The sequence below is a fragment of the Coffea arabica genome, chromosome 1c (assembly GCF_036785885.1).
Source record: "Coffea arabica cultivar ET-39 chromosome 1c, Coffea Arabica ET-39 HiFi, whole genome shotgun sequence".
Classification (NCBI taxonomy): domain Eukaryota; kingdom Viridiplantae; phylum Streptophyta; class Magnoliopsida; order Gentianales; family Rubiaceae; genus Coffea; species Coffea arabica.
The window spans coordinates 6,955,102-7,027,190 of NC_092310.1; the positions used below are offsets into that span (position 1 = coordinate 6,955,102).

Here is a 72,089-nt window from a genome sequence, read left to right on the forward strand (position 1 = left end):
TAGGCCTAGAATGGCATGCATATATATATACATAGTATTAATGCGATAAACTAAAATTTAAACGTGCTATTTACAAAGGGTGGTCTGCCTTAACGAATATCACGTCAGGACTCTTATTTCTAAGGTTTGTGAATGCAGTGGAGACAAAAATCAAGAAAAGTTAGTTCAATCAGATAAATTCACATAACATATTGTAGCAAAGTAATACACAGAGATAAAACAATAAAAAGAAAAGAGGGATTAGATCCCTCCCCTCGTGAATAGTGTTCCTAATAAGGTAAGACAGACTCTACCTTAGGTAAACTATCATGGATGCACGAGGTATTGGCTTACTAATGCATCCAAACTCGATAGGTTTTAGGTCCCCGAGCCTTCAGACTTGGAAACCAAAGGTCATCAATCCCAAGATTCTTTGTCGGTGGCTCGAGCGATTCCCCAGACATTGCTACGTGCACGTCGTGCCACGGCCACATGTCCAAGTGAATCTATCAAAAATTCTCAATTTTCAACTAAAAGATAAAGGCTATCAACCCAAAGTTTAAAATGGAAGATTGAGTGACCCCTCAAATCATGCTACGCACACGTCGTGTCGCGATCACATGTCCAAGTGGGTCGCCTAATCCTAACAGGGAAGAGTGGCGTGACAAGCCACTAAAAGAAAAATAAATGAGGGATTAAAAATAAAACGTATGCACGTATGCCAGTGCTCGATTTGGAGGGGAGGGATCGAGAACCAATGCGAGGCTCTAGGGTAATATTCCCCACCCCAAATGCAAAGCGCGATACATATAAATAAATAAATAAGCCATTTATCATATACACGCAAGACGAGGAACGATTACAAGTGTGAAATGCAAAACATCCTAAAAAGAAAAATGCAACTTAAAACATCCAAATATGATAAATAAAAGGGCTACAAAGAGAAAATACAACTAAACCAAGTGCTTGGACTCTCTAGCGTCCCCAGTGGAGTCGCCAAGTTGTCGCACCCCATTTTTCGCGATGGAAAAGAAAGGATTTATAAAAAGAAGTGATTTATTAATAATAAATGAAAAAGGACCTAGAATGGGACTTAAAAAAATGCGACAATTTGGGTCCAAAATTTAGTCTAAAAGGGTTTTTTAGTAAAAATAGGAGTCGCCACTTGGTATGGAATTTTGGTGTACCAAGTCACCCAAAAAATAAAGTAAAATAAAATAAAACCCTTTTTGACAACCCCAGGTCTTTGAAAAACAAAAGAAAACGGATTCGGGAGTCACGGTTGAAGAAAGGGAAGGCAAAGGTTCGATTAACTCAAACCTAAGGCACCATTTCAACCTAGTCTAAGCTAGTTGCGAGATTTAGTCAAAATTTTCCTAATCTAACCCTTAATTTTATCATATTTGGATGTTACCTACATGGATGCAAATCTAAATTTATAAAATATCGAAAGGGTCAAAATATCCACTCAAGGGTTTAATCGAACCAATCGCATTAATTGCGAAGGCCACAATGATTCTTTGAAAGTGTCACGAGTATGCAAATGATGAAAAAAAGAAAGTTAAATTATATATATATATATATATATATATATATATATATATATATATATATATATATGTATAAGTGACCAAAGAATAGGAATATAACATAATGGGTACGGGATACGAAAACTCGTGATAAAATTTTCTTATACAAGAATTAATGGGGTATTTAAACTAAAAGTTATAATCACCCATATCCATGTTCAAAGAATAATCCTCCTAATATGAACAGGCAAATGAACTAATTTAAATGAGATGCAATTCTAAATGACGTGATTAACACATATAGAGAATAGGGGATAATATAATAGGGAATATTATACAATATGAGAAAAATCCTAAAAATAAAAATATGCATGAAAATGTAGTGAATAGCACACAAAAATGAATCTAGCGCAAGACGACCTAAAGGGTCTAGCGTTGGACTAGCCCATTTCTAAAAATCCTTACTAGCGTTGGACTAGTAAGTAAGCGGAGGGAGAAGCCACAACTAGCGTTGGACTAGTGTAGTGACGTCATGCATTAACAATTCATAGTGAAACAAATAAAGCATAAATTAAAACAAATAAACACATAAGAGCACGTAGCACATAACACGTAAACATAATATCTAGATGCGAAAATCCTAAGGAAAGCGGATAAAACACATAACACATAAGCCACATAAACACACAACCTATCTATTACATCGGGGAGCGCCTAACTACAATCTAGAAGGGAAAAATATAATAAAACAAATCTAATTATCCTATCTATTACATTTTTGAGGTATTTAAATGCCTTTCGAATCATTATAAAAATTAACTAAAACATATATAAGAAAATTTGAATGAATATTTAAATTAAATAAATAAAGCATATAAAAATATATAAACACATAGGAACAAATAGGAGCACATAAGAGCACGTAATTGACATTGAAATAATAAAATAAGGGTACCTCCCGTTTGAAGTGGTGACTAAATGGAGTCAAATTGTCCTATTTATACTCACAATGAACAAAAGGATCATGGCACCAATTTAATTGAAAAAGAAAATAATAATACAAGTACTAAATTCACACTAATATATCAGACGTAAAGAAATTTAAGTAAATCTAAAAATTCCAAATTAAGTATATTCAAAAGTAGCATAATTAGCTATTAAAGAAAAGAAACAATCATAATAAAGAGAGTCAAAATTCATCAGGGACCGAATTGCAAAAATTGAAAAACTTTCGGGGATAAAAATTATATTTCCCAAAGTTCAGAGGTCAAAATTAAATAAAAGATAGAATTCAGGGACCAAAGTGCAATTAATTTAAGGACCTAGATGAAAGGAATCTAAAATGTTCTGGGCCACAGTGAAATTACTCCAAAAATCAGGGGCTAAAGTGCAAGTTCATTTTTGATTTGGGCAAGAAAAGGGCATCAGGCCTCCCTTTTTATTTTACTTGGGCCGAACCTACCTAAGCCCAACTGAAAGCCCAGGCCAAAACACACAGGCCAGCCTGTCTTTTATCACTCAAACCCAGCCAAAAACACATGGGCTCCAACCTCCTAGCCCAACCGAAACCCAAAAGAAACATAAACCAAAGCCCAGCCCCAAAACCTAACAAAACTAGCTCTTGGCCCAACCGAAAAATAAACATTAGCCCAATCCCCTTTTTTTCTTTTCTTTTCTTTTTCTTCTTCTTCTACCCTTCCGGTTCTTCTTTTCCTTGCTTGGCCGGCCGAAGCTCCTCGCCACTGCCAACCATGGCTGACATGGCGGCTGCCGGCGCCGCCACCGCCGGTCGCCGGCCATTTTTTCGATCACAAAATTTCACCAAAATACACCCCCTCACTCGATTTTTCGCGTAAATTCCATTTTCGGAGTTAGTTTTTACAAAAGAAGAAAGAAAAGTGGCCAAATGGCCAAAAAACAGCTGCATTTTTTATTATTTTTAGACCTTTAAACCTCTACCAAAAATTCATAAAAATATATTACAATACTCCTTATAATCTTTACATTACAAATATAATCTTAGCTAACAAGAAAACAACAACAAAAGACTACATTAAGACAAAACAGTTTCTAAAATTCATTTTTTTTTTGTTTTGGCATTTCATCAAACATTTAGCATGCATGCACAAAAATCATCTTTCTTTTCCTCAGTCTAGTCTTGAACTTGCCCAACAACACCACAACAATAAAACCAGCAAGAGGAAGGGACAAATCATCAACTAAACATGCTTCAAATATAACTACTAAAATAGAAAGAAAAATAAAAGGAAATCGGAAAAACAAAAGGAAAATTACCCCAGCTGGAATTACGGTCCGTGGGCTAGAGTTTGGAGGAAATTCCAAGCTATGATTGTCCAATTGGTAGCTGCCCCTCTTTTTTGTTGTGTGTGAGTGTGTTGGGAAAAAACCGAGAGGGAGAGAGTGAGGTTTTGTATATTGTTCACCAAAATGAGAGGGAGAATTGAGAGAAGAGCCGAGAGTGTTTTTGGGAGGAGGAGAAATTGGAGAGCTTTGCTTTTTTTTTTGTGTGGCTTGTCCCATTTTTCCAGAGAGAGCCCCAGTGAAGAGTCAGAGTGGAGTTAGTTTTTTCTTTCTTTGCTTGTCTGATTTCCCTCGTGTGTGTGTCTCGAGAGAGTGAATTGAGGGAGTCATTTTTCTGTCTTTTTGAGCCCCCAAAAGCGCCGCTCCTTTTGTCTGTCCCCCGAGAATAAGGAGGGAACCAAGGGATCTTTGTCAAATGGGTTTAGTTGTGTGTGTGTGTGTGTGTGTGTTTTTTTAAGATAAATCTACAAAAATAAGACAAAAATACACTTAAAAAAATGCAAGAAAATATTTGAGAAAACACAAAATTTGACAAAAATTTGGTGTCTACAGACTAGTTATGGCGTAATTTTCTAATGTATGTGAAACCTACTCTCGTAGTGAATCAACTATACTTGTATCTAAACCATACCTATTCTCGTGGTTATGATATTAATTACAACCTCATTTGTTCTATGAAATTACATGAAACAAGTCACTAAAATCATATAGGTGCACCTCTACTCTCGTAAGTGTACTCCCTAGGCTTATCACTTCTTTGAACTAGTGTTAAATTTCAATTTTCACTACAAACTTAACACCTTAAAATTATCATAATTAATGGTCAGTTAATCATGATTAGATAACCAAAAGTGATAAATAACTTGTTCAAAATAATATCACCAAGTAGCCAAGTAAACATCACAAACAAAATATAGCAAGTTCAACCATAACTCTAGCTATAAACTTTAACTAAACATAATAAAAACACAAAACCAACTTGTATTATAATTAAACATGAAATCCAATACAAGAGAGAAAGTAGTAGAAGAGATATCACCCTTGTCACATGAGATCAATCTCTTCATCTTTGCTCCTCAATCTTCATCCAAATCTAACTACAAATACAAGATGAATAAACTACACTAACTGCTCTATGCTAATGAACTAAGAAAAACTAGTGAAGACTATATTTTTGTAGAGTTTCTCTAACCTTTCAAAGTTATCAAAATGATTCTCCAAGGCAGCTATTTATTGAGAAATTTCTTGGAAGAAACAAGGTGTTAAATCATGTCTTGAGCCCATAAACAAACTAGAATGAGTTGTAAAGCTTCTTTTGCAGCTGTTTTGGGCTGTTTCCATCGATATTCTTGCAAGAAAAATGGACCAAAAAGCTTGTGTGAATAAAACACAATTTTCTGAGCAAGTTGCAGCCGCAATTGAGGAATACGCGACTTGAGAAAACGCGGCTTCATGCCACGTTTTTACTGAGCCACGTTTTTGCTTCTGTGCATTTGACATTAATTCAACTGCTATTTGCTTGATGATGGAGGCTGAACTAGCTCTTGTATAAAACATAGAAGTTGTAGCTTTTTGAGTTAGCTTTCCAATGCCTAAAGAATCATCTTATTTGGAGCTCTCTAGACCGAGAAATGACCAAAATACTAAAGACTGATCAGAGCTCTGTTTTCAACTTTGGACAGCTGAGTTGAATTTCGGTATTTCAACTTTTGGACTATAAAAACGGCTGAATTGGATTTTGATATTTTCATACCAAATATAGATACGTCTCTTAGCTTCAAAATGATATAAAGATCATCTTAATCCAATGTATGTAGTCCAAGATATAGCCAAAATACCAGCAAATTTCAAAGCTGACTTTTGTTTGATTCTTTTGTCCTCAAATTGCATTTCTTCTTTTACACTTCATATTTTATTTTCATCACTCTAAATCATCATCAATCATCCAAATATCTTCTCAATGGTATCCATTTGATGATTGAATCATTAAACCTGTAAAATATGAAATTTTTACCATAAAAATTCATAGAAATGTAATTTTCACACTTTAACTACAAAATACATATTTTCACTAGAATCTTAGTTAATTATTTATAAAACTAAATAAAATACACCAAAACTAACCAATAAAGCACATTAAAAATACGTAAAATATACTCTTATCAATTTCCTCATACATGTGAAACCTACTTTCGTAGTAAATCAACTATACTTATAACTAATCCATACATACTCTCATGGTAATAAAATTAGTTACAAGTTAATTACGTCTATGAAATTACATGAAATAAATCACTAAAGCCACAAAGGTGTACCTCTGTTCTCATGAGTATACTCCCAAAGTTTAGCACTTTTTGAACTAGTGTTAAATCTCAATTTCATTATAAAAATACCACCTTTAGATAATCACAATTAATTGTACCAAGTTAATCATAATTTAGGAGAGCAAAAGTGCTAAATAACTTGCTCAAAATTAAAGCATCAAATAGCTAAGAAATTAACATAATACAATCATAGGAAGTTCAACCAAAACCCAAGGCATAAATTTAGAAAGACATGATAAATATAAAATCCAAACTTGCATAATAACTAAATAATAGAATCAAATACAAAAGTTAAACAGTTTGGAAAGAAATGTAACTCTTGTCACATGAGTTCATCTCCTCCATCTTCATCTTTGCCTAGCTAATAAACAAGAAAAATAAACTAACTAGTTAAACTATCCTATACCATACTAACCTAACACTAAGAAAATGTAAGAGCCACATTTTAGTAGTATTTCTTGCACTCTCCAAGCTCTCTTGATTCTTACATCTCCATGGCTATTTATAGAAAAATTTAGTCAAAAAATGAGGCTTCAAACATCACTTTTACAACTGCAAAATAGTTGTCACACATCCATCAATAGCTGTGAATTATTGGAGGAGAAAACAAGTTGTGCAAGTAGAGAGCCGTAATTTCAGACCAAAATCCGGCCAAATATCCATCCAAAAATTGGTTAGATTGTTAGCCGGATTGCTCCCCTACTTTGCTTCTCAATTTCTGTTCAATCTTCAATGTTGTTCGAATTTTGCATCAAATTCAACTGAAAGTTTCTTGATGATAAAGGCCGAATTAACTGTTGACCAAAACATAGCGCTTGTATCCCTTTGGGTTAGCTTTCCAATGCATTAAGAATCACCTCATTTGGATTTATGTAGGCTGCAAAATGACTGAAATACCCTTAACAGCTCAATGCCTTGTTGGCTACTGTAATTCAGATTTTTGTCCTAGAAAACCTTTAAATTGGATTTCGATGTCTTCATAGGAATTGTAGATCTATCTCTTATCTTCAAAGTGGTTCAATAGTTATTTCAATCCGATCATTGTAGCTCAAGTTATAGCCAAGATTCAAAAATGTGTCAAAGCTGTCAACTTTCCTTTTTCATCCAAATGAAGTCTATTTCTAACTCCTATAAAACATTACGGACAAAATGCAAGTGAAATGTGATATAAACCTCATTTAAACGCTTAAGAGCATTTTAAACTAATTATAGCCAAAATAATCCATTTCCTTCTTATAGCATTGCAAAAGTGACTGAAAATAACATAAAATGTCATTTTAATATAGTTCAAAATAGTCACTTATCACTCATGGTCTTATTTGATAAGAAAACATATTGCCATATATTAAAATTCCATAAAATAAAATAAAATGAAACAATGTAGTAGAGACTTCTAGACACCATTAGATTAGTAACTAGAAAACTTTAATAAAAAGATAAAAAGATTCTTTTCTAGATAAAAATGCATATTAGAATAGAGTTCTAGATCCTACAAATACTTATAATAAAAGCTTTTCTCAATAATTGGATTAGGTGGGATATGGTAATGGAGTAGACACTAGAGAGTCCTAGATAGGTCAAAACACTTTAATAGAAGAAGACAAATGCTCTTCATAGTTCACAATAATCGAAGGGAGTAAGTGGGGTAGGATAGCATTTACCTGATAGCAACAATCGTTAGAATCGGCAAGTGAGACATGTGCCCCTTCTTCCTTTCCTACTAGTAGGTCAAATCTAGAAGGTGAGATGTGGTTAAAGAGAAATGTAGGGATCAGTAAATTTGTTAGGGTTTTATGTTGTGAATAACTGTCCATTTTGGAGCTCAAACTTGGGTTGAAATTTCATTGGATGGCCGATAATATTTTATTATGGATTGATGGACAAGTTTTTGGGTATGATCAAATCTCGGATGGTTATTGTACACCATGGTCATCTCTGACCTCCTCCTTCAGCTTTTCAAATTGAGCAGAAAATTTCTTCTATGACTTTTTAGATTTAGTAGGGCCTTTCTCTATCAATAATATTGAGGACTTCTCAGGTTTGGTAGAGACTTCCCTCCGCGGCATTAGGCTTGGATATTTCCAGAAGACTCGCCATTAGTGTTGCTCGTCTTTTTTCCTATCTCCTCCTTGTCACATTTCTTGTTGTCTACAATGGAAGTTATGCATCTTTTGCAAGTAGACTTGAGAATGGGCATGCGGTTGCTCGAGCATAGGATCCTATTTGGTAAGAAAACATATTAAGATATATTAGAAACCTTTAAAATAAAATAAAATGAAACAATGGAGCAAAGACTTCTAGGCACATTTAGATCAAAAAGTAAAAAAAAAAACTTTGATAAAAATATTAAAAGCTTTCTTTCTTTCTTTTTGATAAAAAAACATATTAAAAGAGAGTTCTAGGTTCCCAAAAATACTATTAACCAAATCTCTTCTGATCGGAGTAGGTGGGATAAGAAAATGGAATAGAGACTAAAGAGTTCTAGATGGAATAAAACACTTTAATAAAAGAAGATAAATGTTTTCACAATTCACAATAATCAAAAGGAATAAGTGGGGTAGGATAGCATCTACCAGATATTGCGAGAGGGCAAGACATTGGTCCCTTTTTTTTTTCCTATCGGCTGGTCAAATCTAGAAGGTAATGTGTGGTTGAAGGGAAATGTGGTGATGAGGTAAATTTGTTAGGGTTTTGCATTGTGAACAACGTGTCTATTTTGGACCTCGGACCTCGGCATGGTGGCACGCCTAGGCGCTGACTAGCTATGCTTCAGTCTTTGAATTATCAATGACTGATGTTGATGGAGTTGTTTCATCGAAATAGCTTCTTTATTGATCACTCCTACGGTCCCACCAAACATGCCACTATATTTGTGCCGATTTTTACCGATCTACAAACTGTTGTTCATTAAGTGATGGTTGCTAGCATGTCACTTAATTTGTGCAAGGAAAACCTTATGAATAAATCAATTTGGTGGAAATAACATTGCATCGATTATGCTAACTTCTAGGACAATTGCCATTTGTCCCACCTTGAGCAACCTCAAGGACTTAAAAAATTCGTGCTAAGAGTAACCAATTAAGAAGGAAAGAATACATTGACAATGACCGATGGCTAAAGCTGATAAATTATAAAACATAAAATGTGCTAGAAAACTCATGAAGATTGCTTGGAAATGGAAAGAACTTTGAAACAGGCCTTGCTGATTTGTACAAAGACAAACATGAAACTGTTGGAAATATGAAATAAAAACAAAATGATTAGATGAAAATTTGGAAATCCTAGAAATTAACCTAATGCTTCTAAGAAAGTTTTGGAAATCCTAATTCTAGCCTATGATTTCTAAGAAAGCTGTTTAAAAGTAAAGAAACATCATATTTGTCATGTCTTTGTGAAGTGAAAAGATTGTTCCCGATCTGATATACATATTTTAGTGTTTATAGATGCGTAATTTCCTTTCAAAATCAGCAGTTTAACTCCGTTAATGCCCACATTATGCTCCATGCTAGCCATATTGGTCTTCAAACATGGGTAGTGGTAACTGTCCACTCTCATATGTTGGGATAACTACCTCATGCTTAATTTGTAGGGACATCGTTGCCTCTCCCTTTATCAATACATGATCTACTGTGTCAGCTCCTTTTGCATCGGCACTCACTCGCACCAATGAACATGGGCCAATATGCCTTTGCACGCATCGATTAGTATGTAAATATTGGTCTTCATTATCGATCTCTCATGGAACCTTTAATACTCACACCCGCCAGCTTTAAATTGGTGTCACTACCGATGCATTCCTAATTGTCGATTTTCGAAGATCAATTGCCAATCAAACCACTATGTGACCTTCATTTGCCGCAGTTGATTAACTCCTTGTGATATAGCAGATTATTTCCATGTTGATTATTGATGAATTGTCAGCCTTGAAGAGATTTGCTAGCATAATCGGCTTCGTTTCTTTCTTTTATATCTGAACAAATCAGCATATCTTTGTACATACTGATAGGTGCATTAATATCAGTCATCATGCCAATTATTGATCGGCTTCAAATGAATGCTGCCGATAAGTTGTAAATATTGCACCAATAATTACGACTAAAACCATAAAATTACATACCTTATATATAATATATATATACACACATATATATATATATAGTAACGCTAAGCTTAGATGATGATCCAACCTATTTCAGAAATAAACCAAGGGAACAGCCATTAAATTAAAGATTTTTTTAAAGAAAAGAATACCGCTGCAATACTATATCAAAAAAGAGACCACCTAGATAAAGCGATTGAAAGTCACAACATTTTTAAGCAATAAAGACAAACAAAGGAATCTCTAACATTAGGGAGATAGATTATCCTTTATTTTTTGTCATTTGGAGAAAATGTAATTTCAAAGGTACAAAAATCTTGATGTATACAAGTGGTAGTATACTTCAGTCGTGAAATTGCTTGATTTGTAATTGGATTATTCTTGAGCATTAACCGGCATTTCATACTTTGGTGTACACCAGTTCGTCTCACTCGATTTTATTATAAAAACTTATTGTTGCTAACTGAAACCCAAAAAGGAAAAGGAATCAAAATTCAAAATTTTCGATAAAGTCAAGCAGACATATAATTCCCGAAAAGACCCAGATAATGATTTTATTTTTTTTAGGCAAACTGTATATCTTTTTTGATAAAGCAAGAGAAAATACAAAAGCAGAAGGTTTGCATTACAAGAGCAATATGCACAGCAGCACAAAAGTCGAAATAATAAAATGAGTAAAACCCCAACTAAGATTATATTATTGCTTTAAAGCATAGATATAATCTTTGGATGCCAAAATTTGTTGCATCCGTACATTGGCACCGTGATCATTTTCTCCATCTCCTTCTGAAAGTTTTCCATGGCTGCAACAGGCAAGCACACTGGAACGACCAAACTATCATCTCCTTGGGTATTTCGAAGTCGCGAATAAACTGCCATATTAAAAGTTGGCCCTCCATCCATAATTCCGCCATAAATTGGCTTTCCCCAGCCAAAATCTACCTCGTCAATTCCAGTTCTTGATGCATCCGAAAGAATCCAATCCTTCAACAACGTAGAATACCCTGGTTTTCCATGCAAAACATTATAGTCAATGGCTGACTCGATGAAGTCCTCAGTTACTTGATGTTTTGCTTTCTTCACTAGCTCTAATGCATAGACAAATGAATTGTTGCACAACTGGTTGACCTTTGAGACTGCAGCGGAAGAGACAAATCCATTGCCATAATAACCACTAGGCAACTTTGGTTTATTTTTACCACAAACATTGACTGCATGGGTAAGAGTAACGATTTCTTCAGGATCCAATTGTAAGGCTATTGTTCTTGATCTCCATACAAGCGCAGTTACGAGATCAAATTTTGTTGCATAAGGAATGTTTGGTGGTAGGTATTTCTGGATGGCTTTTATCTCTTGTGCTCCAAAAAAGAAGCATTTGCGTACAAGGTTGAGAGGGGAGTCCAATATTGTAGGCTCAGTGCTACTATTACTGTTTTCTTCCACCTCGAACTCATTATGCACACATGTGACGTATGGTGGATTTCTTGCACTTAAGAGCCATCTTTGCCACACAGGTAATGGAGAAGGTGCTGATGATGGATCTTTGGATATTTGGCTTACTGCATTCAGAAACTGGGCTAAGCCAACTGCATCACTAATTGCATGGTTTATGCGAATAGCAAGGACAAGTCCACCACAGATCAAGCGAGTCACCTGAATTTTGACCCCAAAAGAAATGAAAATGATAATAAGAAAGTTTTCAAGTAAAGTTTGTAAATAAGTAGCAATTTTGGAAAGTATAATTGGATATTTCAAGTAAAGATTCTTGGATATTGTGAGAAACTTCATTTTAATGATAACTTTATCTACCTACCATTTTGCAGCTAATTCTATTAGGATTAACAGCAAACTACACAGAATAACCACTAGTATAGCGACTTTGTGCGTTCAGTGCCATTTTGAAATTAAAAAATAGTTGAATGACTAATGTATAAGATTTCAATAATACAATGGTCAGTGGAGTTTTTTGTCCTAATAAGAAGAAAAAATGTTATAGCTCCACGTATTTAGATTGTTTCCTTATATTTACTCAATTAATCTTCCGACAGATTCACATAGTCCTCCATAACTACTTAACTACCACTATTTTAGAGTTTAAATTACTAATAACCCCATAGTCTCTTATGCTATCATGTAACTCCTTTAAAGTTTCAAAATATCTATAAACTTCCTTGTGTTTTGATATAGAGTGAAAATTTGGCAGAAAAAAATCTTCTGTTATTAAAAGAAATGGTAGTATCGTCGGTGTTTAAATATTAAATGGAAAAAAGATCCATCCACCTATACAGTCATAGACGGATTTTTTAAATAGATACAAAATTATAAAGGGGTCAAGACTCAAGTGAACATTTATGTAAAAATACTAGAAGACATTATCCTCACACCTTTTTAGAGTATGTTTGGATATATATATCTCCGCAATTGGAAGTACTTTCCATCTATTTTCAACTTTACGTAGAACCACTTGTAAAGCGTAGATGGTCATATAGCAATTTGTAGATAACCAAACAAAGGCATACAGTTTGGCTGGAAGATGAAGAGGCCAGAGTTAGCCTGAATGTTTTGCCCACCTGAATCAACATCAATGGACTGTCCAAGATCTCTGTAGAGTCAGAAGCATCCACTAAGAACTCCTTTGAGTAAGGAAATGGTGGCTGCATGAAGTCACGAAGTTGATCGAGCCCAACCTCTGCAATGGCTTCTCTAAACACCACCCCTTCAGCTGTGCAGTTGACAAGAATCTTATCTGAAGGCCCTTCAATGAGCCTGCCGGCATAGGGATAGTAATAAACAAGTGCTTTAGCTACTGCATCCCTAATCACCCCAACAGGGTTCTTTTCGTCCAAGAATTGATTATAGCTAAAAAACATAATCATGGGTACATGAAATCTGAGGCCCTTTTGATCGTCTATATCAGAAAGTGGTCTTATTTCACGGGGAGTAGGTTTTGCAGGGACAATCAACTCTGCTTCCTTATGTCTCACTAAAAATTGCGTTGCCATTTCTTATTTTTCTTTCTTGTTGGGGGGAGGGGGGGGGGGACGGGGAAGTGTAGGGGCGCTACTACAAAATAATTGAAACTTTTAAAAGTTTGGTACCTACTAAGTCTCGCTATGTGTTCTCGTATTTATAGAATTTTTGAGCGCGTTACTACCTTTTTTAACCTAGTTCCTCACCTGAAAGAACGTTGCACGTGCATCGGTTATATTAGGCTTACCGGCCAACAAATATGATGAGAAAAAAAAAAAGAAAATATGATATCAAGCGAAACCAAAAATGTGATGGAGAATTGAAAACTAGAAAATGATACTTCCGGTGTTGGTCCTCATGCATGAGGACTTTAGGCTTTAGCCACCGACTCTTTTTTTTTTTTTTAGCCACCGACTTTCAACACGTACAACTATGGAAAAATCAACTTGCGGCTAGTATCACAGCATAACATCTTTTGGCGTTTTCAGGATGGAAAATTGACTGCACAACTCAAATGACAACGTTTCGCGTTTTAAGGGTAGAATACCAAATCAAAGTGGGCTTTAATTTCAGCCTCTAGCAAGGGATAAGGGAAGAGAACCCAAAAGTGATCATTCACCTTCACGATCACTCTCTGTTGATGTTGATGTTGATGTTGATGAGTTAGTCCTTCCATGTGAAACATTTATTTATTTGTAAAACACAAAACACCTAGAGTTTATGCACATGGAAAGAATTTGTGGGTTGCTGTCTGGAAAAGTACAGGAAAGAGTGAATATCGAAGAAAAATTCAATAATTCAACAATGTCTACGAACCGCTGATAAAACTGAATAAAGTTGTGCTGATTTATCGTATCAAGATAAAGACTAACTTGGCGGTGGAACTGCCCAGATTTTTGGGAATTCTCTGGGCAACAGGAACCAACTAGATTCCGTGAGTTGGTGTAGTAGATTTTAGTGATGAAGATTTTGGATTTAGTAAAGGAAGAAAAGAAATGGAAAATGGAAGGGAAAAGCAAAATATAGAAAATGAAAAATGAAGGGGAACAAAAAAAAAAAAAGGAAGGAACGAGATTTGTCTTCTGCTCAACAATGGATGTTGGAGAGGATGACATGTTTTTATAATTTCAATTTAGACCCTCAATTTACTTTTTGTTTTCAAATAAATTAAGGAAGTTAGTAAAATTTCAATTAAACCATATATGAACTATTGGTACGGATCGAAAACAGGGTTAGTATAGGAATTTTAAACCTTTCCTTTCAATTGGATGATTTCCATCCATTTCCCAAAGAAATCCAAAGTATGGAGGAGTTATATGGGTATTTTTAAATAATAAGGGATTTCATGTACAATAGGCAAACCACCGAGGAGATTTAGTGTATTTTACCCCCAAAACAATTTCCTCTACCTTGCCAAATGAATATTCCTTGGAGATTGTGGTGATACTAGGGTAACAAATGGAATGTACTAACTTTATTATGGAAAGAACATTTTGTAACAACTAATAAATATTCTTCTAATTTGTTGTTAGATATGGCCATGATTTCAAAATTGCTAGTTCTGATGTAAAAATTGATGGTTTCAATTCTTCTAAAAGGTGAAACTTGAACCGACACTTATAAGGACAATTACGGTTATAGTTCTTGAACCTTTGGTACTAGTTTTATTCTAGTTATGATTTAAGTTTCTTCCGGATATGCTTCCGGTTCTTTTACTTACGTCTGAAAAATTATTATTATAAAATTGATTCTACGAAAATATGACAATGAATATAGAAAAAAAAAATAAGGACTTTATTGTATTATTGTGTGTAAGGAAAAAGAAAAAATGATGCAAATTTTATATTTAAAAAAAAACCTCATTATTGATTAGATTAAATTGGTTTTGGACTTAAATTATAGGGTCTAGGCTTACTAATGGGGATGGGACAATGGGTTGTTGGGTAAGGATTAGAGCTGCTTAGTATTGTGTGCTGACTATCGATATTGAATTCTAAACTAATCAAATAGATTTATATAGCAAATATCTTTTTTCTGCACGACTTGACCCGAGTCTAAATCGCCAATTTTGATTTCAGTTTAAGTTTTTGGTAAATTTGAATCTAATTCTTTAGTTACGATTATGGTTTTGATTTCGATTTTTAAAATTTGATTTTGGTTTCAATTCAACAAACTATTAATCTGGTTCTAATTCAAAGTAGAACCGTGACCACTCCAATTTGTTGCCATCACCATTCAAAACTAAATGAGGAACTAGAAACTTTATAAAGGAATACGGGACTCAGTCACTGAGTTCACAAAGAAAGACAACGCAAAATTATAATAGACGTACTCATGATGTTAAGGTATAGCAGTCTAATTTTATCTAACAACTTGTCATCTAAATATGCCAACAAATATGTTCGTTGTACAACTTCAAAATTCAGTGACGTTAGGGACATTTGCAAATATCAATTGTAAAGTGAACTTTCTACAAGCTCAATTTCAAGACATGTGGCACCAAACCAATGTAGAGATTGAAGACAAGACAAATCTAAGGTTGTTGATCTTCGCAAGGAGCATCTTTTTCTTTTCTTTTCTTATTTCAATGATTTGCTGCAACTGTCATCATTGTTTGCTTGTGCTTCTGTAAGTTTTCCATGTTTTCTTTTTCTCCTGTATGAAAAGATAAGAATATTATCATAGATACATAACAAGAGAGGTGAGAAAAGTAAATAAGTACATTATTTGTTGAAACTCTTTGTTGAAGTTTGCAACTCCTGTATCAGAATGACTTGCCGCACTCTGCATGTAATATAATTATATATTTTGTATGGTAGACTTTTCAAAATAAACAAAAAATTAATTACCTCCACCTCAATATCATTTTGGAATTGTAAAAAATCTTTCCAAATTTGCAATTGTAAAATATTAAATGGTGCAAGTGAATTTTCATTTTGGAATAGTAGAAATTCTTTCCGAATTTGCAATTGTAAAATATTGAATGATACAAGTGATAAAATTCAGGAAGCATTATAAATTTAAGTGAAAATGACCAAATTCTTGCCTAAAATATTTACTAAAGGTATTTTAGTTTTGGCCAATGTGATCCTTAAGCACAAGGGGTTTTTCTAACGGCTGCCCAATAGGCACTTGTTAATACACGTACATTCCATCCAATCTACCATATATATATGTATACTAACAATTATTGCTTCCACTTGCATTTATATATTTTTTCTATTTGATCATTTGGTATTTATATACTTTCTTTAATTAATCTTATATTTCTAAAATCTAGCACCTAAAATATATCTTAATAGGTGCTTCCGTTAAAGACCATAAACATAATTCTCTAATCCATCTAAGTTCCTCTAAGATGGCGCCATCACTTAAAGTCAACCGCACCTCTGTTTATCAATTAAACAAAAGTATTTTAAAAACTTCAAATATGGGGCTACAATAAATCAAGTAAATTAAAAAACAATGGATCCATATGAAATGAAGTATTTTACAAAATTTTTGGGCACTTTTAAAATTTCTTATTTTAGTTTTCACTCCTCCCCTACCTCAACCCTCCCTATCACCCCTCTTTTCCCGTCTCCACCACCTCTTCACCTCTGCACCTTCCCCAATTCCTACCACCAACCCGCTGCCCCCTCTCCCCACCAAACCCACCATCCTCTCCACTCCCCTCCAATCATGAAAAGCTGATAAATTCCGAACCCACACCACATCCCTTCCCCCAAAATATTTTTTGATTTACTTGAATTTGTTATATCCCCACGCCCAAAGTTTCCAAAACATGATTTTGGTGGTAGTGCTGCTGCAGAAGGATTTAATTGGACCGAAAATTAACTTTAAAAATCACATTGACCAAAACTAGAGTTTGGATATTAAATCAGCTTTAGTAAATATGTTTAGGGACAAATTTGACCATTTCTCATAATTTTAAAATGATCTAAGTATAGAAAAATTATGTTGATATCTTTTGAATTACTTTCTTCTTTTTTTTGGATGGATTTTTTGTCTACACTGCCAAGTATCATTTAATATGAAAAATATTTGTTAGATAGTAAAAAAATAAAAACAGTTTAATATTCATACCTTATATTGTGAACAACTTTGACGATGTTCATATTTAGTAAGTAATTGTTACAGTAACTGGTGTATCCTCGTCTTCCTCCATTCTTTGACGAACAAGTTTTCAATTTAATATAGGGTTTTGATTTTACTTGAACTTGAATTTAATTCTAGGGCTACAGAGAAAATTGTAATATAGAACTTGAACTTTGAATTTAATTCTTTGACGAACAAATTGATTTGGTTTTAACTTGAATTTACTCGTCCTCCTCCATCTTGTATGCTCAAAGGCTTTTTTTTTTTTTTTCTTTTTAAAGAGAAACGTAAGCCCAAAGTCTGATGAACTTGTAATTATTTAATTTAATTACACCAAAATCAATTTTAACTAAATAAATTATTTAAAGGTTCTGTTGTCTACAATGATCACAGGTCTAATAGTCGGAGACCCGGTGACAATAGTAGTGACCCTGTTGACACAAGAAACGATGTCGTACAAAACAAATCATGCACAAATCATTTCTAATGGCTTAGGTTGGTTGCCTCTATGGCATTTTGAAGGGGCAGCTCCTCGGAGAGTCAACGTCAAGGACTTGTGAAACGGCTTCCTTGTCCCAATCTTCAGTGCTAAGGCACTGGTAACAGAGGGTAGGACCGTCGTCCTTATTCCGTACATTATGGCAAGATTAATACTCCCTCCGTCCCAAAATAAGGGACGTTTTTGAGGATTCTAACTTATTATGCACAGTTCAATCAATTTGAATGTGAGATATTTTTTTCCAATCGCGCCCCTTTGACCGATATCAAATCTTAATTGTTGTCTATGGTGATATGAAAAGAATCTGTGGGTCCATGTAAAATGTAAGCCCTTTTTCATGCTGTTGCCAAGCACGCGCCTATTTATGGCCATCAAAATTTTTGGTGCTGTCCACGCACCTTTTTTTTGGATGTCTATTTATTGCTTTTGTGGGTTCCATCATACTTGTTTTTTATTTTATCAATGTCTCTTTTGAGACTACAAATGGAATGTTAGAGAAAAAAATTGTAATGTGACTCAAATTTTGGGACATGAAAAAAGGTGAACTATGACAATAACAATGGGACGGAGGGAGTACAAGCTATCTTTTGATTAAAAAAAAAAAAAAGAAACGGCTCATACCTAATTGCCTCTATGCTCAAATTTCGTTGCAGGCTTTTTTTTTTTGAAGATTCGAAATCTTACAAGCAAGAACGGAAACAAAAAAGAAAAAAAAAAAAAGAGAGAATTTGTACGTCAAACCACAGAACTTTTAGTCGCCTAACTACTATAACCTACTAGTTAAGGTGATTGCTGTGAATTAGTTATTTTAGACAGCTTAGTAATTCTTTGGCCGTATCCATCTTTCTTGCTAATATCGGCAACTATAAGATTTAATGGCCCAATTAAAATAGATTGAGTTAAGGGTTAAGTCAAAAATCACTGGTAAAAACTGTTAATCTAACCATTATTGACCCGTGATGACATATTATGAATAAGTAGTATGTTATTCGTATTAGTTTTAGATCGACCCGGAGGTTTCTTTCGTGCTTTGATGGCAATACTAGTTGAAAATTTCTGGTGTTAATGAGGAGGTTGAATCATGTAGAGATAAATTTAGCTACTTTATAGTCAAGCCTGTTATTTACATTTAATGAGTGCATGTCCACAGCAGTATTTGGTAAATTCTAAAAAGGCCTTTAAACTTGTACCATGTTTATCTAATAAATTCTGTTATTCACTAATTGCAGCATATCATCTTTGCCAAGTAATTTCAGGTGCTGAAGTTGTAGTAAAAATAGGTTTTTGGCGGGCCTTTTTCCGGGTAGGCCCGATCCGGATTCGGGACCGTCGGACATTTGGGTCGGGTCCGAAACTAATGCTGTGTAACGGGTCCGGGTCCGGATTTATTAATTTTGATCCGGACCCGGCCCTTTGACAGGCCTACCAGAGATTATTAATTGCATAAAATATGCGACATAGTTATGCTGCTTAGGATTAGGTTTTTTTTTTGTCAAAATGATCAGGATTTAGTTAATGGTAGGATTTTTTTTTTTTTAAGGGTGTCCCGCAGGAAGTGGACCCAGCAGACTATTCCCCACCCTCCACAACTTGCTAGCAGCAAGGTTCGAACCAAGGATCTAAAACTTCATCTTCAACAGCCTCAACCGCAAGACCAAACCCCGGAGGGCAGTTAATGGTAGGACTTAGATTACGACGTTCAAGCATTTCGTAATGCTTAGGGCTGCAAACGAGTCGAGTCGAGTCGAGCTTTGAGCTAATCGAGTCGAGTATCGACTAAATTTTACCAAGCTCAAGCTCGAGCTGGCAATTTTCGAGCTCGAGCTCGAAAAAAATTAAAAAAAATTATTTTATTTTTAAAAAAAAATAAATAAAATAATATTTTTTTCTAAATAAATATTAAAATATTAAGGATATATACGTAATTTTCACTATGAAAATAAAAAATATATATAATATACGTAATTTTATTATTAAATAAAAATAAAAATAAAATATATATATATATTCAAACTCGCGAGCCGGCTCGCCAGCTAACGAGCTTAATATTTTGAGCTCGAGTTTGACTCGACTCGAGCTCGACTCGAGCCGCTCGCGAGCGGCTCGATTCGTTTGCAGCCCTAGTAATGCTGTAAGGAACCTTGGTCCACTTTTTAATTACATCCCAGTGTATAAGCCTTACTATGGTGTTAATTGTAGTTATATCACGTGGATCAATGTTTATACAGTAATTCTCAAAAATATAGAAATCATACGTATCTCACTTGTGGAACCTATTGGTTTTATTTCAAAAATATAGAAGTCATATCTGAGATTATATATACACACGTTGATTAATTATTATTTCAAATAATTGGTATTGACAGTTGTTGAGGAGCTTAAAACTCAAAACAATAGCAATTTCAATTGGTATTGACACAGGCTATGAGTTTATTATTTTTTTTTTTGTCGAAAGGCTATGAGTTTATTAGCACAAGGTAATTTTACGCAAAGTTAGACAATTGACAATTGGCTGAGCGAAAGACAGCTACTTCTTTCTCCACAAATGCCAATTTCAAAGATACAGCTTCACTAATAACACAACAGTCTATTAGGTGATCAGGATCAGATAATTTCATCAAATCTTACTCTTGTACCAGAATACACCCTTGCTTCCCTCATCTGGCTCAACATAAAGACACTCTTTTGCCTCCCTCCACATCGCCTTGTAGAGAGGAGTGCCATCAAATCGGTAATACTCTCCCAGAATTGGCTTCATTGCTTCAGTTGCCTCCACTGCGTGATAATGTGGCATTTTTGAAAAGAGATGATGAGCCACATGTGTGTTTGTGATGTGATGGAAGACCTTGTTCAAGACACCATAATCTCTATCAACGGTTGCCAGCGCGCCCCTCAGCCAATCCCACTCTGATGAATCATAGTGCGGCAATGAAGGGTGAGTGTGGTGCAGATACGTGATGAAAACAATGATGCCATTTAGAACAAGCCACGGTAGCCCGTAGATGCATATAAGCCAGGCTAGCCCTTTTGCCAATGCTACCCGATAGAGCAGGTGAGTTGTTACAATGACACCAACATCGGAAATGTAGATTTGAAGCCTCTCACGAGCATTATAGATTGGACTATAAGGATCATAATGGCACGCAAAACGATCATATTGTCTGCCTGAAGCATTGACGGCCAGGTACAAGGGCCAGCCCAGCACAAGGGTGATCGCCAGAGTGATGACTCTGCCTGGAGGGTTGTTCAGGTACTTGTAGTACCACTCTATTTCGGACTTTGGCTTCGGCACAAAGACTTCGTCATGTTCGATTGATCCAATGTTGGAGTGGTGGCGGCGGTGGCTGTGTTTCCACGAGAAGTAGGGGACCATAAGCGCAGAATGGAAGATAAAACCAACGGTGTCATCCACCCATTGGTAGTCGCTGAATGCATGGTGACCGCATTCGTGGGCAATGACCCAAACTCCAAGGAAAACACAGCCCTGAAGAATCCAGTAAATAGGCCAGACAAGATAGTTGTATGGAGAAGGAAGGAGATGGAAATAAGTTGTAGCAGTGTAGTAGAACAGACCGACCAAGGTCAGGTCATGAACAAGATACGAGAATGAGCGAAGGAGTGATCTTTTAAAGCAGTGAGGTGGAATGACTTTCCTGATATCACCGATGGTGAAGGGAGGCTTCGAGTATGGGGCTCTATGGATGGGGCTTTTCTTTTGTTCATTCGTGGTTGTTAGAGCAGAAAAGCGGCCTCCGGCTTCCATTTCGGTAAAATGCTCTCTCTGTTTGACACAAGCAGATCGTATGGACACTGTGGCCTTGTGGGTGAATTTATAGCAGAAAAGGTTAGAGTTTACATTAGGCATTTCTAAAGGATAGTCTTTCCTAAAAGTGAAACTATTTCTGTTACACGTAATCAGATTCAAAGTCAATCTTACGGTGAGAAGGTCACTTCAATTATTTTTTTTTCTCTATACCATTTCTGGTTTCAATCTCTTTCTCATTCTCAATTTCTTGCCACATGTAAGGCTGCAATTGATCGAATGGAGTTGAGGTTTGGTTTAAACGGGACAAACAAAACTCAATTTTGTGAGATTCAAACTCGACGAGCTTGCCCTTTAAAACTTGAGTTTGAGTTTAAACTCCAATTCAACCTAGTTGAATTTGAGTTCGAGCCTATTTGAAGTCAAATCAATATTTCATTTTAATAAAATAATAAAAATATAAGGAACACACATGTAATTTCATCATTAAAAATATAAACTATAAAAAATATACAAATTCAATCCTGCTTGATGAGCTAAAGGATTGAATATCTATATATTTTGCTCGACTCAACTGGCTCACCAAGCCAACTTGATCTTGAGTCGAGCTTCATGAGTCAGCTCAATTTGTTTACAGCCCTAGTCACATCGTAATATACCCAAAAAGAGTTGCAATAAAAACTTGAGGGATAATTTTAGAAACCTCGCTTGAGGTTAATTTATGACAATTTCACATAGCACTTCTCTAATTTTGAAAATTACATTAGCCTACTCTGGCAGTTTGAGGGGCCAAAATGTCACAATTAGAAGGCCCAAATTGTCTATAATATACCATTAGTGAAATAGTTTTTTCAAATAAAAGTTATTTTGTAAATTGTTAGTACTTGTTTTGCAAAAGTAAAACTTGTGTACATTTTGTGAGACTTCCCTGTTCTTGTTTGCCTAGTCAGAGGATCAGACCAGTTTCTACTTTTTTGGAATGATGTTTTATTAAGAATTTCCTTTCAACTTTTTCGTTCATTTTTTTCTGACCAGGGTAAATTTGTAACAAAGAACATAAAGGGAGGTAATTTTAATTTTTGAAATCAGAGGGGTGCTTGGTGAAATTATCAGAAACCTCAAGGGAAGTTTCTGAAATTGTTTAAAAAATTAAAAATGATGAAAAAACTGAAAAAAAAAAGGATAAAGATTGAAAAAAGAAATAAAAAAAATAAAAAGTAGTGGAGCAAAAAATGTGATAAGAGGATTGAAAACTAGAAAATGACACCTACCGTGTTTGTAGTTATACATGAGGACTATTAGCCACAGACTTGAGAGACGTATAATTGAGCATGGAAAATTAACTTCACAAGTACATGCACCTGGCTGGTGTAACATGGCGTTTTAATAGTGGAAAATTAACTCCAGAGGCACATGCACATCGCTATTATAACAACATTTGGCGTTTCTCCAGAGGTACATGCCCATCGCTATTGTACATGCCAAACCAAAATGGGGCTCTAACATCAGCCTATAGCACGGGATAAGGGAAGATAATCCAACAGTGATAATTTACGATTACTTTATACATGTTGGTGTTGATGACTTAGGGCGCGTTTAATAAAACTTAAGTCTGAATACTGAAATTTGAAGTATGGATCCATTAAATTATTGAATTATTAAATATTGAATCAAATACATTTGAATGTATAACAAATTCAGTGATAAGTGAATAGTTTATCACTTATTTTTAGAAACAAATTTTACTTAGGAAATTCAATTTTATTTAATTAATTCAGATGTTTAATTTTTTATTATCAAATGCATTTAAACATATTAAAATTTAAATCCATTAAATTTAAGTGGTGAATTGGATTGTTAAACAAGACCTTAGTCTTACCAAACAAAGTAAAACATGTTGCCAAATTCCTGATGAAGGGAATATATGATGGTAAGACAAAAACCGAGTTGCTTGAAAACATGTGAAGCACGGGACCATGCTGTTGTTGATGAGTTTGGATGCGTTTGATAAAATTAAAGTCTAAAAACTGAAATTTAAAATCTGAAATATGAAGTGTGAATCCATTAAATTATTGAATTGTTAAGTATTAAATCTAATACATTTGAGTGCATATCACATTCAATAATAAGTGAATAACTTATCACTTTATTTTGGGAGCAAATTTTGCCTAGGAAATTCAGTACCACTTCATTAATTCATTAATTTAGATATTTAATCTTTGGTTATCAAACCGTCTAAATATGTTAAGATTTGAAACCATTAAATTTAAATGCTGAATTGAGTTATCAAACAAAGCCTTAGTTTTAGTAAGACTAAGGCCCTATTTGATAAAAGTAAAGTTTGAAATCTCAATTTTGGAATCTAAAAATTAAATAGTGAAAGTATTATGTTGCTAAATTGATAAAGATATATGTTTGATAACCAAGTGAATTATAGTACTAAATTGAAATTTCACATGAATATTATACTTTTATCCTTAACAAAATTGTTTTAATTTGTATATTTGAAGAGAAAGAAAAGTATTTTGCGTGAGAGAAAAAAATTTAACAATTGAGAGATAGTACTTAAGTGTGTGTATTTGTGTATATCTACACGTGTATATATGTGTGTCAAATAGAACGAGAGCAAATGTATACTTTGTGCAAGAGTGTGTCGACTAAGACCCTATTTGATAAAACTAAAGTTTGAAATTCAAAAATTAAATACTAAAAATATTAAGTTGCTAAATTGATAAAGATATGTGTTTGATAACTAACTGAATTATAGCACTAATTGAAATATCACACAAATATTATACTTTCATCCTCAAAAAAATTTCTTTATTTTTTATATTTGTTAAGAAGGAAAAATGTTTTGTGTGAGAAAAAATAATTAAATAATTGAGAGATATTACTTAAATGTGTGTATTTTTGTGTGTCTAACATTTATATACATGTATCGAGTAGAATGAGAGCAAATTTATACTTTGTGCGCGAGCTTATGTGAGTGTGTTACATGTGTGAGAAATGTACTATGTGTGATCAAATTAGAAAATGTAGTCAAAAAATTTTACTTAAAATTTTGTACACAAATTAAGTGATGTTTAATATATTAAGTTCATCATTTCAATTATCAAATATGCTGAATTCAAAAGTTTTGAATGAATTAATTTTCAACATTAAGTTGAATTATCAAACAAACCCGAACTCATCAACATCGTACAAAGTGAGAACATATTCCAGTGTGTGCAAATACCTTAGCGTAGACACTTGACATATCCCATTTCTAGTTTCAATCTCTATCTCACTCTCTATTTCTGCCATGTGTGAGTATATCAAGTGTAGGCCTGCAACAGAATCAAGAATCGAGTTTTGACCTAAACGAGTTGAACTTGACTCAATTTCATAAGACTTGATTTCAAGTTTGAACTCACGCAGCTTGCACTCTAAATCTAGGGCTCAAACAACGGTTTGAGTATAGTCGAGTTTGAATTCGAAATTTGAGTGCAAACCTACTTGAGCTCAAATAGAATAAAAATAATTTATATATTTTTTAAAATAAATAAAATAGGCATTTCACCCCTAATAAATAAAAAAATATATATAGGAGATATATATGTAATCTCACTCAAAAGCTAAGAACTAATTTGCACTTAATTTACTGGGAAATTGCATTTTAATTTATATTGCGTTACTACCTTTTTTAACCTAGTTCCTCACCTGAAAGAACGTTGCACGTGCATCGGTTATATTAGGCTTACCGGCCAACCAATATGATGAGAGTTCTTCATTCTTGTTTTTCTACTAAGAGGATTGGACCAATTTTTACTTTTTTCTTCTTTTACTATTCCTTTTTTTAAAGCACATTACATGTCATAATTTCTTGTGAGAGCCTTAAGGATAATTTCAGAATGATGTTTGTTTTTAGGATTTCCTTTCAACTTTTTTCATTCACTTTTTCTGACAGGGGGTAAATTTGTTACCAAGAAACATAAAAGTAAGGGATATCAATGAGTAATTTTTAAAATTAGAGGGGTGCTAGTTGAAATTATCATAAACCTCAAGGAAGGTTTCTAAAATTATCCCGAGAATTAAACATGATGAAAAAAAATAAAATATATATATGATAAGGATTGAAACAAAAATCGAAAAAAAAATAAGAAAATATGTGATGGAGAATTGAAAACTAGAAAATGATACTTCCGGTGTTGGTCCTCATGCATGAGGACTTTAGGCTTTAGCCACCGACCCTTTTTTTTTTTTTTTTTTTTTATTGTTTTAGCCACCGACTTTCAACACGTACAACTATGGAAAAATCAACTCGTGGCTAGCATAACATCTTTTGGCGCTTTCAGTATGGAAAATTGACTGCACAACTCACAAGCGCCACTGGCTAAAATGACAACGTTCGGCCGTTTTAAAGGGAGAATGGCAAGTCAGAGTGGGCTTTAATTTCAGCCTCTAGCAAAGGGAAGACAACCCAACAGTGATCTTTCACGGTCGCTCTCTGTTTTCTTGCTGATGATTAGTCTTGCCACCTGAAAAATATTTATTAGTCCCGAAGGGAATTTATACGTGCGATAAAAGCACCCCTCAAAAATTTTCCAACTTGTAAGGCCTATGATGCATTGCATTGCATGTACATGTCTGGCCGTAGAATGTCAAATTGTAAGTGGGCTTCAATTTCAGCCGCAAGCACTTGGCTCGCACGACGTGTTTACTGTGATAATTCACGATTACTCTTTGTTGACGTTGATGAGCTAATTTTATCATATGAAACATATGCTCTAGTCCCCAAGGGAGTGTGCGATGGTCAAACTAAAACACCAGACCATGTTGATGTTGATCGATCGGTGCAGATACCTTAGCTCTAGAGTTTAGACGCGTGGAAAGAATTTTGTCGATTGTTGTCTGGAAAAGTACGGGAAAGAGTGAATATTGAAGAAAAATTCAAAACTATCAGAATTGAGCTCTTTATGTCTTGAGCCCTAATCGGAAACTGTTGCCAAATCTTTGAAAACATCTCTAACTAATATCATGGACGAAGCGCAGCACTAATGAAGATTCTGAAGGTAGCTAAATCATCCGCCTTCTCATCCTGAACATGCTAAATATGTCATGTATTTACCTTTCTTTTTGGCTGTTTCAAAATTTGATTCATAAAGTTTTCCTTCAAAAAAAAAAAGAAGTAACTTTTCATACATCCCCAGCCACTCTTAATGAATTAATTTTTTTGAATTAATTGGTCACATTCGTCAATATATCCCAAGCCAACTCATCTAAATTATATGAGGGTTTTTTTTACTAATGGGTGCCCTAAGAGTATTTTTTAACACACCTAACATTCACCTGACGTAATATACACAAATACTAACAATTATTACCCTCCTTTGCATTTATATACTTTTCCTAATTAATTTTGCCTACCTTTCCTTATATTTGTTTACCTTTCTTAATTAATCTTATATTTTTAAAATTATGATGCTTGAAATATATTTTAGCATAGTTCACCAGTGAGACAGACCCATTATATGATTATACATCTCCATAAAAATTTAGATTCCACGAAACCACAATTATTTGGGGAAGAAGTGAGTACAAGACAAATGTCGCATATGCAATTGCAACACCCATTGGCCAATTTGGAAATATATGTTACACGGGATAATCATCACTTCAATTGCGCAAAAAATTATCACTTTATCTCCTAATAATTAAGTGTAGCCAATAATGTTCTTTTTCACAAAAATACCCATTTATTTCCTTGTATTTTATTTACTGATTTTTTGCCATTAGGACAAGAAGTTTGTGTAAAAGACCTAATGAGAAAATTGAAAATCTAGTCCCCAAAGTTGAGTTTATACATTTTTGTCCCTTACTTTTAAAATGAAACATTTTGGTTCCTTTATTTGAGGGTCTTGAATTTTTAGTCCCTCACATGAATGATGTATTCCATTTTCATCTTAAAAACCATTTTGAACCACAATTTCAGGGGAAATAGTTAAAACAAATATGCAATGACACACTTATAAAAGTTACGACTGATAGCATTTGAAGATAAATTGAAACTAGGAATTGCCTTAGTTTTAATGCTACCGACCAGGACAAAAAATTTTTTAATAATTTATGGGTGCCTCAAGGGCATTTTTTTTATATACCTAACATTCATCTAACTTATCGGGTTTGAATTTGAATTTTCTCAACTCAAAACTAAATTTCTACAAAACTTTTGATTATATCAAAATTATACAAATTAACATCAAATGTACTAATGATTATGTGAATCTAGACGGTGATAACAGGAAAAGAGTGCAAGTAAGAAATTTTAAATTCGGGATCTTTTGCTTGTATTAAAAAGAATTAAATGAATCGATTTGAATTGGACAATTTTCCAATTTGTAAGGCCTGTGATGGTAAGGGCCGTGATCCGTAACAAGTACGCTAGGCTACGACAACATGCTCTGGATACGATTAACAACGTTCGGCGCGCGTTTACAGGGTAGAATGTGAAATTTTAGTGGGCTTCAATTTCGGCCTACCAAACTGGATAAGGGAAGAGAACCCTTCACGATTACTCTTTGTTGATGTTGATTAGGACTGTCAATGGGGCTGGGACAGCCCGAGCTCGGTTCGTTCGGCCCGACAGAAAGCCCGATGAGCCCGATCATTTAGTGAGCCGGTCTGAGTTTGAGCCTAAAAATTAGGCCCGAATTAAATGTGAGCCGAGCTTGGGCCTTATTAGGCTCAAACCCGATATAGGCCCGGCCCTTTAATTACCTATATATATAATATTTATATTTTGATATTATGTATATTTATATATCCAAATATATTTTTACTAAATACTAAATATATATATAAATTACAAAACACAAAAATACATCTAAAGATTCTTTCATGAGATTTCTTGAGAGCCAATATTAGTAATGCATAACTAAATCTCTAATTTTTCTTATTGGTTGAGTAAATTTTTGTATTGGCATATTATTGGTTGATTTTTTTTTTGTCTACAAACACAAAAATCATCAAGCATATTTGGATTTAAATCACAAGATTATAAAAAAAGTTTCAACTTTTAAAGATGTATTGGCTTATGATCGCATGTTTTATTACTATTTTTCATGCATTTTAAATGGATTAAATATAAATATTGTTGAAAAAATTTTTGGTTTATATACTTTTTAAGAACTATTATTTGTTCATGTTTAGTTTTAATATTATAGTCTTGTAAATGTTAACTTAGTTTTACAACTTAATAGTTATAGTAATTATATTAAGAAAATTAAGGAGTAATAAGTGAGCTTGGGCTAAGCCCGATTAAGGCTCACAACCCGAATATTATGTGAGCTGAGTATGAGCTTCACATTTACGAATCCGAAACTCATAGCCCGAAGCCCGAAAATGTTTCAAATTAAATGAGCTGAACTTGAACTCATCAAAGCCCGGCTCATTAGGCCCGATTGACAGGCCTAATGTTGATGAATTAGTCTTACCATGTGAAACATATTTTCCAGTCCCCAAGGTACAATTGATGAGTTTAGACGCATGGAAAGAATTTGTCGATTGCGGTCTGGAAAAGTACAGGAAAGAGTGAATATTGTAGAAAAATTCAGAACTATCAGAATTAAGCTCTTTATGTCTTAACCTTAATCGGAAACTGTTGCCATATCTTTGAAAACATCTCTATCATGGACGAAATGCAGCAGTAATGAAGATTCTGAAGGCAGCTAAATCATCTGCCTTCTCATCCTGAACATGCTAAATGTGTCATGTTTTTACCTTTTTTTGGAGGTTTCAAAATTTGATTCCTAAATTTTTCCTTTAAAATAGAAAGTAACTCTTCATGCATCGCCAGCCACTTTAATGAATGAATTATTTTGAATTAATTGGTCACATTCATCAATTTATCCCAAGCCAACTCATCTAAATTATATGAGGGTTTTTTCAAATGGGTGTCCTAAGCGCATTTTTTAACATGCCTAACATTCACCTGACCTTTCATATATATACACACACATTAACAATTATTACCTTTCCTTACATTTATATACTTTCCCTAATTAATCTTGCCTACCTTCTCTTATATTTATTTACTTTTTCTAATTAATTTTATATTTTTAAAATTATGACACTTGAAATATATCTTAATGAGTGTCTATGCATAAGCACCTATTAGACAGACCCATTATATGATTATATATCTCCTTAAAAAGTTAGATTCCACTAAACCACAATTATTTCAGGAAGGAGTGAGTAGAAGACAAATGTCACGTATACAATTGCAACACCAATTGGTAAATTTGGAAATGTATGTTGCAAGGGATAATTATCACTTCAATTGCCTAAAAAAGTTATCACTGTATCTCCTACCAATTAAGTGTAGGCCAACAATGTTCATTTTCACGAAAATACCTATTTATTTCCTTGTAATTTATTTACTAATTTTTGCCACTGTGACAACAAGTTTGTGTAAAGACCTAATGAGCAAGTTGAAAATCTAGTCCCCAAAACTTCATCATTATACTTTTTTGTCCCTTAATTTTAAACTAAAACATTTTGGTTCCTTTATTTGAGGTTTTTGACCTTTTTAGTCCCTCACATGAACGACATATTCCAGTTTCATCCTAAAAACTCATTTTCAACCACAATTTCACGGGAAATAGCTAAAGCAAATATGCAATAACATACTTATAAAAGTTACAATTGATACCATTTGAAGATAAATTAAAACTAGGGATTGCCTTAGTTTTAATGCTACCAACTTGGACAAAATTTTTTTAACAATTTATGAATCTCCTAAAATTTGCCAAATATATGTTATAATGACAAAACAATATTTTGTAACCCCAAGACACCTCAAATCACATTTTGGACACAAAATTGTGTCTTTTAGCTTTACTTTTCTGTTGAGCTTGACAAATTCAATTTGACATAATACATTAGAACTCAAAGACTAAACTTAGGTATTTCACACACTGTTTTTCGAGCTTTTGTCTGAATTTATATCAATATTATAATTCAATGTCAAAATGTAACTGAAAAATGATTTTTGGGACGTAAATGGTCTATTTTCGATATTTGAGGTACCAAACTATACCATTTAAAATAAGACCTCATACCAAAATGGATCATTTTAGAAGTAAGAAGTGCAAATCTGAAATTTGATGACCTATTCTTTTGAATTTTCTCAAACTTAATTCATTTTCCAATGTCGACCTATTAAGTTGAGCATAATCACGTAACATCCACTTGCCATAATTACGTTATTTCATGATACAATGCCATAATTTGTTCAAATAAAATTATCCACTTGCTGCAGTCATGATTGATTCCATCAATGCAAAAGTTAGTTTCACATTCTTTCAAAAGTTACGTTTCGTATATCTATATAAAATTCTTTGATGTATTTTAGTTGCGTACAGAACTTTCTAGTGGAAAGAATAATTTTTTCACAAAAGGGAAAAAAATGCTACTCTACCCTGTCTATTTGAAGGACTAAGTTCTTTTGGGAGTTAAAATCACATATTGTGGTGGTACATGATGAATCAAAAACTTTAACAAAGGAAGATGGGATTCAGTCATTAGAATTTGTAAAGAAAGAGAATACAAAATTTACAGAGACGTACTTGTGATGTTGCGATTTTGAAAGAGATTTTTATTAGCTTGATATCTTCTCCAGGTGTTCGGATATAGAAGAAAAGTTACAAATCTGTTTTCTGGGAGCATCTAATAAATTAATGATTATTTTGGATCGTTCAAGTCATTTAAAACTAGTTCCAAATCCATGCGAGGCATAGAAATTTTGTTTAAATGTATAAATATACATGCATTCGTGTTGCAGATGCTTTGTATAATTATTGCTGGACTTGGTTACAATCGTCTAATTTTAGTGAGCTGTGAAAATTTCAAAACTCAACGACAATAGGGCCATATTTGCAGATATCAATATAAGACGATCAATAATTTGAAGTTGGCAACAGACATTCAAAATGAGAGAGTGTAAACTTTTTAGATGCTCAATTCTAATGTCAACTTTATAAAAGCTCAACTTTTAAGACTTGTGCACCAAATTAATGTAGAGATTGAAAGAAATTAAATCTAAGGTTCTTTATCTTTTAGAAAGCATCATCTTTTTTCTTTTCTTATTTGCATGATTGGCTGCAATTGTCATCATCGTTTGCACATGCTTCTTTAAATTTTGCATGTTTTCAATTCCTCCTCCATTAAAGGATATGAATATTATGACAGATAAATAAAAAGACAACTGAGAAAAGTAAGGGGAAGTGCATTATTACTTGAAACTCTTCCCTGTTGAATTTTGTAACTCCTTTATCACAAAGGTTTGCTGCATTCTACATGTAATGTAATAATACAATTTGAATGGTAGGCGTGTCGAAATAAACAAAAAATAATTAAGCCCACCTCAATATCATTTTGGAATTGTAGAAAATTCTTTTCAAAACAGCAATTGTGAAACTGTTAAATGATACAACTGTTAAAATCCAAAAACCATTAGAAAACTAAAATGATTGAAACGTAGGAGAATTATGTTGATACCTTGTGCATTACTTTCTTCGGTTTTTGACTGATTTTTCGTCTACATTGCCAAGTATTATGAAAAAGATTTGTTAGATAGTAAGATAAACATTTTTATTTTCATACCTATATTCAGAATTAATTTTAAGATAATATTCATGCTTGTGGTTGGCATATTTGGAAAATGCTTTTGGAGATATTGTTTTATATATCTTTCCTCTAATCAAATGCAAAAACATAAAATATACGTGGAATGAAACTAGTTCTCTGATAAATGCAGAACACATTTGATTGAAAGGGAATGCCAAAGAAAATAATTATTATAATGACTGTTGTGCTCTCGTCTTCCTCCATTCTTTGATGATTGAGTTTGCAAATATTGTTGTATTAATGCCTATTGAAAAACTCCAGGAGTTTGCAATAACTTGTATTTTTGTCATTTTGGACAATGGAAAATAAGTAGTTTTAGGAAAGAAATAATGTGAAATGATTAAGATGCATCTTAGACTTGTTTACTAATGGCCTCATTTCTTCGATGGTTACAATGTAAAATAAGTAGTTTTAGGAAAGAAATAATGTGAAATGATTAAGATGCATCTTAGACTTGTTTACTAATGGCCTCATTTCTTCGATGGTTACAATGTAAATTATTGAAATAATTATTAAGAAAAATTTATTTAGAATTAATAATGATCCATGTTATTCATTTGCTTCTTGTGTAAACTCATCTATACATCCATATGTTCAGCAGGACAAATTCAAAATTTTTGTTGATCATCTTTTCAATGCATCATGTATGTGTGTCTTCAGTTAGTAAAAAATAATGAACTTAATGTAGAGGTCAACTTTATTGTTGTTGGAGGTAGGTAGCTATTTAAATTAACCTTATTTTATTTTGATCTTTATACTTTTATATGGTTCAATTAGAAACAAGCAAACATTATGGATCATTGGGCCATCTATGGTATTTGATGGTGTCTCATTTTCTTTGCTTAAAAAAAACTGAAGTGCAATTCTGATAAGTTTTGCAAGGCTACCAGAGGAAGTATTATACAATAATTTATTTTTGCTTCGGCAATTTCCTTTTTTTTTTTGTCTTAATTTCTTTGTAGCTTTTCCTGTTGAGTGTTGTGCATGATTCAACTATTGTATATACACATATCGTTAGTATAGACATAAGTAGCCACGTAATATATACAGGATAAAAAATTAAAATATAAAGTAAATATTTTAAAGATAATGTCAAATGTGTTGAATATAGCCACATGTTACCATTACCAACATAGAGTTTTTCCTTTTTTTGTATCGTGGTAAAAAAAATTCACATTCCATTAGATTGAGACAACAAAAATCAATTTGTCTCTTTAAGTCTTTTAATTTCATTGCAATATTTCTCAATACACGAAACTTTTCGCATTGGGTCACATGTTTCATAGTTCATATAATTGGGATGGATTTGTTTCATCAACATATATTATAGCAACTGTGTTCTTTGTTATTTTTGCTATTGGGAAACCGATGAAATGTCCAATCACAAATCGATTGATTAAATTAATCAACCATAATTTGCGAAACGAATCTTTAGTCTGCTACTATCAGAATGTTGAATCTGTTGATGAGAGGTGTAGAAACTCAGAGCACGGGTCAGGACGATTACCAGACAACCGTTTCAGAAACTTTCGACAGACGAGATGAATTGAGATAAATCAATGGGAGAAGACACAACCACGTCGCAAGTGAAATGAGAAATTCCAGGATGGCGACGTATTATTTAATAGCAATAAAAAAATAAAAATTATGAAAACGGATGGAGCATCATCGTCAAACGGCGTTTGCACAGTAAAAATTTATCCCGCCCAAATTATTAATAAAAAGTTCTTTTTATCAATAATATCAAAATAAATTTCTCCAAGAAAACCTTTTCCCCATTGTTTGCTAATTCCCAAAATCACTCCAAAAGACCGACACTGCTTTGAACTAGTAGAGAGGACAACTCCCAAAAACCTCCTTCGATCTTAGCTAGACGCTTATCTCATTAAGGAATAACTGGCTGAATTCCTCCTAAAGAAGACCCATGGTGTTTTTTAGGCGGAGAAACTGCATAATCGACGGGTTTAGGGTCTTGCAATAGTTGGAGATTTTAGAGTTAATAGAGGTAAGAAACTCTATTTTCTTGAAATGATCGAACAAGTTTATCTTTTGTCAGATGTACCGGGCTATTAACTAAAAATATTTACACACTATTTAGACAATATACACATTATTTAATATGGAATTTTGAGAAAAAAAAAGAAAGAAAGAAAGATGGAATGCCCAATGAATTGGGCATGATTTGGACATAGGTTTAGTGAATGTCTCTTATTTGGAAAAAAATGAATAGTAGTTAGGGTTAAGTTACATGTGGTTTAATTAGATTTACAACTTATTGCTTTATTAGAGCAACAGAAATTTCAATGCATACAAAAGAAATTCTTGTGGTAAGCACAAGAGAATCATGTGAAAATTGAAAAAAGATTTTATTAGTTGCTTACTTCTTTTCTTTGCCTATTTTGAGAATACGATGACTGTCAATACTCACAGTTAAGCAAACATTCTTATTTGTGGGATATTCTTTCTTTTGTTGAAAATTTCATCCTACACAAGTTTCTCATTATCATATTTTGTTCAGATGGAAGTTAAAATCTTGTGATAGAATACTCAGTTAATTGGGCATGAATGGAATATAGGTGACCATGAATGTCTCTTATTTGAAATCACAAAAATGATTGATAGTTAGGGTTAAGTTATAACTAGTGCAATTGGATTTACAATTTGTTGATTTGTTTGGACAATAGAAATTTCAATGCATAGAAAAGAAATTCTTGTAGGTAGTATAAAAGCATCATGTGAAAGGTGGCAAAAGAGTTTATTAGTTGCTTGATTTTTTTTCTCTACCAATTTTGAGAATGCAATAACTGCTAATATTCACAGTTAAGTAGAAATTCTTCTTTGTTAGATGTTCCTTCTTCTGTTGAAAATTTCATCATGCACAAGTCTCTCATTATTATATATTGTTCACATGAAAGTTAAGGTTTTGTGAGTGTTACTAATCGTATGTTTACTGTATTGAAGAAGTATGGAAATAAGTTTTCGCTTTCAGTGGGTTTGAGTTTCCTTGAGCCAAAGCAGAGTATCACGATAGAAATTATAGGACATTATGGAAGGTTTATCATTAGTGCTAATTTTTTATGAGTGAATGGATACAATTAGGAAGAAGAAAGTGGCGAATCATGATGGCTACAAGCTAAGATCTAGTTATCAAGGGAGCCTTTGTCCTATGCATATGAAAAATCTGCTTAACAAAGATTTCATCTCTAAGATGCAGATTTAGAAAAATTATATAGTTGTGACAGATTGTTATGTTGTTTGAACCAATTACTATTTACGTTGTACACATTAGTTATTGTGGTTTACAAATTAATTCTAATAGAATTACGGTTTATACATAGGCTATCATGATTTACAAATTGTTATTGCTATTAATTTGTTATATGGTTTTGGATTGAGAGTTTAGGAAAATAAATTTGGCATGACATATTATTGTGTTGTTTGTATCAATTGATATTTTTCTTGTACATTATTGAATATATCTAGAAACGTGTGATATATTATACATCAATTATAGGGATTAGATAGCCTGATTTTTAGCCTGATTATCCTAGTTTAATTTTATAAGAAGTAGATAGCTAATTATTCTGGCTTGATTTTAGGATCTTGATAGCTTGATTTTAGGGTCTAGATTATTTCAATCTTGTATATATATGTCAGTTGTACTACTCACAAAAAGTGGAAAGGAATGTCATTCCAAAAATCTTCCTCTCTTGCTTCTTCTCTTTCATGGTATCAGAGCTAGTGAAAAAAAGAAATTCGTTTTCTAATCATCCCACCTGGTGATTTTACCTGGTGATTTTCTTTAATCCAATGTCATTATGTTTACATCCGATACATCTATAACATCTACATCTAAATCCACAACTCCTCTCATGGCCAATCCATCTATTACTGGTTCTACTATTATTACTACCGAAAAACTAAAAGGCAATAACTACTCTACTTGGGCTGCTGACGTTGAACTATGGTTTATGGGACAAGGATATAAAGATCATCTTACTACTAAACCTAATGATACTATGACTGATCCATCCAAGTGGGAGCGAATCGATGCTCAATTGTGTAGCATGCTTTGGCAGACCATTGATTCTTTACTAAAACAAATTTTCCGTCCACATAAGACTTGCTTTAGTGTTTGGGAGCAGGCCAAAACATTATACACTAATGATATATCTCGTGTTTATGTTGTTTGTTCTGATTTGATGAGTCTCATTGCACCTCAAAAACTTGATATGCCTATGAGTTCTTACTTAGGCAGAATTCAAGGAGTCCTTTCCGATTTCAATGAGTTGCTACCCCCTGTTGCAACTTAGCAGGAACAACTCTCTCAACGAGGTACATTTTTTATGCTTTTGGCTCTCTTTGGATTACCTGCAGAATATTCTACCATTCGTGATCAAATTCTTGCTAGCCCCATAATTCCTATTTTGTCTCAAGCTTTTTCACGGCTGTTACGGCTCCCGGATGAATCAAAATCATCTTCGGAGACTATCGTTGTTGATTCATCAGCTTTGGCATCTCAATCCAACCAAAGAGGAGGTCGTGGACGTGGCCGTGATCGAGGTGGGTATAATGATAACAAAAATTGACCCTACTGTGACTATTGCAAAAAGGTTGGCCACACAGAAGATCGGTGTTAGCTCTTGCATGGACGTCCTCCCCAACAAGTGGCGAATATTGTTCAATCCGAACCTTGTGCAAGTTCAGAACCAACTCTCAAGCCCGAGTATGAAGATTTTGTGAAATGGTTTACAGCCAAACAGTCTTCCACACCTACTGCCTCAGCTGTACACACTAGTAATGCTAGCGCATGTGTCTCTCAATCTCCATCTCTTGGCCCATGGGTTTTAGATTCTGCTGCCACAGATCATATTTCTAGTAATCCACAACTTTTCTCTTCACTCCATAGTTCTACTTCTCTACCCAATATTACTCTTGCTGATGGCTCACAAACCCAAGCTAAAGGGATTGACAAGGCTAACCCTCTACCTTCTGTGCCTCTCGATTCTGTTCCTTTTATACCCAATTGTCCTTTTAGTTTAGTATATGTTCGTCGTTTGTATCGTTCTCTTAATTGTTTAGTTACATTTGATGAGAAATCTGTAATTTTACAGGATCGAGATACGGGGCGGACGATTGGCACAGGGCGTGAGTCTCAGGGACTTTACCATCTGTTTTTACCAACGCCAGTATCTTGTTCTGCCCCAGATGATCCTCTACTAATCCATAGTCATTTGGGTCATCCAAGTTTAAATAAGTTTCGAAAGATGGTGCCATCTATTACTATGTCTTCCTTAGAGTATGCATCATGTCAGCTTGGAAAACACACTCGTAGTCATTTTCCGAAAAGGGCTAATAGTAGAGCTGAATCTCTATTTTCTTTGGTTCATACTGATATTTGGGGATCGAATCGTGTTATTTCTACTTTAGGTTTTCAGTATTTTGTCACTTTCATTGATGATTATTCTCGTTGTACTTGGGTGTTTCTTATGAAAAATATATCTGAAGTGTTTTCTATTTTTCAAAGCTTTGTCTCTAAAATTCAAACACAATTTAGTGTTTCCATAAAAGTCTTACGTAGTGATAATGCACATGAGTATTTCTCCGCCTCTTTCAAGTCCTTTATGAAGTCTAAAGGGATCATTCATCAATTATCATATTCTTCATGCAAATGTTCCATTACGTTTTTTGGGGGATGTCATTCTCACTGCATGTTATTTGATTAATCGCATGCCATCATCTGTCCTTAAGGATCAAGTTCCTTACTCTCTTATATATCCTAATGCTCTACTATTTTCTATTTCCCCTCGTACATTTGGCTATACATGCTTTGTACATGATTTCACTCCTGGAAAAGATAAGCTGTCTTCACGTGCTGTCAAATGTGTATTTTTGGGGTACTCTCGAACACAAAAAGGATACAAATATTTTTCTCCTGATCTTAGACGATACATCATCTCTGCAGATGTTACGTTTTTTGAATCTACTCCTTTCTTTCAGCTTAACAAGTCTGAGCATTCTAGAATCACGGAGGATATTCCTGTTTCTATTTATTTTGTTCCTCTTACTCATGACACTGACATTAAACAGCCTCTTAAAGAGTCTTTACCTTCACCCACATCACCACCATTGCTCACTTACCAGAGACGCAATGTAAGGAATAGTCCTACTACAGTTCCAGATAATGGTGTTGGAGAATCTGCTGATCTTCCTGATGCCTCACGAACTATTCCAAGTTCGTCACCTACCACGATCTCCCCTCCAACCAGCCCACCCATTGCTATCCACAAAGGTATTCGTTCCACTCGCAATCAATGTTCCAACTATACTTGTCTCAATTATCAGCACGTGTCTTCATCCTATTATGTCTTTTTGTCCTCTTTGTCGTCATGTCTGTTTCTAAAACTATAGGTGAGGTTATGTCCCACTCTGGATGGCGTCAGGCAATGATAGATGAAATGGCTGCTCTTCACTCCAATTTCACTTGGGAGCTGGTCTCACTCCCACCTGGTAAATTAACTGTTGGTTGTCATTGGATTTATACTGTTGAAGTTGGTTCGGATGGTCAAATTGATCGTCTTAAAGCTCGTCTAATAGTTAAGGGTTATACTCAAATTTTTGGTCTGGATTATACTGACATCTTTTCTCCAGTGGCCAAGATGTCTTCTGTACGTCTCATTTTATCTCTTTCTACTGTTCATCATTGGCCTTTGCACCAATTAGATATCAAGAATGCATTCCTTCATGGTGCATTGCAGGAGGAAGTTTATATGGATCAACCACCTGATTTCGTTATTCAGGGAAAGTCTAGTGGAATGGTTTGTCGACTAAAACGTGCATTCTATGGTCTCGAACAATCTCCTCGGGCTTGTTCTGGACGCTTTCGTGATGTTGTCCAAAAATATGGCATGATCCGTAGTGAGGCTGATCATTCAGTATTTTATCGTCATTCTCCGTCAAAAGGTAGCATTTATCTTGTCGTTTATGTCGATGATATTATTTCACTAGATAAGATCATGATGGAATTGCTCAATTAAAAAATCACCTTTTTGGCCATTTCCAGACGAAAGATTTGGGCAAGCTTCGTTATTTCTTGGGTATCGAAGTTGCCTAATCCAAAAAAGGTGTTGTTATTTGCCAACAAAAATATACATTGTACATTTTGGAGGAGGCAGGCATGTCAAATGCTAAGCCTGTTGAAACTCCAATGGATCCCAATATTAAATTATTTTCAGGACAGGGAGAGCCACTTAAGGATCCTGGAAAGTATCGTAGGCTTGTGAGACGATTGAACTATCTTACAGTAACACGTCCTGACATATCTTTTTCTGTCTCAGTGATCAGTCAGTTTTTAGATTCCCCGTGTGATACTCATTAGAATGCAGCTATCCGCATTCTCAAATATATCAAAGGAGCACCTAGACAAGGATTGTTGTATACTGATAAAGGAAACATGCAAGTAATTGGTTACACTGATGCAGATTGGGCAGGATCACTTATTGATCGTCGTTCTACCACAGGCTATTGTATTCTGGTTGGTGGCAACTTAATATCTTGGAAAAGTAAAAAACAAGATGTGATTGCTAGATCCAGTGCTGAGGCTGAGTATTGAGCCATGGCTATGGCTACATATAAGCTAATATGACTTAAACAATTGCTCAATGAGTTGAATTTGGGGACTAGTGACCCAATGAAGTTGATTTGTGATAATCAAGCTACACTCCACATTGCCTCCAATCCAGTCTTTCATGAGAGGACTAAGCACATTGAAGTTGATTGCCATTTTGTTAGAGAAAAATTGATCTCCAAAGTTATTGAGACGGGTTTCGTTAATTCAAGTGATCAACTTGCATATTTTCTTACCAAGTCCCTAAGAGGTCCTCGTATAAAATATATATGTGGCAAGCTTGGTGCATACGATTTGTATGCTCCAACTTGATGGGGAGTGTTGAATATATCTAGATACGTGTGATATATTATACATCAATTATAGGGATTAGATAGCCTGATTATCCTAATTTAATTATAGGAAGTAGATAGCTTATTATTCTAGCTTGATTTTAGGATCTTGATAGCTTGATTTTAGGATCTAAATTATTTCAATCTTGTATATATATGTCAGTTGTACTACTCACAAAAAGTGGAAAGGAATGTCATCCCAAAACATCTTCCTCTCTTGCTTCTTCTCTTTCATACATATTAGTTATTATAGTTTACAAACCCAAGGCATAGTAAAAAAATAGAGTGCTCTTTCACTTGTGTATAGTGTACATAATAAAGAACAAACTCTAAGTATGGTTATTCAATTGATAGCTTTCTGGTTATATGGGAGCTCCTTTCGTTAGGTAAGGTTTGTTGTGCTTGTTCATATTCTTCTAATTTGCATTTCCACTTGTGCCTGTGGAGAAATATACTACTCAATTTAGTATATAAAGTGTAGGGTTTGTTGAGTTATTATTTTTATAGACTTTATATGAGCTGTAATTTTAGTTCAATTAACTGGCAACTTGGTTCTCTTACACTTATAAGACAAACTTTACTTGAGCTTTGATTTGAAAAACTTGTTCATGTAGTGAATAGATCTCCTAATAAAGGCGGGATTTGGCAAATTTTACAGCATAACAGGTAAGAATCTTAATTTTTAGTATGTGTAAATGATCATCCAATAAGTAATAGGACACTATCAGGGTTGTCAGACAATTTGATGTTTCATTTACTATGGAGTATGATAATATCTATCATTTGGAGGGATACGAGGTAGGGAAGGTCGTCAGATCAATTATCCCTGAACAGTGTAACATTTTTTGAACATTTTATAATTTTATGTAAACTTCTTGTACGTCTTTACAACAGATTGCGTCTCTATTATTAAGTTTTACAAATAATTCACGTAGAGTTACACATTGTTTAAAAAATGTTACATTGATCCGAAAGGAGATAAAAAAATATGACTATGGATTCTCACAATGGCAGTAATAGTTTCAGTACGTGGTTCTAGCTGCGCAGAACTTGCTCGTCCATTTTGTCAAAATGAAGTAGTATAAATAGTTTTTTTGTGCATTCTAGTCGAATGAAGTTTGTAAGTTATTAATATTGCAATCCTTACAGTCTAGATTATTGCTTGTAGATGGTGTTTTGGAAAGATATGGATTGCAATACCCTGTTGTCAAGTAGAAATGGCTTGCTGATGCTATATGCTAATGAATTCCCATCATCTTTGAACTACTTTCATATTGTGTTTTTGTTTACTTAGGAATTGCAATATTGACAATGGCATAATATCTATTTTTGTTGTTAATATCTTTGGAAACTCCATGACTATTTAATATTAGGGGGTGGGGTAGGAACAGTTGTCAGATCAACCATCTCTAAATAGTGTAATATATTTTTTGAACTTTTTGTAACTCTATGTAAACTTCTTGTACATCCTTATAACAAAAGTGTGATAAGCTGTTACTGTACATGTGGGTCCAATATATAATAATTGTATTTCTATTGATAAGTTTTATAAATAGTTCAAGTAAAGTTACACTTTGTATAAATATTACATAGTTCAGAACGGTTATCAGCAATTTCTTAAAAGAATTTTCAGATTTTTTATCTTCTTTTGTTTGCATTTTCTTCCTAGTTTTTGTAGTGAAGTATTGGCCATTCAAATTTGGCTCTGATATAACATTACTTATCCGGATTTCTTTTGCCTCTCAATCTACTATGAAAAATGGTCCGTTGCTATTTTGAGTTAAGCTTGTTTGTGCCTTTTATTGTTGTTGCAATATTTGAACCAAGCATTGGCTTTAGTTCATTTTTTTTAGTTGTTGATTGCAACAACTCTTTTGTTAATCACACTTTTGCCCTCTTAATCTCAAATCATTTAATTTTTAGACCTTTTTCTTTTTCCTACTTTATTGATTGTTCATAATAGGATAGCCTAAGGGTATTAATGGTACAAAAATAATTCCTCTCCTCTAACTTGCAGCTTTCTAATATTATTTTTTAGCATAAGGGCTAAGGTTGTTAACCAAATATCAATTAAAATGGAGGTAACTGAGATTTTGTAAGCGTCGGGGGAGTTATATGATCTATGAAGAAACCTCAAGGGAGGTTTTTGAAATTATCCCTTATATTTTTGTCATGTCATTTATTTGGGTACAGTTTGAAATAATACATTATAGGACATTGAGGAACCAAGAAGATGAATCATACAAAAGATAAAGGCAAGCAGGTTGAGGAACGTTATGACAATAATCCAGTAAAATCGGTTAAATCATCAAGTGATTTCATTGCATACAGGTATATATGATTTTTTAGAAAGATTATTGTCTACATTTGGGGCTTTGAATTAGTTAAAAATCTCATGATAAAATCAAAAGTCTATGTGACAAATCTAATCATATTAAATCATGCTAGGATTGACTTCGCACGCAAGGAAAAAGCAAAGGAAAAGACATTAACAATGAAGGGGCTAAACATAGCTGCTAGAAATGAATGGAACAAACTAAGTGATCAGGAGAAACTTGTATGGAAGAATGAAGCAAATGTAAAGCAATATAACAAGTTGATGAAAATCTACAAGGAGTCTATAATGGACAAGGGAGAAAGCATAGAGAATGATGTAGTAAAACAAGTAAAGATGTAGCATCGAATTTTATTTTATATAAATTAAATGATTTAGAAGTTTCAAAGTGCAAATGCAATTATTTGGCTGTTGTTTGTTATTTTTTATCAATATTGTTACATATTTTTTTTGTAGGCATATAGGTTTAGGTGCACACCAACTAAATTCTTGAAGTTTGTGGGTCATATTGATGGGGGGAAATAACTGCAATAAAAGAAATAGGTTTTAGTGGATTACTAAAGATCCAATGCCACATCTTTCCAAAGGATATATGCACGTGGTTGGTGAATAATTTTAATCCAACTCACTTATGTATATAACTTGAAGGTGGACGTGTACTGCCTGAAACATCAAAGGATACAGCAAAGGCTCTTGAAATTTCTAATGAGGGGCCAATACCGGTTGAAGATACTAGAGATAATGAAATTGAGAGCGATCCACATTATTCTAGGAAGAAGAAGTATAATTGGCATGGTATAGTAGATGAGCTAATATCTATGGAGATCGGGGATGAATTCAAGAGGTTGTTTGTTATTTTTGCATGTGGGTGCTTGTTTGCTCCAACAACACAATTTGAAATTAAAGCCAATTTATAGGAGAGTTTACAATCAACTTCGAAAATAGATAAATTTAATTGGGTTGAGTTCGTTAGAGCTGATTTATGCAAAAACTTGTTGACTATGCAGAGCAATGCCCACAAAAATATTGGAGGTTGCATCCTATTTTTACTGGTAAGTTAAGAAATTTCAATTGTTGAATGATCTTACCTTAGATGTGTTCATTATATCTAACAAGGATAAGTTGCTATCATTTTGCAACTATATTATTATGATCGAATAAGTATACTTAATCATTGTGTTCGTAGGACCTGCCCTATAGTAAAAGTATGGACTGATGTCAATATAATGGAAAGAAAAATACTAGAGTTAGGTGGTCTTGGAAAATTTGGCAAAGGAAAGCTAGTAAGTATTATTGAAACAATGATATTTTTGAAATTTGAGTTAGTAAGAGAGTATATTATACTGTTAGCTACTTTGTCAAACTTACAATATACTTTTTCTTATACACAAAAAGAATCAAACAAATGGGACAGAGAAGAAGGTGAGAAAGAGGAAGCTACTGAGTTTGCACTGAATGTGATTAGCAAGATGGTGAAAAATGAACATGAAGAAATTGCTGTAAAATAACGAATTAAAACTAATACGAATGCAAATATATCCCAAGTTGTACCAATATGAGGATTAAATGCATTTATTTTTTATATTCAACCTCATTTAGCCACTTTATATGCAAAAGCAGCAAATGTCGAGCGGATAGCAATTGAGTGTCAGCAAAGCGTAATGAATATATCAAATATACTTTACTTGCAACGTAGTGCCATGCCATCATCTTCCCAGTCGGCCGTTAGATCCACAAAAAAACATGCAAAAAAATGAATGATCCATGACGAGAAGGCAAAAGTTATTATAAAGCCTGATACAAGCAAATTTGAATCTGAAAACAACTAAGACGAGACAAAAGATGGGGATAGGAATGCTGATTTGGTGAATATGAGGCAAATGAGAATGAAGATAAAGAAGGAAAAGATGATGCCAAGGCAGTTGTAGCAGCATTACATCAGTTGCAGCAGCCCAACTCCAACAAAGATATTGGGGATAGCAGAATTGTAGATGTTCATTGCTTGGATGCAGGCATAACTTCCTCATCAAGAACTATCGTAGAGAAACATTCGCTATGTGCTGCAACACAAAAGAATGGTTGGTCTAGATATAAAAAAAAAAAGAGTCCAAATGTAAGTTATATATGGTGTAGTTGAAATTAATATTTCATATGTTATTAAATTTTGTAAATGATATGGACATTGATCATTACAAAAAGTATGCTATCCTTGACTTAATATAGTTGCGGAAGATAGCCGAATGCACAAGACATTGCGGACTACAAGGCACAATACCCTCATTAAGTCTATTGATTATCAACTCCAAATCCAAACTACTTTGACACGATGCCAAAGAAAGATTGCGAATTTCACATGACAAGACGAGGGAGATGAGAGGTAAAATTATTTTTGTGCGATAATATTCAGAGTTATATGCTATTTTTATTCATATTCATTGATAATTCAACTTAAAATTGTTGACTTAAATGTTCAATGTAGTGCGATCTTAATGTCTATGTTCGAATTTAGCCTTAACTTGAAAGATATGCAATCCTTGCGGGAGAAGCATTGGGTATCAGATAGGGTAAGTCACGAAAAAAGAAAAAATTTTTTATTTGACTAATTTACTTACTGTAGTTGTGGAAATAGTTTCATCTTTTGAAATGCTAAAAAAAGTTGTTGTTATAATTGATCCTATTTTAGGTCGTTGATATGTATGCAAGGTTATTGAATTTGGATATGAGTAAAAATTTGATGAAAGTTTTGTGGTATGTTGTTGAGCCATGTGTTGTTGTCAGTATAATGACCAACTATTTTGTCACCAACTAAGACCATGCATATACAGTGTCACTCATTGTTAGTTTGTTAGAAAATTTGGACCGATATTTAATAAATAGTGTGTATTACTCGTACAATTTCTAACTATCCTATCACTTTCGATCCAATTTCATTGATTTCTTGGGTAGGCTGCCACCAACCGGTAGACCAATTTGAGAAAATGTCTGATGATGACGTATATTCGCAATTGAACAAGTGGTTCAAAATAAAAACAGATAATGCCTCAAGTCTAGCAAATGTTGATATCGTGAGCAATCTTTTATAACTCGTCAAACAAATATCTTTACTTTATATCAAATATGTTGTATTTCTAAAGTCTAACACATTACATTTTCAGATACTGGTTCCTGTGATGAACAAAAGACATTGGTTTGTATACTCATTTGATATTGTATAAGGCATTGTTCATCTCCTTGACTCATGAGTTGATTTGTCACGGATTCAAGAGATTAACATTTTACGACGACTGGTGGAAACTAAATACTATTTATAGTTTACAAATTTAATGCATCTATCCCATGCCTTTACTAAATAACTATTTGTGAAAGTGCAATTTTTAAAACTATATTTTTATGTTGCAGAAGTGAACCTTGGAATTAATAATGACAAAACAATTTGATAAGTCGGTAGATTTCAAGAGATTTATATTGCAAGTCGCAGATGTGCTTCAACAGTCTCCACATAATAGGTATATGTGTAAATATGCGTTATTTATACTCTATTCTGGAATATAATTGTATACTAAGTTATAATATTAGGATAGTAAGGTAAAACTTGTATGTCCAATTACTTCAACACATCATAATGTACAAATCATGTTTCAACTATGATCGTGGTGTGTTTACAATAAAATTTCTTGAGCACTAAAATGAAGATTAGATATATGCATTATGGAGGTATATATATTATTTTGATTTATAGAAATTTTTTGATACACAGTATTTTTATTATGACTTATGTATATGTGCCACTTATTATTTTAATGTTTGGACAAGATAGCATGTGGAAATATCGAGTGCAATATGCTTCTATGTTGATTGCAAATGAGCATAACGAAGAGGCCAATTCTATCCTTCAGAAGTTAAATATTCCTCCCCGACAGCCAACCAATTGTAATTTATGATTGATAAATATCTTGTAATTTATAATTATGTGCAAATCTACATCGTAGATGCTCAGTAATTTTGTACTTATGTTATGTAGAATTATGTCCTGTTGGGTAGCTGCTGGGAACAAAGTTCATTAGAATCTAAGTTTTTACAACTAAGTGATCATAATTTTTTGTTTGTGGTAGATAAGATTGGCACACCATGATTAATATATAACTTGTTGTAATCAATTCAAGAGATGTAAATGGTCTACAACCATTCTATATTGCTTGCAATTCTTAGACTACTATCTAATATAAAAAGAAAACAATCATTTTAGTCTTACATTATTCCAATCCAGTTCTGAAGGGTCATAAGATACATCATCTTTATATAGATATTCCATAATCACTCTAATAGTGACTTTTGAAATAGGTAAATATTATTCTCTAGGTGAAGATTTTCATGAAAGGCAATTAACTTCTATCCATCTATATTGTAGATGGTTACACTTCTTCGTCGCTTATATATATGGGAGTATTGCTTTTTGACCTTTCCATAGAAGCTATAATGGGAATCTAGTAATCATTGAGATAATTATTAAATTATATATATCAAATATTTATTGTTCAAAATAGCATACCCTAAAATAGTCTTGTAACAAGGTTAGAATAATTCTAAATAATAACCTTAAATAAATTTTTTTGAAAAATTACTCACCATTAAGAATTCGATGAATGAACTATACTTTGACTTGCTCACAGGATCATTAGGAATAATTAGTGGAAGATTGTTATAACCTTGAATACGGATATTATCAGCACCTAATATTTGAGGAGTGATTACAGGTTCACCGGGCTAGATTTCAATATTGTACTGAATAAGATATTATAAATCTTAACAGAATCTTGACTGTCCACACAAGTACGATATCTCACTTACCATCCTACAAGACTGCATATCTGAGTGAATAACTGGAGATGATCCAAAATTTGATTTACTGAATGACTGTTATCACGAGTAGCACATTACATTAGGTGTAAAGTCATACTAATAATATGTAAAACACCAAAATAATAAGATTTTAAAATTAAATATATATTGTGTCCAAAATTTAAGATGCTATGATGTACGAAAACTAAGATGCTAATGTGTACATAATATATAATGACGTGTTCAACTGAATTAACAATATGTTAAAAAAAATCGAAGATAATCTATAAAAAAAAAATCAAAATTCAATACATGCAGGAGCATAAATGAATACATTGTAAAGTTATACTACAAACTTATAGATTACTATAAACATAATACATAACCAATGCATTAAATTCAAATAACTATGCATAAGATTTTAAAAGGTCTTTTTGTAGTATGTACAAGATAAAGTATACCATATACCATAACAATAACATGATGTCAAAAGTAAACAACCAGTGATAAACAATTGTAACTTATACTATTTCAAAAAATAAATTTATACAAATAAAATAATAATCTGTAAAAAAATTTTATCCAATAGTTTAACCATGTGTTCAAATGCAATAGCGATGTTTCAAAATAAAATAACCAGTAGTACATAGTATTAATCAATGCGTACAACATATATATATATATATATATATATATCAGTTTATACACATAATACAACAACATGTAAAAACTATTAAATCAAGATATCACCCTAATGCATAGCAACTAATATGTACAAAATATGGTACTACTATGTCAAAAATAAATAACATGTGGTGAACATCCTATCACTAATATGTATACCTTAATAATCAATATGTATAAGTAAAACACTAATTTGTAATAACTAAATAACTAACAGTGAACTATAATACATAATACGTAAAGTGTAAAAATAACTACTTACTAACATAGAATTATTCGATGACAAACATTTGCTTGATGCTTGGCTTTCAATAGATTGATAGGATTCCGATGACTAACAAAAGAAAAATATACAACAACTAAGTCGCCTTATGATAGTAAAGTCAACTGAAATGATATAATTATGTAAGTCTATATCAAAGATTTAGTGCTAACCATTTCAGGAATGCTTTATTTAGACAATCTAGAGTTCTTCTTTTACCTATGAAATCTATCCACCCAATTATGCAATAGTTTCTTAGTTTTTCTGCCATTTCGTTTGTTCATACCCGTTGGAATCACAAAGTGCCCAATCGCATTCTGCACTTGTATTTCCTCACATAAATCCATTGATGCCCTATTCTGTGTTATTTCATCTATTTCTCCACAAAATAGCAATTCGACTCTTTTTACAATTCAGACATGATGCTACTGACTAACTTTGTAGCGGCTTTTGACATGACAGCCCTTGTAGGAAGTCTTGCTATTTTGGGTGCTAATACCCTATATCAATAGGAAATAGAAAGAGACGAATCAGATGATATTTCTCTACCCTTGCAATCGACACTGCCTCCGGATCTTGCCTTCTTTGTCCACTTCTTTGTCACATATTGATCAGGAATAAACTTTGTTCTAACCATGTCGTACACCTTTAAAGTATGCGAGCAAAGGGTTCCTTCCTACTCAAAAAGATTACAACTACAAGTAATGTCTTTAGTTATTAGATTCAATGTGACTCTTCTTTCTCTTCCTCTATCATACCGACTGACACTGTATTCCACATGCATTGCAGTATGCTTTTGGTCCAAGATCATCGTTGTAGTGGATTCATCATATTCATTCTGGAATGTAACAAACATGCATAGGAAATATATAGAAACTGCCTATATCAGTACAAGAGTCTGTTGCAATCCCAACATTGGCAGTTTCTGTCGATTGTCATACTCAGCTTTTAGTTCATTATATTATTTTTCATCCACAACTCGATTAAAATGTTTGAACAATTGAACCAGATCATGATCAAATTTCAGATAATTTTTTATGGAAGCATTTAGACTCTCACTTAGTTGGGTGCTACGCATACCTGCAGTCCAACATCTTTCATGAAGCAATTTGCCCATTTCTTTCGATACGATTTTTTTTTTTTAAATAAGGCATACCACATTTGTACTAGAGTTAAATTAATACAGCAGTCGGTAATTGTAAACACTTTTTTCACACCATAATTAATTAATATAACAGGCAAAAGCTACATTTTTTTCATAGGCCTCTAATTCTTTTCTTGATACTCAGGGCAAGAGAGACTGTTTTGACCCTCCCACACTCTTATTCAATTGAGTTTTTCCACCACACTTGAAAACAAATCCATCTTCAAAGGATGGCCAAGCACGGAATGGTCGAATTGGGGAGTTAGAAGCAAAAGATGTGTTCTCAAAATATTGTGAAACCAACCTCTCCCCTAGTCTTGCTTTTCTTTTAACGTCATAGCCCCAGTCTCACTTGAATTTTTCAAGTATATTTGGTTTTGGGACATAAAATTGGTTATACCAATCTTGCTAGCTTTATGCTTCGCTTCCAAATCTGCTAATCTATTTTGAGCTCTATTTTTGTGTACTACATACAGTGTGGTACACTTGCCTTCAATCTTCAAGATACGCCCGCAATACTTATGAAAGGCTTTTGAGATTTCTCTTTCCCCACTTTTTCCTTCCATTTTCTTTTAGTGTCAGTAGTAGTAGGAGTCTAAAATCGCTTTTTGTAGTTCTCGTATGCTAATACAACATCTTTACAGTCACCTTCGAGAATAAGGTGTAATCATACAACCCCAATCGGGACTGCAGATAGTCATGAGCTTGTTCGATGAGATCAGCCATGGCAGCCATCTCTACTAGAGTGGTGTTATCAAGCGTACCCACATGTTTGGAGTAGAATATTGCGATCACATTCCCATATTCATCTCTCAGCACCCTTACTCCAAAACCAGCGTCTCTTGCTGGATTAAAGGATATGTCGGTATTCATCTTGAACAATCCTTTAGGAGGCTTCTCCCAACAGTTCTTACTAGATAGTTTGCTCTTATCAAGAAAAAAGAGACTTCTAATCCAGAGTGGCAGCCAGATATGGGTATCTTTATATGTAGGCTTGGTACCGCTACTGCTAAGTTGACTAGTTGTTTGTCTAGGTGATAAAATCCCAATAATAGTCCTTGGACTTTGGAAAGCAGCCGGCGGAGGGGATGTTCCAATTCCAAAGCAGGACCTAAATTGACGTTGGGAACCCTCTTCTTGGGCAAAATTTTATCCCATATTTCTTGGGCAAAAACTTACACCGGCAACGGCAGACAAGTGGATTTGATAAGAAGATGACTAGGGTCTGATAAGAAGATGATTAGGCAAGTTGGTGTTGGGGAGGCCTCCATATTTCTTGGGCAAAATATTACACCGACAGCGGCAGAGAAGTGGGTTTGGGCAAAATATTACATTAGCAGTAGGAGACAAGAGCGGCAGCAGACAAGTGGGTTTGATAAAAAGAAATAAGAAGATCACTAGGTAAGTTGGCGTTGGGGAACCCTCCACATTTCTTAGGCAAAATGTTATACCGATAGTGGCAGACAAAAGCGGCGGCAGGCAAGTGGGCCTGAAAAGAAGATAACTAGGGTCTGATAAGAAGAAGATATCTAGAGTCTGATAAGAAGAAGATGACTAGGGTCCGAAGGTAATGTACGAATCGCGGTCTATTCTGTTGGAGAGAGATTTTTCTTTTCTTTGTTTTTCTTGTCAATCCATCGAATGGAATGGAAATGCTTTTTTTTTTTTTTTGAAAAAATGGGAAAAAAATGCTTGAAAGTTTGCATTGGACATAACCATTCATTTGTTTCGAACTTGTGTTCTTTTAGCATTGAATCCCAAATCACGATAAACTCATTTTCATCTTCTATCTCATACATACATTCAACAAATCTATATAGGAGATTACTACCATCCTTGTAATAGTTTTCAAGGTGTTTCATGAAATTGACTCTAATATGAAAAGTGCATAGACCATGGTATGTCGAAAACATAATAACTGAAATTGCAAAGGCCATGGCTGCATCCTAATCTATGAATATGATTTTTGGGTGTGTTTTCACAAACTGCCTCTACAAATGTACCGAGCACCTATTTGAATGATTCAATGGTCTCATTATACAATATGCTTACTCCAAAAATAACCAATTATCTAAATTGATTGAATCTCATAAATACACCAAATGGTCTGTATTCCTTGTTAGTTTTATATGTGGTGTCAAATGAAACCACATCCCCAAAATAAGTGTAATCCATCAACATTGATGCATCAGCCCAAAATATATTCGTAATTTGTTCTTCACAATCAAGTTGCTCAGCGACAAATTCTCTAATTTTTTGAAAGATCGTAGTATTGCGCCAGATTCACCATACTTTAATCCCCTCTCTCTTTTTGTTCGTAGATAACAGTTTAAATCATCATGAGTGTAGCCAACATTACCTAATCCACTTGTCTCTTTTCCCTTGAGTTCATGGGATTGTTTCAAGGATCTTGCATCATTTGCAATTTCAGCTTGGACTCCTTGAGCAGTACTTACTTTTCTTTGCGAACACATCATATTAGTACATTCTGGAATGTGTATTGTGTGATTATGCTCTATTACCAGATCTCGAACCTGATACGTCATTGTTTCTCTGTTCAAAATTATCCCTATTTTAACTTCACATTCGATTTTTGTTTCAACCCGAGTTCTCTTTGATTTTACATCTCTTTCGTATCATCGTTTGAAACCTTCTTTACAACATATGTACCTTCTCGATGTAACAATACCGTCTTTATCCTTGTTCAAGTAGTCTTTCTGAATACTAAATCCAACAATTAATCTGTACCTATTGTAGAAGTTGCATGCCTCATCTTCTGACTAAAACTCCATACTGATCTTAAGACACAATGCTTCCTCTATTGTGCTGTATTCGACAAAAGCATTTTTTGCTATTCTTTTTCAGAACAAACTCAAGGTGAATTAGTAGCATATTGTTATACAGCAAATAATTAGCTTATAAGTCTTGATATTATTTGGTCTGATTCGTTACATGATTTATTACCTTATTATTTTTAATACCCATTTAAATGATTTCAAATAATTTTTCATATTCTCCATAAAAAATATGTCTATTACATTTAGTTTTTTATTTCATTATTCACATCATAACCACTTAATTATTTATATTCACATGTGTACATACTTTACAACAATGTATATACATTTTACAACATTTTGTAAAATAATTTTTATGGATATGTATCTTCTCTGTAATAGGTAATCACATAACTCTTATAATTTGCAAAGCATATTTCATTATATAATATATACATTTGAAACAAATAGTATAACTAGACCTGACAATTATACCCAAAACCCAACAACCCACCCAACCCACCCACTAATTTGAGAGGTTGGGTTGGGTAAGTTGGGTATTGAGTCAATTTTGGGTTGGGTAATAAAAGCTCACATATATTTTGGGCAGTTTGGGTATTTATGCTGGACACCTATTACCGAACTTTTGCTAATTGAATCAAATGAACAATCAACACAATCTTAAAAGGGTGAATAGATACTCAAAAGCATCAACTATAGACTTTTTTTTATTATTTTTTGCTGTAAATATCTTTTGTGATTATAACATAATTCGCCAAGCAAGTTAAAATTTTTTTACTTGGCATATTTTTAATTCTTTGGTTACATACTTAATAGGGTATTACCCTAAATATGGACAAGGCCAGATGTGTTAGAATAGTTGCCAAATTCATCGTGACAAAAAAATTAATTTGCATTTATGAGTTAGATATTTAGCTACAATGTTACTTTTTTCATTTATATTATCGTCATCAAAATGTTCAGTATGAAGAATTTGAACATTATTAAATTTGAAATTAATTTTGAGACATTAATATTAACTTACAACTACTGATGTCCTCGGTGCTTAATAACTACCACATAACTCATTCATGCTAAAAGATTTTTATTTTTGTAAACCGTATTTTCAATATTTAAAAACTACATAAATCCAAAATTACCATACTTTCTTTGTGAAAATATTAGTATAAAATCTTTTTTTAGGTGGTTTGGGTATTTGTGTTGGACACCCACTTAAATTTTTTTTTTTTTGTATGTGAAAATATATTTGAAAGAGTTTATATATCAAAATCTATTAATTAATATATTGGGTCATATTTGGATCATGGGTTTAAGATGACCCAATATGACCCAACCCAAAATTAACTCAATTTAAAATTGGACGGATTGGGTGTAACCTATTTAAATGAAAATCTAATATTAATCCACCCAAAATCCGCCCAACCCGCCCAATTGTCAGGTATAAGTAAAACCAATTTTTGTGTATAATATTAGCATTAATGACTATGTTATGCGTGGAAATTTGTTGAGAGAAGAGGAACATAAGGAGTTGCAACGACAATGTATGAGCACTAAATGGTTTTTTGTCTATGATTCTTTGACATTATATTTTGTTCAGAGAAAGCCCATTGCCACCAATTTCTTTTGCTAATCTATTTTGAGCTCTCTTTACGTGTACCACATACAATGTGTACACTTGCCTTCAATCTTCAGGATACGCCCGCAATACTTATGCAAGGCTTTTGGGGTTTCTCCTTCCCCACTTTTTCCTTCCCTTTCCTTTTAGTATCAGCAGTAGTAGGAGTCTGAAATCGCTTTTTGTAGTTCTCATATGCTAATACAGTATCTTTACAGTCACCTTCTAGAATAAGGTGTAATCACACAACCCCAATCGGGACTGCAGATAGTCATGAGCTTGTTCGATGAGATCAGCCATGGCAGCCATCTCTACTAGAGTGGTGTTATCAGGCGTACCCACATGTTTGGAGTAGAATATTGTGATCACATTCCCATATTCATCTCTCAGCACCCTCACTCCAAAACCAGCGTCTCTTGCTGGATTAAAGGATATGTATGTATTCATCTTGAAAAATCTTTTAGGAGGCTTCTCCCAATAGTCCTTACTAGATAGTTTGCTCTTATCAAGAAAAAAAGGCTTCTAATCTAGAGTGGCGGCCAGATATGGGTATATTTATATGTAGGCTTGGTACCGTTGCTGCTAAGTTGACTAGTTGTTGTCTAGGTGATAAAATCTCAATACTAATCCTTGGGCTTTGGAAAGCAGTCGGCGGAGGGGATGTTCCGATTCCAAAGCAGGACCTAAGTTGACGTTGGGGAGCCCTCTTCTTGGGCAAAATTTTACCCATATTTCTTAGGCAAAATGTTACATCGGCAGCGGCAGACAAGTAGGTTTGATAAGAAGATGACTAGGGTCTGATAAGAAGATGATTAGGTAAGTTGGCATTGGGGAGCCCTCCATATTTCTTGGGCAAAATATTACATCGACAGTGGCAGATAAGTGGGTTTGGGCAAAATGTTACACTAGCAGTAGCAGAAAAGTGCGGCAGCAAACAAGTGGGTTTGATAAGAAGAAATAAGAAGATCACTAGGTAAGTTGGCGTTGGGGAGCCCTCCACATTTCTTGGGCAAAATATTGCACCGGTAGTGGTAAACAAGAGTGGCGGCAGATAAGTGGGTCTGATAAGAAGATAACTAGGGTCTGATAAGAAGATGTCTAGAGTCTGTTAAGAAAAAGATGACTAGGGTCTGAAGGTAATGTACGAATCGTGGTCTATTCCGTTGGAGAGAGATTTTTCTTTTCTTTGTTTTTCTTGTCAATCCATCGAATGGAATGGAAATGCTTTTTTTTTTGGAAAAAATGGAAAAAAAATGCTTGAAAGTTTGCATTGGACATAACCATTCATTTGTTTCGAACTTGTGTTCTTTTAGTATTGAATCCCAAATCACGATAAATTCATTTTCATCTTCTATCTCATACATACATTCAACAAATCTATATAGGAGATTACTACCATTCTTGTAATAGTTTTCAAGGTGTTTCATGAAATTGACTCTAATATGAAAAGTGCATAGACCATGGTATGTCGAAAGCATAATAACTGAAATTGCAACGGCCATGGCTGCATCCTGATCTATGAATATGATTTTTGGGTGTGTTTTCACAAACTGCCTCTACAAATGTACCGAACACCTATTTGAATGATTCAATGGTCTCATTATACAATATGGCTGCTCCAAAAATAACCAATTATCTAAATTGATTGAATCTCATAAATACGCCCAATGGTCTGTACTCCTTGTTAGTTTTATATGTGGTGTCAAATGAAACCACATCCCCAAAATAAGTGTAATCTATCAACATTGATGCATCAGCCCAAAATATATTCATAATTTGTTCTTTACAATCAAACTGCTCAGCGACAAATTCTCCAATTTTTTGAAAAATCGTAGCATTGCGCCAGCTTCACCATACTTTAATCCCCCCTCTCTTTTTGTTCGTAGATAACGGTTTAAATCATCATGAGTGTAGCCAACATTACCTAATCCACTTGCCTCTTTTCCCTTGAGTTCATGGGATTGTTTCAAGGATCTTGCATCATTTGCAATCTCAGCTTGGGATCCTTGAGCAATACTTACTTTTCTTTGCGAACGCATCATATTAGTACATTCTGGAATATGTATTGTGTGATTATGCTCTATTACCAGATCTCGAACCTGATATGTCATTGTTTCTCTGTTCAAAATTGTCCCTATTTTAGCTTCACATTCGATTTTTGTTTCAGCCCGAGTTCTCTTTGATTTTACATCTCCTTCGTATCATCGTTTGAAACCTTCTTTGCAACATATGTACCTTCTCGATGTAACAATACCGTCTTTATCCTTGTTCAAGTAGTCTTTCTGAATACTAAATCCAACAATTAATCCGTACCTATTATAGAAGTTGTATGCCTCATCTTCTGACTGAAACTCCATACCGATCTTAAGATACAATGCTTCCTCTATTGTGCTGTATTCGACAAAAGCATTTTTTACTATTCTTTTTCAGGACAAACTCAAGGTGAGTTAGTAGCATATTGTTATACAGCAAATAATTAGCTTATAAATCTTGATATTATTTGGTCTGATTCGTTACATGATTTATTACCTTATTATTTTTAAATACCCATTTAAATGATTTCAAGTAATTATTCATAGTCTCCATAAAAAATATGTCTATTACATTTAGTTTTTTATTTCATTATTCACATCATAACCACTTAATTATTTATATTCACGTGTGTACATACTTTATAACAACGTGTATACACTTTACAACATTTTGTAAAATAATTTTTATGGATATGTATCTTCTCTGTAATAGGTAATCACATAACTCTTATAATTTGCAAAGCATATTTCACTATATAATATATACATTTGAAACAAATAGTATAACTAGACCTGGCAATTATACCCAAAATCCAACAACCCACCCAACCCACCCACTAATTTGAGAGGTTGGGTTGAGTAAGTTGGGTATTGAGTCAATTTTGGGTTGGGTAATAAAAGCTCACATGTATTTTGGGCAGTTTGGGTATTTATGTTGGACACCTATTACCGAACTTTTGCTAATTGAATCAAATGAACAATCAACACAATCTTAAAAGGGTGAATAAATACTCAAAAACATCAACTATAGACTTTTTTTTATTATTTTTGCTGTAAACATCTTTTGTGATTATAACATAATTCGCCAAGCAAGTTAAAATTTTTTTACTTGGCATATTTTTAATTCTTTGGTTACATACTTAATAGGGTATTACCCTAAATATGGACAAGACCAGATGTGTTAGAATAGTTGCCAAATTCATCGTGACAAAAAAATTAATTTGCATTTATGAGTTAGATATTTAGCTACAATGTGAATTTTTTCATTTATATTAACGTCATCAAAATGTTCAATATGAAAAATTTGAACATTATTAAATTCGAAATTAATTTTGAGACATTAATGTTAACTTACAACTACTCATGTCCTCGGTGCTTAATAACTACCACATAATTCATTCATGCTAAAAGATTTTTGTTTTTGTAAACCGTATTCTCAATATGTAAAAACTACATAAATCCAAAATTATCATACTTTCTTCGTGAAAATATTAGCATAAAATCTTTTTTTGGGTGGTTTGGAAATTTGTATTGGACACCCCCTTAAAATTTTTTTTTTTTTGTATGTGAAAATATGTTTGAAAGAGTTTATATATCAAAATCTATTAATTAATATATTTGGTCATATTTGGGTCATGGGTTTGAGATGACCCACTATGACCCAATCCAAAATTAACCCAATCTAAAGTTGGGCGGGTTTGGTGTAACCCATTTAAATGAAAACCTAATATTAACCCACCCAAAATCCGTCCAATCTGCCCGATTGTCAGGTATAAGTATAACCAATTTGTGTATAATATTAGCATTTACATATTCTACAATCATATGTACACACTTTATAATAATGTGTACAAACTATATCAACTTGTAAAATAATCATTGCATATATGTAAAATACACTTTTACACACTCTTTGATGCATATATAATTTGCATAAAGTTGGACAGAGTTCTCAAAATCTATGCATTGTCATTTATACCTTCTGTATAGTTATTTATGTCAGTCACATTGTTAAGTTGTTTCTACACTTTTGTTATTTTATTTATATACATACTCATTTAATTTTTGAAACTCTGTACGGGATCTTTATTGTACAAGTTAACCATTTATATGTATGTTCTCTGTAAAAGAATAATGACATACTTCTTGTAATTTTCAAATCACATTCCACTGGATAACACATTTACTACAATCAAATTACCTATAATATTAGCATTTACCTTTGACAGAGTTGTCCATGCAGTGGATTCCAGATGAGCCGCTCACAAGTCTCGACTATGCATTTGTTAGTCGATACTTATCTATCTCTGTCATCCACAACTTAAATCAGCATGTATGGTTGCTACAACGGATCTTCACAATTATCTTGTGCACACCTCAGACTAGATGCCCAGTTTGATAGGGTTTATTTAAGAGTTGGAAGAGAAGAAAATAAAGATTAATGACTATGTTATGCGAGGAAATTTATTGAGAGAAAAGGAACATAAGGAGTTGCAACGACAATGTATGAGCACTAAATGGTTTTTTGTCTATGATTCTTTGACATTATATTTTGTTAAGAGAAATCCCATTGCCACCAATTTCTTCCCACTTTAAGTTGAAAGAGTTTTAAAGGCTACCCTGATCCTACCAAATTTTGATCTTCAAATTTTGATTTTGAATTTTTCGATACACTTAACGGAAAATGGAACGAAGTTACAAGCCAAGTTTGATCCTCGATTTTATTTTCCATCTACATAATTGCTACCACGTCACACTAGCTACAATACTCTACGGTCGTCTCTATTTTGTTCCCCATATTTTTTGCCGTTGATGATGGGCACTCTCTTTTGATATTTTCCATTTTGTCTTCACCCAAAATATACATCTCAGCAGATTAGTACCATGCATAAATCATAGTTGGCGATGTCCAACTTAATGTCATTCTAAGCTAGAGAGGGATTATAGCTTGGTGTAGGCATTTGACGCCTAGTCACAACTTCTGTCATCTTTGCAGTTGAGCGTTTGAAAATTGAGTCAGTTTGACATCCACCACGTTGCATTCTTTCAATGACTCCACCATATTTTCTAATTCAAATTTTAGTCCATGCTGTGTTCCAGGTAGAAATTCTAGATCCCTGTGTTGTTACTACAAAAATAAATCATTCAAAACATCTATTATATTTTGTCAAATAAATTTTTTAATCCTTCATTTTTAAAATATTAATTTTACGTTTCCTACAAATTTAAGTTAGTAAAATTAAGTCTCAACCTAAGTTTTCAACTATTTTTTAACATAAAATCACCATGTGACACACATGTAGTTATTTTTAGTATACAAAGAAATCAAATCTCGCTTTTTTAGTAACAAAAAGTGAATATGGATTGGGTCCAGCCTCTTTTTTTAGGAAAAAAAATGAAATATGATTCGGATCAGATCCTTTTTTAAGAGATAAAAATAAATATAGATCAGGTCATTTATTTAACCCTTGAAAAAAAGAATGTGTGAGTCACGTGATGAATTCAAAGTAAAAATTGATTAAAAACCTAAGTTGGAATTAAAATTTATCGAATTGATTTTGTATGGGACGTAAAGTTACTATTTTAAAAGTGAAAGATAAAAAAATTTATTTGGCAGAATGTGACGGATGTTTTAAATGATTTTTCCATACCATAACAAAGAAAACATAAATGACTGAGTTGCTCAACACTTTATAATAATACAATGCCTATAATTATATGCATACAATGAAATAAGTTACAACAGATTTAGAATTTGCATGAACGTTGGATCAGTTGATTGGAAAACAAAGGGTTACAATCTCCAGATAAGCTCCTAATCAAGAAAGATATTCCTCAAATTCTTCTCTTTAAAAGAATATGATTGAAGGGCTAAGAGCTAAAAACCTTGTTCTTCGATTAAAAAGGCATCTTCTACAACCTAAGTGTGGAAAATGGTCAATTTGATGGCATTGTGTTGACCACTTGAATCTTTAGTCTTCAAGCTTTCAAATATATGGGGTTTTGATTTTACTTGAACTTGAATCCAGGAACAAAAGCCGCTTCTTAGATTAAATCTTAACTTGGATTTAATCATGCCAAATGCTTGTTTTTTTATTTGATTAAAACTTGAATTTGAAAGAGAAAACTCTTGAGAAAATCTATAGAGCTTCTCTAAAATTTGAAAATTTGAATGCACAAATCTTATCTCCATTTTGCCCAAAAAAAGGGCCTCAACTCCAGTTTGGAAAGAGAGACCCTTATTTATAGCCCAAAACATATGGGTTGAGGAGACAAAATCTGGAGTAGAATAGTTTTAAAAGAGACGGTTTAGGATATTGCATACAATTTGGGTAATATGTTCTTTTGGAAAGCCACTGAACTTCAATCAATGGACTGACCCACGTAGTTCATTGTGAACAAATATGCCATTAATCTATTCTTGTTTACATGAATATTGTAAAATCAATTTGGGCCCGATGTTGCATTGACCCTACTTGTACGCTCAAAGCCTAATGGACTTCTCACAATTTAATTTGCTTTTATCAAGATCAATTTAACTAAGATTAGAATTCTTGTATTCTGTACCCTAAGGGTCCGTTTGGTTTACAGATTGAGATGGGATGAGAAGCGATAACTCATTTTTGGATTATATATCAAGGGTTTTGATAAATAAAAATTCGCATTCACTCAAATTTAGCCCATTCGGTCCTTAAAAGTAAATTTTTACCAAGTTTTTGAATCTAAAATTTGAAATTCAATTAAATAATGGGCCGAATTTTGGCTACATTAGAATTAAATCGATTAAAATTTAACTCATTTAAGAGCTTTAAATGAGTCAAACTCAAGCTAATATAGTAGATTTTTCTTTCGACTGAATTTAAAATTATTGAAATCTTCATTCACAAAGCCCAGTTAATAAGATTATGTATTTATATAAAATTTGGTTTAGAAAATGAGATTAGTAAGGGTAATTTAGTCCAAGGGCAATATTGTCCTTCTATTATGATGTTAGTATGGCAAATTAGTCAAAAAATTTAAATTAATTAGTAGAGGTAAGTCAACATTTTTAAAATAATGGATAAGGGCAAATTAGTAAAAACTTTTAATATAATTAGTAGGGGCTAATTAGTTCATTTATTATCATATTACTATGTGAGAGTATGGTTACAGTTAGTATGAATTTGAATAGTTCAAATATAGTTAGGTTGGTAGTAGGGGCAAATTAATCAAAAAGCTTTAAAATTAATTAGTAAGGGAAAATTAGTCCATTCATATTATATTATCATGTGGGAGTAGGTTTTATAATTATAAGAGTAGAAATTTATATCTTTTGTTAGGATAAATTAGTCTAAAATTTTATCATCATATTTATTAGTCATCTTGCGATGACTAATACCACCTTTCCTATGGGATTATATTGATCCCATGATTAAGAGATTAATTTAGTTAAATAGGATGTGTCATCCCATATATAAAATGTAACTGAACATAGGATGACACAGAATAATTAATCCATCTTGTGTCATTCCATGGAAACGGACCCTAAATGCATACGATAAGATTTGGATCTAGTGTTTAAATTATCTGCAAAAGTTCGAATTTCCTTTGCTAAAGCTTTCTTAATTCAGTGGGTGGATGATAATATTGAAATTTATAATAGATATACCCTTCCATTTTATGTGCTTATCCTTTATTCTATTGGCAAAGAATAGAGAAAACTTACAAGTAAATAACTTAGAATAAGTTTTCTATACACTGTTGGTGTACAATTTTTTTTTTTTTACATTAACAATTCTAGATCATGCCATATAATATGGATTCAAATATGAAATTCGAATCATGTATATATGACATACATTCATAACTATTAGTGTAAAAAAATCACTACACGTGCATAAAAAGTTAATCCAATAACTTTAGGTCCTGAACACAAAATAAGAGATATATCCCGTATTTAGCTGTTTGTAAAGCTTTAAATTTTTTTTGGGAGATAGATGATAGTGTTTGATATTTATAGTGGGTCCATCCCTTAAATTTTGTGTATTTATCTTATACTTTAAGAACACACACTAAGAATATCATAAATCAATTGAAGGTTTTATTGTCTATAATGATCACAAGTCTAATAATAGAGGCCCTGTTGACACATTGTTACATGACTGCGTCAGAGGGCGATCAACAAAGCTTCATTGCATTTTCAAAGGGCGCCCATGTAGGGGTGTAAATCATCCAAGTTCGAACCTCAAAGTGTAGTAAGCATGATGGCTAAATGGTTTGGTGGAAGGAGTTTCAGTAGAATCAAACTATTATAATTAACAAGATGGTTTGTGCGCTATGGCAAACTACTAAGAATTTTTAACAACATTCTTAACTTAGATGGTTTGCATGCTACGGCAACTATCGCTCTTTCTAAATAATTTTCTTGTCTTATTCAAAATGCTAAGTTAAATTAACTTTGTTTTTTTATGAATTATTTTCCAAATTTTCTAGATTCTCTATGTAAAAAGTTCCTTACTGACTAACTTAAATGATTAAATTTTTTTTCACCCTGACTGGTTTTGTCATATTTTGTGAGAATCTAGTAAAAAGTAGAAGTCATTCCTACTCAAACAAAGAATTTCTCAGTCACCACTTTTTAGTAACCTTATCTTTGTTTATATTGAAATTATATCTCAATTCTTTCAAGTATGTTCAAATGCATAAAGTCACTTTTCGTCTAAATATCTATCACCTAAATGGGTACTTTAGACATAGAATAGACTCAGAGGCATTTCGGAATTAATTTATAATTTTAACATATAGACTGAGATAAAAACTCATTTACTGAAAAATAGAAGAATCTTTGAACAAGTTTTTGCTATTAGGTTTTCTTTTTAATGAACCATAAATAAACAAGATTAAATGCAGTTGAAATATGAAGCACTTATAATAAACTGTTCAAAGAGGAAAATACTAGATTCTAATAAATCTTTAGAAAGGCGTACAAAATTTCAGTTGATGGCAATATTGCTTGACTGCTAAATGCTGATTACTGGGTGAATGTTATTTTTTAAAAGAAGTTCTATCCACTACCGGACAAGTACTACTTCTAATTCAAAACAGGGATGCCTCGAGATTCGAATCATGAAACTTATGGTCACTTAATTAATTTTTTTTTTTTTTTGAAATACACCTAACTTTTTTTTTAAAACTTTTATTTTATTAGACCAAAGAAGGAATACAAGCGTGGGAATTCATTACATATGGGGAGAAGCCCCTGTTACCCTAAACCTGCAAAAGGAAGGAAAACCAAGCCTATCCAACTGGTATGCACCCGTAGCCAACTTAGGCAATTCATCAATCCCGTCATAGACAAACACCCCACACTGAGAATGAGCTGCCCCAGCATTTGCCAAAATGTCCGCGACCTTATTCGCTTCCCTGTAATAGTGTAGGACTTGAAAGCTCCCCCCGGTTAGGAGCCCAATCTTCCCCACCTCTACACTGATGGACCAAGGACACAAGCAGCGTTTCAGCAGAATCCGTTGCAACATCAGAGAGTCTGTCTCCACCACCACGTTACCACCGAAACCCTGTTGCTCACATATCCGCAACCCGAGTAATAATGCTTTGGCCTCAGCCTGTAAACTGGTACAACACCCAAAATAGCTGGAAAACGCAAATATCATACAACCCGAAGAATTTCGAAGGATCCCCCCTCCCCCACTCATCCCTAGGTTACCTTTTGAGCCCCCATCAATATTAAGCTTGACCGCGCCAAGCCACGGAGCCACCCACCGAATGTGACGCACGAGGAATGCCTCTGGCCTGCACTCCACCGACTCCAAAAACGTATGCCAGTCGGTCGCCCGATGTATCTCCCCGAATCTGAACCAAAACACATCCTTTAACTCTCGAAAGACTGCCTGACACACCTGTGCAGGTCTCTGCATGGATCCCTGGGACACCGCTGTACACCTTACCTTCCAAATATGCCAACAGACGAGAGAAGGTAATACCCGGAACACAAACCGAAGCTTTCTCGACTTCACCGGCTTAAGCCACCAACCCATCAAAGAAATAAACCTAACTAATGTTACAATCAAGTTAATTGTTACGGATGAGGCATTTTAGATAGGTTTTTCCTTTTTTTTTTTTTAATCTAAGTAAGAGATTTTGAATCTAAAACTTCTCATTTTTACTCCCTCCCCCGATACAAACCAACTCATCCCTCCCAGGTCTTTTAGATAGGTTAAATATTCTTTCACCAAATCCATATGTCTTGTGAATATTAGGGACTCTAAGGTTTAATTAGCCCAATTAAAATGGATTGGGCCAAGGTTTATTTAGATCAACTTATTTATCTTTAATTTATTTATATTTAAAATCAGTGATCACTGATCACTAATAGTAGCATTCATTAATTAACCTCTCGGGTTGAATTGTGAGGCCTCATATTCCCTCCTCTGGTTTTGCAAGAATTAGAGTCACCGTTACAGTGAAATTTTAGTGGTTAGTCATCACCACCAATTACTGGCTGAAATGATTGCATGGTGTAGACATAATATTTCTCTCTCAAACCCTCTCCTTGAGAATTAAGAATTCCAGTCACCATTGAAGTGAAAAGAAATTTGTTATTGAATGTTGCCAGAAATTAGTCATTGATCGAAATTTGCGACATAATCATACTATTTACAATTAGGATTTAGGCTCTGTTAAAATTTTCAAATAATATAAAATTTTTTTAAAAATACTCTAAAAGGTAGTCTAAATTTTTTTAATATTTAAAAAAATATCCCAAAATATATTTTAAAAACTCTACTACTCTTAAATATTCCAAAATATTTTCTAAAAATATCCCAAAATATACTCTAAAAACTTTGCTACAGTAAAATTTTTCAAAAACACATCCAAAAACTATGAAATATCATGATTCATTAAAATCTACACTAATATCTGAAATTACATCATTAAACACATATAGTTATCAAAAAAATGAAAAATAGAAACTCCAAATCTCAAGAATTAAAATAATATACACGGCAAAGCTCCAAAAATACCCAAAAGTAGCTAAAACATTTATAGGCCCACAAACATAAGTGCATGCCTCTAATTGTCAATATGTTAGTTGTCAATATGTTAATTAACTGTTTCAATTCTATATACTATGGTGAAATCCATCAAATAAATTTAAAGAATTCCGAATATGGAAAAATATCTTATAAAAGAAATTTTAAGAAAAACTATATAAAATTTGCTAAAAAATTTTCAAAGTTTAAATTACTGAATAATGTGATAAGAGTTTATTGGATTACATGTGATACCAAAAGCAATGGTAGAATTCCCCATGATTATATAATAATTAATTTTCAAGTATATAAAAATCATTTGTGGGGTTATACATACACAAAGTAATCACGTCATGTCATTGGGATTGGCATTTGGGCCCAAATTAGTCCAGGGAAGTCTTTGGGCCAGGAAGAGCAATAGAAACAGCTGAGAAATTAAACTGAAGAGTTGCATCTTAGTAGCCCAACTTTCTTCTTGTTTGTCAAACCGAAGAGTTGCGCCTTAGTAGCCCAACTTCACTAATAGAAATTAACCAGCACAGCAACCCAAAATAATTTTAGCTCAATGGATCAACCCACCTTTGTGGAACCTATTAATCAATAACCAATATGAACATGAGACTTGGTGGTATTTGAGATGGACTAGCTTTAAATCTTTTCCCACACTGTAGAAGATAAACAAAAACAGGTTTATTGGCACAAAGGTGGTTTTACACTAACTTAGACATGCATTTGATGAGAGCAAAAGAAAGCTACTTCTTTTATATTTCTAATAATAGCACAGCCTACTAGCTTTTGATCAGGATCGGATGATCTCATCAAAGCTTATTCTTGTACCAAAAAACACCCTTGCCTCCTTCATCTGGCTCAACATAAATGCACTCTTTAGCCTCCCTCCACATTGCCTTGTAAAATGGAGTGCCATCAAGTTGGTAGTATTCTCCAAGAAGTGGCTTGATTGCTTTGGTTGCCTCCATTGCATGATAATGTGGCATTGTTGAGAAGAGATGGTGAGCGACATGTGTGTCGGTGATGTTATGGAAAACCTTGTTCAGGACGCCGTAGTCTCTGTCAACAGTTGCCAATGCGCCCCTCAGCCAATCCCACTCCGATGAATCATAGTGTGGCAATGAAGGGTGAGTGTGCTGCAGGTACGTGATCAAAACAAGGAAGCCATTGACAATAAGCAATGGTACCCCATAGATGCATATCAGCCAGGCTAGCCCTTTAGCCATTGCGACACGGTAAAGCAGATAAGATGTTGCAATGACACCGACATCAGAAATGTAGATTTGAAGCCTCTCGCGATCATTGTAGATTGGGCCATAAGGATCATAATGGCATGCGAAACGGTCGTATGGTCTGCCTGAGACATTGAAAGCCAAGTACAAGGGCCAACCCAGAGTAAGCGTGATTGTGAGGGTAATGACTCTGCCTGGAGGATTGTTCAAGTACTTGGAATACCATGCCATCTTGGATTTTGGCTTTGGTACAAAGACTTCATCACGTTCGAGCGATCCGGTGTTGGAGTGGTGGCGACGGTGGCTGTACTTCCACGAGAAGTAGGGGACCAGAAGCGCAGAGTGGAGGATAAGACCGACTGTGTCATCCACCCATTGGTAGTCACTGAATGCATGGTGACCGCACTCGTGGGCGATGACCCAAACTCCAGTGCAAACGCATCCCTGGAAAATCCAATACACAGGCCAGGCAAGGTAGTTGTATGGAGAAGGAAGGAGATGAAAGTAAGTTGTGGCAATGTAGTAGAACAGAGTGACCAAGGTCAGGTCATAAACAACATAGGAGAATGAGCGAAGGAGCGATCTCTTGAAGCAGTGAGGTGGGATGGCTTTCTTGATATCACCAACGGTAAACGGAGGCTTTGAGTATGGGACTCTTTTGAGGGGGTTTTTCTTGTCTTCAGTCTTGGTTGTTGCAGAAGACATGCGGCCTCCGGCTCCCATTGCTGATACAAAGCCCTATCTGCTTAATAGCCACACCTGAAAATGGACAATGTGGATGATCATATAGCAGAGAAGCTTGAAGGAATGATTACATACTTTTTACAAACATTCTTTGCTTGAAATTGTTACAGTTTATTGCAAGCAAATCACTTCAATTATCTCCGTGCTAAATAGAACATCAAGACGATTAGTCATTAGACAGGTTCGTGGGGATATGGTCAAGGAAAAATAGTAACCACAGATTATTGAAAGGTCTGGGAAATTTCCATGTGACTAAAGAATTGAAAGAATGGAACTTTGCTTATCTTTGTAACTTCTCTTTTCCTTATCTGTGGAAAATTCATTGAATGGCTTATGGAGTGAAAAATTTTGCTATGTTGATCTATCCCTTGGGCAGAGAGATTCATACTGGTGGCCACTAAAATTTTCCTCAATCTTCTACCTTATAACTTCTTCTGGTGCAAAGACTGTCATCCATAAATAGCAGTTTTAAGGACCCTTCATCTATCAAAAACTAAGGGACCATACATACCAAAAGGCATCAGGGACCACCAATGTTAATGATGCTGTCAGATAATGTAGCAGCAATTCCACCAATCATGTTTTAATAGGATCTACGAAATCTATTGCCCATCAAGAAGATACACTACTAGGCCAGCCCTAAGTCCCTAACTGAACTTTTCTTTCCTGTGGGACACATCTTAGCACATCAGAGACTCAGCAGTGACCATACATTTCAACATCTCTTCATTTCAGCCTGGAGAAAGACATGCTCATTCTTTCCAGCTAATGACAGTGCAAATGAGAAGATTCTATTGTCTGGTCTAAAAATAATTGCGCAATTGAAGCACATTCTCTATAATGGCTGTGAGCTAAGGCAGCCAAGATGTCAAAATCAATCCAATAAGCAAAAAGTCAAGAATTTATACAAAAAGCTTTCTTCTATAATTACTGTCTATGAACAAAATACAGAACAAGCGAAACTGTCATTCGGGATGGGTATAAGCAATCTCTCAACACTTCTTTTCAGTAAAAAAACGTAACGTACCTAATCATAGGTAAATAATGATCTGATGTTTTCGATGAATTTAATTTCATGAGAACAAATGAACCTAAGGGTGTTCGTCAAATGTTAAAAAACCAAATTTAATACCAAATAGTGTTCATTAGAGTTAGGCACTTAATATAAATGCATGATAAACATGCAAGAACTCAATGAAAAGTTAAATAAATTGCAAAAATTTAACACAATGACTTATGATACGATCAATTCTAACATCAAATCAGATAGAAAAATGGTGCAGTCTGCCTGTAATACAGCATGAAAGTCAAAATCTTCAGCTTACAGATGGAACTTCACACTATTTAATCCAAAACAACTCAGTTCGCTTGAATGAATTTAATACAAGGATATTAACATATGAGTATTGACCTCCAATCTACCAAAAAAATCATAGTCCTGCATTATTATGCCTATAAGTTTTGAGTATAAAGTCTGTCCACGCAAAGGATCTGATGCCTTCACATAAGAAAGATCAAGACGGGCTGGATTTAGAATTTTCCTCACACATACCATGACTATTACACGCAAAAGATTTTCCTACACGGCCAATACAAATATTGCAAGAACTCCGTTCTTTATTAATTTCACTTAGAATTTGGACCATTTCATGTTTCAAAGCCGCCCAAGATTGATTTTTCTACCAACAAATGCCCAGCTCGATTTTTTTTTCTTCCCAAACATGGTTCATGTGTCAGAGATGACAAAGATGAATTATTTGGCCTGCACGAATCAGATTATGAATATATACAAGACAAGGTAGCCATAAGTGCCACGATTGACCCAAGAATGGACCCTTGTGACATAGGAACCACATCAGACTTCATCAAAGAATTGTTTAAAATTTAGTTCAATTCAATGTTTGCCTAAAGTATCGTAGTAAATCCCATAGACAAATCGTGTACGGTTGAAATTTTTGCCCCTTGAGACTACTCAAATCTCAAAAGGGGTGAAAGACTAATGAATGGTTTTTTCAAGCTACAGTTGAAAATGTGCTTTTCATTTTGTTAATGGTTTTTCCAAGCTACACTTGATTCAAACGTGCTTTTCATTTTTTTTTTTCTATGCATAGACAGTAACGAAATTCATCAAAACATTAAACGAGGGTTATCTTTTATCTTTTCAACGTAATAATAATTAATTGACCCCATCACCCAACTTTTTGGCTGCAATAATACAGATATTCCCCTGTATTAATAATTAATTTGGTCAATGAATCCTCCCTTTCTTCTGGAAAAGGGTAATTAGACTAGTGACAAATCCTAAAAGTTGATCAATTTCTTTTGTCTTTGCACGTAACAGGAGGGGGAAAAAAAAAGCTTATCAGAAAGAAGGGAAAATCTTGTGTAATAGCATAAATTGTAGGAGATTTTAATAAGGTTGATTATGGCATTGGAAAAATGTATACAAAGACTTAACATTTGGAATGATGAATGTCAAATTCATTTATAATTCCTCCATTCTCATATTTTTTTTCCTTCGCTGAAAAAATAAAAAGTGAAAAGCAATAATAGCTTGGAGCTAACAGCCAAAATGGGTGTTGAGATTTATGTAATATTATATGCATAAAAATCTAAAGCACAGCAAACTCTGTTCAATTGCAAAGACTTGCTTGGTAAACAAAAAAGCAAACTCAACCGCAATTTCTGCTTGTCATTAGAAAAGATAATAAAGAAAAAAGAATCCTTCTTTCCAAAGCAAAAGGACCCACATGCAACTTACACAAATCAAACAAAAAATCATTTACAATCCCAACATCCATTCATAAACAAGTAACACAACTTCCAAAGCACAAAAAAAATTAAAAAATAATAAGAAAAAAATCATAAAACCCCCGACAACCATAGACGTGTAATACTACAAATACTAAAGTATATTCCTGCCCCCCCCCCCCCCCCCCCCAAAAAAGATGGAAAATGATGACAATAATGTAGCCAGCAATTTTAACTTTTGTTTCACTTTTCTATCAGCCAGCTGCAAGAAAAACAGCCAGAAAACCGTCACAGTTTCATTTTCAAACATGTCGTTTTCCATTCCATTGTTTTGCCGTCCAACACTTCTGAATATTCAAATTCACATGCATTCATACAAACATATACTAAAAATCAGCCTACATGTTTCTGTTTGAGTTGAAATGTATTCATAAATATGAAAATTTCCAAAAAAGCTGAACAGAATCATAACCACTACAAAATATATGAGTGAAAAAGGGGGAAAGAATTAAAAAACAAAAAAAGAAGAAAGAAAGAAAGATTCTTGAATCAGATGAATTTTCTTCTTTAAACAAAAAAAAAGGAAATTATCTAAATTTAGAGATCCACCCATGAAGGAGGTAATGCAGATAAAAGTATTAATTATCTAATGAAAGAGTAATTATTTGACATGCATATTAAAAAAAAATCACTGCAAAAAATCAAGAAGGTGCATTTATTCATCAATAAATGAATATCTACACACATTATAGATAAGAAAACAAAAAAAAAGTACCTCAAAAGCGCTTCTTGAGAGAACGCTTTCGCTTGAAAACTTCTGCCCTCTTGCCTTCTCCTTCTTCCTGTGAAGAGAACAAAAGAAACAGAAAAGAGAAAGAAAGAGAGAGGCTTTTGTTTTTCTGAGTTTTTCTCGTTCACCTGAGGCTCTTAATATAGAGGTTGGAGGAGTGGGGCCCACTCCATGCATGCTTTGAACGCAACGGACAAGATTTGATTGCGTTGAGATACCACGCGGCTCAATGGACGGTTGAGATTTGGAAACGAGCATTATTGGAATTTGGTCTTTGGTGGGTGTGGTATAGAGGATTGAGATTTTGGGCTGAGTGTGAATTGACGAAAATGGGTTTGCATGGAATGAATGAGACCGAGAGATATTAGCCGTACATTCGTCGGGGCGAAATGGGCAAGTGGCGAAGCAATGGTTTTCACACGTGAACTGCTTAATTGCATGCCTTGGAACACGTGTGCCACCTCGTTAAGAGAGTAAAAAGAGCATTCGCCATATTTGGTAGAATATTTCCTTCCACACAAAGTATCTAATTACTAGTTTTTAACTTTTATTCTTTTATTCTCTTAATTATTCTTTAGTTTTCATAGCATCTTCTCTTTGGATTTGTAATCTTGTATCTTCCAAAATTGTATGAGTTAACTTTTATGTGATAGTGAATTTGGAAGGCCTTTTTTTTTTTTTTGGCTTTTTGGAAAGGAAATTACTAATGGCATTTTGAATTTTTATCATGTCAATCACACAATCTCATTTATTGTATAATATCAATCTAAAAAATTCTATGAGAAAGAGAATAATGAAAATGCTAAGAAAAGTGAAGTGTCATTAATTATTGTTACTTGGGGAAAATTAAAAATTTATGTATTTTGTAATATTTCTTCATTAAAGGTAAAGCTATGAGTTGCAATGAGTTAATGGAGTATGATTTAAATTACAAAAATAAATTAAAAATGGTCCACTTTTTTAATTTTTGAAATTTCATATTTGTGTTTATCGTTTAGAAATATCTCGATTTTAAATCCCTTTTTATACGTAAACTCTTTCAACAAATGAATTATATTGGAGAGAGAGAGAGAGGAAACACATAAAAGTTGGACTGCAATTTGGCCAAGAATTTTTTTTCTTTTTTGTTGAGAAATTTGCCGAGAAGATTTAATAGATCTATGTGGTGACGAGCTTTTCTGTTGTACTATACTGGATGCTCCATTTTTTCCACCGCAACTTGACTAATAAAACGACAATGGGGATTTTAGCAACAACCGCAGGTAGGAGATGGCCTCAGTGATGCCGACAGCAACAACCTCGTCTAGTGAAACGACAATACTTTTTTTTTTTTTTATTAAGGTACCAAAATTACCCTCCCTCGAATCAAATCAATTAACCTAAGTATTAGTGGTAATCTAGTCATGATTGATGTGCCATTGAAAAATTTTGTCTGTGGCATTATACGAGAAGAGTGCTCCGAGGGGATTTTTATGTTGGTGGGGGATAAGTTTTTTTGTCCTCCTCCGTTATTTACCAATGGATAATTTCTTTTTCGATAAAAAAATGATTGTGGTAGGATTGTTTCAACAAAAAAAAAAAAAAAAAAAAGTATGTGGTAGGATTCCACAAACTAAG

The 72,089-nt window shown here is 33.7% G+C and overlaps 5 protein-coding genes across 5 annotated transcripts; 1 reads left to right on the top strand and 4 right to left on the bottom strand.

The window, feature by feature from the left end:
* Nucleotides 1–10,958: 10,958 nt before the first annotated feature.
* LOC113708435 (benzyl alcohol O-benzoyltransferase-like) lies at nucleotides 10,959–13,255 on the bottom strand. The gene is made up of 3 exons (XM_072084066.1): nucleotides 12,773–13,255; nucleotides 12,067–12,102; nucleotides 10,959–11,906 (listed from the first exon to the last, which is right to left on the bottom strand). The coding sequence occupies exons 1-3, from the start codon at nucleotides 13,253–13,255 to the stop codon at nucleotides 10,959–10,961; spliced, it is 1,467 nt and encodes a 488-aa protein (XP_071940167.1).
* Nucleotides 13,256–20,213: 6,958 nt separating this feature from the next.
* LOC113705808 (delta(12)-acyl-lipid-desaturase-like) lies at nucleotides 20,214–21,604 on the bottom strand. Its single transcript, XM_027227732.2, has one exon. The coding sequence runs from the start codon at nucleotides 21,581–21,583 to the stop codon at nucleotides 20,438–20,440; it is 1,146 nt and encodes a 381-aa protein (XP_027083533.2). The 5' UTR covers nucleotides 21,584–21,604; the 3' UTR covers nucleotides 20,214–20,437.
* Nucleotides 21,605–36,066: 14,462 nt separating this feature from the next.
* Nucleotides 36,067–39,285, top strand: LOC140038793 (uncharacterized). The gene is made up of 5 exons (XM_072084071.1): nucleotides 36,067–36,490; nucleotides 36,626–36,811; nucleotides 36,956–37,350; nucleotides 38,249–38,540; nucleotides 38,660–39,285. Exons 1-5 carry the CDS (start codon nucleotides 36,067–36,069, stop codon nucleotides 39,283–39,285), a joined length of 1,923 nt encoding a protein of 640 aa, XP_071940172.1.
* Nucleotides 39,286–55,653: 16,368 nt separating this feature from the next.
* LOC140038795 (uncharacterized) lies at nucleotides 55,654–56,241 on the bottom strand. Its single transcript, XM_072084080.1, has 2 exons — nucleotides 56,120–56,241; nucleotides 55,654–56,002 (listed from the first exon to the last, which is right to left on the bottom strand). The coding sequence occupies exons 1-2, from the start codon at nucleotides 56,239–56,241 to the stop codon at nucleotides 55,654–55,656; spliced, it is 471 nt and encodes a 156-aa protein (XP_071940181.1).
* Nucleotides 56,242–65,621: 9,380 nt separating this feature from the next.
* Nucleotides 65,622–70,584, bottom strand: LOC113705737 (delta(12)-acyl-lipid-desaturase-like). Its single transcript, XM_072054061.1, has 2 exons — nucleotides 70,458–70,584; nucleotides 65,622–66,946 (listed from the first exon to the last, which is right to left on the bottom strand). The coding sequence occupies exon 2, from the start codon at nucleotides 66,908–66,910 to the stop codon at nucleotides 65,765–65,767; it is 1,146 nt and encodes a 381-aa protein (XP_071910162.1). The 5' UTR covers nucleotides 66,911–66,946; nucleotides 70,458–70,584; the 3' UTR covers nucleotides 65,622–65,764.
* Between the last annotated feature and the right edge of the window lie 1,505 nt (nucleotides 70,585–72,089).

Excerpts from the sequence above, each read along its gene's own strand:
- LOC113708435 (XM_072084066.1), bottom strand. The coding sequence starts at position 13,255 with ATGGCAACGCAATTTTTAGTGAGACATAAGGAAGCAGAGTTGATTGTC. Across the intron at positions 12,103-12,772 it reads CTTCATCTTCCAGCCAAACT|TTTGCTGTTAATCCTAATAG; the intron begins GTATGCCTTTGT and ends TATTCTGTGTAG. Across the intron at positions 11,907-12,066 it reads ATAGAATTAGCTGCAAAATG|GTGACTCGCTTGATCTGTGG; the intron begins GTAGGTAGATAA and ends GTCAAAATTCAG.
- LOC113705808 (XM_027227732.2), bottom strand. The coding sequence starts at position 21,583 with ATGGAAGCCGGAGGCCGCTTTTCTGCTCTAACAACCACGAATGAACAA.
- LOC140038793 (XM_072084071.1), top strand. The coding sequence starts at position 36,067 with ATGTTTACATCCGATACATCTATAACATCTACATCTAAATCCACAACT. Across the intron at positions 36,812-36,955 it reads TGGACGTGGCCGTGATCGAG|AACCAACTCTCAAGCCCGAG; the intron begins GTGGGTATAATG and ends GTGCAAGTTCAG. Across the intron at positions 37,351-38,248 it reads TTACATTTGATGAGAAATCT|CTTAACAAGTCTGAGCATTC; the intron begins GTAATTTTACAG and ends CCTTTCTTTCAG.
- LOC140038795 (XM_072084080.1), bottom strand. The coding sequence starts at position 56,241 with ATGGAGTTTCAGTCAGAAGATGAGGCATACAACTTCTATAATAGGTAC. Across the intron at positions 56,003-56,119 it reads GGTATTGTTACATCGAGAAG|AGAAACAATGACATATCAGG; the intron begins GTACATATGTTG and ends AATTTTGAACAG.
- LOC113705737 (XM_072054061.1), bottom strand. The coding sequence starts at position 66,910 with ATGGGAGCCGGAGGCCGCATGTCTTCTGCAACAACCAAGACTGAAGAC.